General features: G+C 40.4%; 1 protein-coding gene across 1 annotated transcript; it reads right to left on the bottom strand.

Moving 5' to 3' along the window:
• Positions 1 to 24,879: 24,879 nt before the first annotated feature.
• LOC145953862 (uncharacterized) lies at positions 24,880 to 44,922 on the bottom strand. The gene is made up of 9 exons (XM_083067654.1): positions 44,851 to 44,922; positions 28,423 to 28,539; positions 28,025 to 28,350; positions 27,449 to 27,952; positions 27,184 to 27,346; positions 26,656 to 26,836; positions 26,493 to 26,557; positions 25,571 to 25,666; positions 24,880 to 24,906 (listed from the first exon to the last, which is right to left on the bottom strand). Exons 1-9 carry the CDS (start codon positions 44,920 to 44,922, stop codon positions 24,880 to 24,882), a joined length of 1,551 nt encoding a protein of 516 aa, XP_082923780.1.
• Between the last annotated feature and the right edge of the window lie 27,167 nt (positions 44,923 to 72,089).

Raw genomic sequence — 72,089 nt, 5'->3', positions numbered from 1 at the left:
TATTATTTCGGCAAGCCTCTCCAGGCTCAATTATTCTGCGGGAGTATTATTTAGGCAAGCCTCTCCAGGCTCAATTATTTTGCGGGAGTATTATTTCGGCAAGCCTCTCCAGGCTCAATTATTTTGAGAGTATTCTTTCGGCAAGCCTCTCCAGGCTCAGTTATTCTGAGAGTATTCTTTCGGCAAGCCTCTCCAGGCTCAGTTATTCTGTATGATGCTGTTGATTTTCTGAATCTTTGCATTTTGCTTGCTGCTGTCATACACAAGCAATTTTCTATTTTTCTATTTTATACGATTGCTTCATGATAAGGTCTTTGAATGTGCAACTAATGTGTGTGATGCACGAAATGCAAGCTTTATTATATATATTTTTTTTTTAGAAAGATGAATGGCTCTCCCTATCCTCTTCTTCTATTTAGAGGAACTTCTGTCATTGACGCGAGGGAATATTTTCGTGAGCCTTTGAATGCAGGAGTTTAAAGATTTTATAGGAACCCCTCCAGTTTTCTTTTATTGACCGATTATTAAGAGTTTCGTACAATTTTTAGAAACATCAATTTAAAGGCATAATCACAAGGTCAAGAGAGAAAAGAAACAAATGGATATTTTATTGATATTCAAATGTTTATACAGAAAGATTTACAAAGGGATTTTCTGAAGAATGGCTGGCCAGGGTAGGCTGTACATTTTTGGCTTAAACAATTACATCTGTGATTGCTGCCCTTCCCGTTCCCTAGTTGCTTCGGGTGAGATGCCTGAGCCAGGAGTGTAGATGCTGCAAGACGCTTGCTTCTAGAAGATTATCACTTGAAACGCCTTTTCGGTTTTCGATTCAAGTGATCGTTGCTTGCTTTACTTTTTGCATCTTATTCTTTTGCCCCTAATTTTTGCCTAGGACATGTCCTAGCGGGGATAATTTTGCCTTTGTTTTGCCTAGTACCCTTGTACTGGCGGGCTTTTCGTTTTGCCCTAACTTTTGCCTAGGATGCCCTTTTTGGGTTTTCATCCTAGCGGGCGGATGCAAGCAACGTCTTCAAGCATAATACTTCTTTACCACGTCAGCGTTGACTGGGTATCGAAGTTCTTCTCCGTCCATGTCTGTGAGAATCAGTGCTCCTCCGGAGAAGGCTCGCTTCACCACGTATGGTCCTTCGTAATTTGGGGCCCACTTTCCGATTTTGTCCTTTTGAGCTGGTAGCAATTTCTTCATCACCAGCTCTCCCTCATGGTAGATTCGAGGATGGACTTTCTTGTCAAAAGCCTTTTTGATCTTCCTTTGGTAGGCTTGACCATGGCATATGGCGTTCAGTCGTTTTTCTTCGATAAGGTTCAATTGGTCATATCGACTTTGAACCCATTCTGCCTCGGAAAGTTTTGCTTCCATGATTACTCTCAGAGAAGGTACCTCGACTTCAACCGGCAGAACTGCTTCCATTCCATAAACAAGGGAGAATGGAGTAGCTCCTGTGGATGTACGTACTGAAGTCCTATAACCATGGAGAGCGAAGGGTAGCATCTCATGCCAGTCTTTGAATGAGACAACCATCTTTTGTACTATCTTCTTGATATTCTTATTGGCTGCCTCGACTGCCCCATTCATCTTTGGTCGATATGGGGAAGAGTTGTGGTGCTGAATTTTGAACTCTTTGCACAGTTCTTCCACCATCTTATTGTTCAAATTGGATCCATTATCAGTGATGATTTTGTCGGGAATACCGTATCTGCATATGATATTCTTTCTGATGAAGGATGTTACCACCTTTCGGGTCACATGAGCATACGATGCCGCTTCTACCCATTTGGTGAAATAGTCAATGGCCACAAGGATGAACCTATGTCCATTGGACGCCTTTGGCTCGATGGGTCCAATAACATCCATGCCCCACATTGCGAATGGCCATGGTGAAGCCAACACATTGAGTGGCGTTGGTGGGACATGAATGTTGTCGGCGTATGCTTGACACTTGTGGCATTTCCGGACGTATTGGTAACAATCCCTTTCAATGGTCGACCAATAATATCCTGCTCTGAGGATTTTCTTAGCCATTGCAGGCCCGGGAATATGGGTACCGAAAACCCCCTCGTGTATTTCTTTGATTACATTTTGAGCTTCGACTTGGTCTATGCACCTCAACAAGACCGAGTCATAATTCTTTTTGTAGAGGGTTTCTCCAATCAACAGAAATCCCATGGCCCTTCTTCGAATATGCTTTTTATCATTATCGCTAGCCATATCAGGATATTCCCCTTTTGACAGATATTGTTTGATGTCATGGAACCATGGATGATCGTCAACAGCTTCATCTATCAGTAGGCAGAACGCTTGCTTATCGTGCCGCCGGATATTGATGATGGGCATTTCATGCTCCTTATCCAAGGCGAACATCGATGATAGTGTGGCAAGGGCGTCAGCGAACTGATTTTCCTCCCTTGGGATATATTCAAAGACGACATTTTGAAAGAATTGTATCAGGTCTTTGATATGCTCAACATATGGTATCAGCTTAGGATTTCGGACTTCCCATTCACCTCGCAGTTGGTGGATGACTAAAGCCGAATCTCCAAATACTTTGAGCTTTAGGATACCATTGTTGATTGCTGCTTGGATTCCTAACGCGCAAGCCTCGTATTCGGCCATGTTATTTGTACAGTCGAAGTTGAGTCTTGCCGTTAAGGGGATATGCTTTCCTTGTGGGGAGATTAATACTGTTCCAATCCCCTGTCCAAGCATGTTGGAGGCTCCATCAAAATACATGGTCCACGTATCATCCTTAGGATCTTCATGTTGTAAATGCATTATATCCTCATCGGGGAAATCATCCTGAAAGGATTGATAGTCATTGGTCGGCCCGTGTGCTAGGTAATCAGCTAGGGTACTACCCTTGATGGCCTTTTGTGTGACATGTATGATGTCAAATTCTGATAATTGCACTTGCCATCGGGCAATCTTCCCAGTGATTATAGGTTTGTCGAACACGTACTTAATTGGGTCCATTTTGGAAACCAACCAAGTAGTATGCCTAATCATATACTGCCTGAGCCGTTGTGTTGCCCATGCTAACGCGCAGCACGTTTTTTCTAGCGGCGTATAGCGGGTTTCGTAATCAAGAAATTTCTTGCTCAGGTAGTAGATGGCTTGTTCTTTCTTTCCTGTTTCATCTTGTTGTCCTAGCACAGCTCCCATGGACTCATCAAGCACCGTCAAGTAGAGGATTAATGGTCTTCCCTCGACAGGTGGCACCAATACCGGTGGATTGGCCAAGCACTGTTTGATCTTATCAAAAGCTTGTTGACAATTTTCATTCCAAACTTCGGAATGATTCTTGCGCAACAGCTTGAATATTGGTTTGCACGTGTCAGTCAACTGTGCGATGAACCTTGCGACGTAGTTCACCCTGCCGAGGAATCCTCTAATTTCCTTCTCAGTTTTAGGAGGAGGCATTTCCATTATTGCCTTTACTTTATCGGGGTCCACCTCTATGCCTTTTTCACTGACGATGAACCCGAGAAGCTTACCCGACCGAACTCCGAAAGTACACTTAGCCGGGTTTAGCTTAAGCTGATACTTACGAAGCCGATTGAATAATTTTCTCAAATATTGGATGTGGTCCATCTCGTCTTTTGACTTTGCGATCATGTCATCCACGTATACTTCAATTTCTTTGTGGATCATATCGTGGAATAGCGTCACCATCGCTCGTTGGTAGGTGGCACTCACATTTTTAAGTCCAAAAGGCATCACCCTGTAGCAGAAAGTGCCCCAGGGTGTAATGAAAGAAGTTTTCTCGCGGTCTTCTATATTCATCTTGATTTGATTATACCCCGAGTATCCATCCATAAAGGAATAGAGTGTGTTTGTGGCGGTGTGATCCACAAGTGTATCGATGTGGGGCAAGGGAAAATCGTCCTTTGGACTGGCACGATTCAAATCCCTATAATCAACACACACTCTAACCTTCCCATTCTTTTTGATGACTGGCACAATGTTAGCCAGCCATTCGGGATACTGGGATACAACCAAGAATCCCGCGTCCAATTGTTTTTCTACCTCCTCCTTAATCTTTAAGGACCATTCGGGCTTGATTCGTCGAAGCTTTTGCTTAATGGGTCGAAACCCCTCTTTTAAGGGCAACTTGTGTTCGACGATGTTGGAGTCCAAACCGGGCATATCATGGTACGACCATGCAAATACGTCCTTGTATTCCCTCAACAATTGAATCAATTGCGTTTTTATTCCATCACTGATATGGGTCCCAATGTTGACCTCTTTCAATTCTTAACCTTGCCCCAAATTCACGGTCTCCAATTCTTCTTGATACGGTTGGAGTAGACGAGCTTCTTGATCTAGCAGTCTTTGCAGATCCGGAGAGATGGTCTCCTCATCACTGTCCAACTCAACCCATTCACCTTCGGCTTTCGGATCCCGATCGGAGCGAACAATCACAGACATAATTATTTATTGGTTCTGTTTAGGTTTAGAATGATTAATATTAATGAGAGAGAGAGAATAGAACAAAATGAGATAATAATGTGTGAAAAATGCCTCTTTATTGATATATGTATGTAAAACTGTACAAAACCCTTTATTTACATGAAAAGGTCCTCATGATCTCGGGTACTGATCATGAGTCCCTAAAAGAAAAAATGTGGAGGGGCCCTATCATGGCTTGCCCTTCTCTCTACTCCTGCTGCGGTAGAGGATTCTTGCTCACGTCGGGCGCCGTCGAATCGAAAGTGACCCACCCAGCATCGATAAGGTCTTGGACCTTATACTTGAGAGCTCTGCAGTTCTCTGTTGAATGCCCCGGTGCCCCCGAATGGTATAGACATTTGTCTTGTGGATTGTACCAATCGGGGTAAGGTGGATTCACTTTCTTTGGTGGAATGTAAGCTATAAGACGCGCCTCCACTAGCTTCGGCAGTAGATCGCTATAAGTGGTCGGAAGTTTATCAAACTTCTTCACAGAGTTGTTTTGCGATTTGCCTGACTTCGAAGCGGAAGAAGATGGAGAAATGGTTACAGCGTTGACTCCTCCTTCTTTCTTCTTCCCGAAGGCCTTCTTAGCTTCATATGGTTGGGAAGGCTTAGCCAGCTTCCCACTTTTAAGTCCTTGTTCCACCCTTTCTCCAATGGTGATGATGTCCGAGAAGAGTGTCGTTGTGTTCCCTATCATTTTATCGTAATAGGGACCAGTCAACGAGTTGATGAATAAGGACACCGTCTCCTTATCCGACAGCGGGGGCTCTATCTGTGCCGCCAACTCCCTCCAACGTTGGGCGTACGCCTTGAAGGATTCATCGTTCTTTTTACTCAAGGCTTGAAGATCAGACCTATCGGGTGTTAGGTCGATGTTGTATTTATAGCGCTTGAGAAAGGCGTCGGCCAACTGCCTCCATGTATGTACTAGATTTCCATCTAGTTGCATATACCAGTTGAGTGCAGTTTCAGCCAAGCTCTCTTGAAAGCAGTGGATCAAGAGCTTTTCATTTGTGGCATATGCAGCCATCTTGCGACAGTACATGGTGAGATGACTTTTGGGGCAAGTCGATCCCACGTACTTTGGGAAATCCGGCACTTTAAATTTAGGAGGGAATTGAATGTCCCTCACTAAGCACATGTCAGCGGCATCTTTGATGTCAAAATCATGCCCCTCCATAGCCCTTAGCCGATCCTCGAGGGCGTGGAATTGTTCCTTTGATACTTCGGGCTCTTTAATCATAATTCCAGCCCCAAGGGGTACAGCGTGTGGAGGATCTTCTTCATGCTCTTCCTCCTCTCCCTCATGATGGGACCCATGATCACTGTGATGAGATCCATGGATGTTGTGATGACGCATGAGTTCCATCATTTGCGCCATTTGGTCTTTAAGTTGTGAAAGCTCGGTTGTGAGCTTTTTGTTTTGCTCCTCCAATGCTTCCATTTTCTTGATTTTCTGTGCGCGTGTGAGGACAGAGAGATGACCAGCCACTTTCTAAAAATGAATTTTTTAATCTAATTAGTTTATTCATGAATACGCTCTTGACATGAGCTTGATAACCCTCCATTTTTAAGGCGCTACCTTTTTAAAACAGAGTGTTACCACCCTCCTTGACTTATGATCTCTCCTCAACGGAGAATCTCGATAATTATGGGTCACTTTTACTCATGTCAAGAGGTATTGGTGAACCTAAAATGCATGGTCTATGAGGATGCATGATGTCTTATTGGTAATGATGTACATGCTCCTCACTTTTATTATATTTTCACACATGGTCTTTCCTCTCATGTCATGGTTTTTTCATGCATGGGGATTATTCTTTAGACCTTATCACGAGGTTATTTATTAATGCACAAACAATTGCACATAAGCATTTACACAAACAATTCACTCATCCACGAACAGTCACGAGCGAATCACGAGGTAGGGGTATCCTGCAGAAATGGTGCATATTCAAGGTGGTTCTAACTGTTCTCACCAGTCCAAGGCTCCCAAGGTGCCCCCATTATAGGGACCCAATTCCTCTCATCGTAGGTCGATGGAAAGCTCCAACGCACCGTCGGACTCAAGTTCATGGTTATCACCTTGAGTGATGTTTTCCGACAACGGTCTACGGGCACCTATAGACCCATTCGACAACCGGCCGTACTAACATCCACTCCCTATGGTTAATCACTCATGCCCCCGGGTATAGAGGGAACTGTTGTGTGCAAAGGTTTGTGTGCAGTTTGTATTTCAAACAATTGCGGAATTTAAACATACAACAGTTATTTAAAGCCATATAATAAATCATGTTATCATACAAGCAAGGGGTAACGAAGTAATTTTTAACTATTATTTGTTAAAAACAATCTGTCACTAAATGGGACTGACTCTCGAAGCTTCCCCAGTGGAGTCGCCATCTGTCGCCACCGGCCCAAACGGGCCTCGGCGGTCGCGAAGACGGTCGAGCTCGTTTTTATTTTAGTTTTGAAAATGTATTGGATTATTAGAACGAATTGTTCTCAAACTGAGACCTTATCGATCTTATCCAATTTATTTATTAAAATGTCTCACCAATCCATGTTAATCCCAAGCGGGACCCTCCATGGATTAGTGGTTTTCGTAGTAAAAGGGTTCGTGGAGTCGCCACCAATGTTTTACTCAAAACATTGGAAAAAGGGATAAGGCAATTGATTTTATAAATCAACTTCGGCCATTACAACCAGAGTTGGGTAAGGGAGTCGGTTACGCGTGGGGAAGGTGTTAGCACCCCACAACGCCCCTTTCGGGTTCCCTATGACAGATTATTTCTAAAAATAATAGTACAAAATTACTAAATTACCCCTATTTATTCTAAACGATTATGAACAAGATATCTACATGGCGAATAAATTAGATATGCTATGCAACAATCAGAAAGCAGTAAAAGGAAGGATTTTGAAGAAGAAACCTTTGAAGTGTGCTTTTATATATTTCGTAAAACTGGGAAGCTTTTTGGCGTTCCCTCGCTCTACAAGCCCGCTCGCTCCCTTCTATCAAATTTTGACTACGGAAATCCGGAGGATTTCCCTTCGACTAGGTTCGATCCTCAAGCAAAATGGCTCGGGGCTCAAGAACTTCGTCGGATCAACTCTCCGAGTGATTTCTAGGGCAGAACACTGCTCAAAAACCCCAGAATACTCAAGGAGAGGGTTGAAACTGTGTGTAAAAAGTGTGGAATGACGTCCAATTGACGTCATATTTATAGGGAATAGGCGCAATACGGGCTACAGAATCAATACGGCCGTATTGAAATTTTTGAACTTCAATACGGTCGTATTGAGTTCAATACGGTCGTATTGAAATTCAGAAATTTCAATGCGCCCGTATTGAGTTCACTGCGGCTGTATTGAAGCTTCAATACGGTCGTATTGATTTCAGTACGGCCGTATTGAAGTTTCAGAAACTTCAATACACCGTATTGAGTTCACTGCGGCCATGTTGAAGCTTCAATACGGCCGTATTAAGTTTAGTACGGCCGTATTGGGCTTCATTCCCTCCACTTCCTTATTTTAAACTACTCTAAGACCTCTAAACCTACAGATAGCCATCCTATGGTCTTCTAGGAGTCCTTCTGGCTGACTTTCCTTCGATCTTTGAGGGTCTTCGAGTTTTATTTCCGACCCGGACAATTTTAGGGGTCTACAATGACATAATTAACTTTTGAGGTTAATATAGAAGTTGTATATAATTGTCATCTTTCTAATAATTTTTTTCTCAAATTGATACCATAACTATAACTCTAGATATCATGTTTAAACTTTACAATGTCATAAAAGCTTAAGATAAGACATGTTTTAGTACATTCGATTGGACTTATTTCACATTTAAAAGTCTCTTAAATTAGGGAGTTGGTTGACATTTGTTTTAGTGGATTGTTTTGGTTTCAATTCTAAATTGTAGTTAATTTTAATAATTTTTGTCCACTTTGACATAGTGTCTTGTGTAGGCTATATTTGGAGTTCCCAAACATAGAATTTGAAATTCTTAGTGTCCCTAGAAAGCTAAGATAGAGCTCTACAACTTTTATGTTGGGAGTTTCATCCAGTTCAAACATTTAAGGGTCCAAAAATGCACGTAAGTTTTACACCTTTACACTTCATTTTAGATTTAGTTTTGGAACTTATTATATTAGCAGTCCAACCTTGTTAATTAGTTGATTAGTGGGCCGGGTCTTGTAAATATTCTAATTTGGTCCACTATATTGCTTTATTAGTAGGTGTTGTGAGACTTGTTATGTGCACTTTACATTCATTTTTCATATTTGAGAGTTGCTTCTCCTACAAGGTTCTCTAAATTCTCTCTCTCTCTCTCTCAAAATTTTCTCTTTATATTTTTCTACACAAAGAAACTATAATGTCTTGATGAAAATGTGTGGCTAATTCATTCCTTTGATTTGAGGATATGAATTACAATAAAATTTGAGCTTTTGATTTATTTTAACCATACAAATTCTCTTTGTCATCTTCTCTATTCTAGATCTATTTTTCATTCTTGATGGTTATGAATTTTGTTTTATAGATCCAAATCAGATTTGAAAATTAATTTTGGATCTTGATCTAGATTTAGATCTGTTATAAAATATGGCCTAACCAAGAATGAGGGTGAATTGGTTTTTCAAATTTTCTTGCACAACTATCTTTGTTTTGCAAAACCTTTCTAAATATTTCCAAAAAAGTGTGTTGACCTAGAGCTTTTAGATAGGATATTTAGTTCAAATTTAATACAAGTTTAAATTCACTCAATTCTTAATGTAACTGTAGACCCCTAAAATTGTCCGGGTCGGAAATAAAGCTCAAAGACTCTCAAAGACCGAAGGAAAGTCAGCCGGAAGGACTCCTAGAAGACCCTAGGATGATTTTTTGTAGGTCTAGAAGTCTTAGAGTAGCTTAGAATAAGGGTGTGCGAGGATTGGAGCTCAATACACCCTCCCAGAGGTTCAGTACGGCCGTACTGAGCCATTTGAACTGCAATACGGCCGTAGTGAACTCAATACGGCCGTACTGAAGTTTTTGAACTTCAGTACGGCCATACCAAATTCAATACGGCCGTACTGTAGTTCAAAAACCCAGTACGGGCCGTATTGACCTCCCAGGCCGTATTGCGCCTCAATCCTATAAATAGGACGTCATTGGCACGTCCTCCCACACTTTTTCCAGACGTTTGGACCCTCTTGCTGAGGATTCTTGGGTTTTTGAGCTATTCTCTGCCCTAGGAACCTCTCTGAGAGCCAACCCGACTAAGTTCTTGAGTCATGAGCCTTGAAGCTTGAGACTCGAACAAGTCGAAGGGAAATCTCTTTGATTTCCATAGTTAATATTTGTTCTAGGGAAAGGAGCGAGCGAGCGTGTAGTGGGAAGGAGCGCCAAAAAGCCTCCTAACTCTTTTTGAATATATAAAAGCACGCTTCAAAGGTTTCTTTCCAAGTCCTTTCTTTTACCGCTTTCATTTATCGCTTTTTGATTGTTGCATTGCACGCTTTCAACATGTAAATAGTTTACTTATAATCGTTTCTAATAAATAGGGGTAATTTAGTAACTTTACACTATTATTTATGAAATAATCCGTCATAGGGAACCCGAAAGGGGCGTTGTGGGGTGCTAACACCTTCCCCGCACGTAATCGACTCCCTTACCCAACTCTGGTTGTAATGGCCAAGTTGATTTGTGAAAATCAATTGCCTTATATCTTTTTCCAATGTTTTGAGTAAAACATTGGTGGCGACTCCAAGAACCCCTTTTTGCGAAAACCACTAATCCATGGAGGGTCCCGCTTGGGATTAACATGGATTGGTGAGAATCATTTAACAAAATTGTTAGCTCGATGAGGTCTCAGTTTGAGAATAAGTCGTTCTAACAATCCATCATTTTTCAAAACTTAAAAAGAGTCCGACCATCGTCGCGAATGCCAATGTCCGTTTCGGCGGGTGGCGACAGATGGCGACTTCACTGGGGAAGCCTCGAGAGTCAGTCCCATTTAGTGATGGATTATTTCTAAAATAATAGTTTAAAATTACTTCGTTACCCCTCGCTTGTATGATAATATGTTTTATCTAATCGGCTTTAATAACTGTTGAATGTTTAAATTTTCGCAATTGTTTGAAATACAAACTGCACACGAACCTTTGCACACAACAGTTCCCTCTATACCCGGGGGCATGAGTGGAAAGCCATAGGGAGTGGATGTTAGTACGGCCGGTTGTCGAATGGGTCTATAGGTGCCCGTAGACCGTTGTCGGAAAGCATCACTCAAGGTGAAAACCATGAACTCAAGTCCGACAGTGCGTTGGAGCTTTCCATCGACTTACGACGAGAGGAATTGGGTCCCTATAATGGGGGCACCTTGGGGGCCTTGGACCGGTGAGAACAGTTAGAACCTCCTTGAATATGCACTTTTCTGCAGGATACCCCTACCTCGTGATTCGCTCGTGACTGTTCGTGGATGAGTGAATTGTTTGTGCATTGTTTATGTGACATTGTTTGAGCATACATTGCATTCTTTAAACATACAACATTCCTTTTTAAAATAAGAATAAATAGGAATAAGAATCTTCCATTACATGGTGTTAACATCTACCTTCATCACATTCATATAGGTAGTTTCCCTTTTCACCCAAAAAAAATACAAAAAACAAAATACCCAAAAAAAAATTATTTATCCAAACCAAGCAATATCATGCATCATCTTAGGAGCATCCTGAAAACATGATAATGCTTCGTTGAATAAACACAATGCATGCATATTCAACGCCATCATCTCATATCATGCATTCTTATCGAAGATCATGGAGGGATCTAGAGGTTTGCATTTCATACATCCCTCCTAGTAATTCATTAATAAACATTAATAAAAAGAAAGAATTAATCGATGCGTATGTTCAGAATGGATCGCACGCCATTTGTTATTAAGTGTAAGCCAACAACCGCGCCAAGTGAACGCACATCAACTCCGTTGTTGGTAATCAAGACAAATAAAGGGGAAGGTCCGACACCGTTAAGGATCACTGCTCCAAGACCTTTCCCCTACGAATCGAATAAGGCTGTGCCATGGATATACGACATCCATTCTTCTACCGACAGCGATATCTCTAACATCGCTGGACTTGGGGGCATGACTAGGAGTGGCAGGATCTACACTCCCGAAGATCTTCATGATAAAGCTCCCAAGAATAAAGGAAAAGAAAAAGAAAAAGAGAAAACCGAGGAAAATAAAGAATCCGAGGAGGAGACAGACGAGCTGTTAAAATATATCCGACAGAGCGAGTACTCCATCGTGGATCAACTTCATAAGACGCCAGCAAAGATTACTCTGTTGTCGTTGATCCTATGCTCCGAACCGCATCGGCAAGCTCTGTTGAAAGTCTTGAACGAGGCATACGTGTCGCACACTATCTCCCAAGAGAAATTTGAGGGGATTGTTAGTCACATCATGGCTAATGATCACCTCACTTTCACCGATGAAGAAATTCCCGCTGAGGGACCGAACCACAACAAGCCCTTGCACATCTCTGTAAAATGCAAGGAATATCACATCGCTAAAGTCTTGGTGGATAATGGATCTTCCTTGAATGTGATGCCAAAAAGAACGTTTGATCAAGTGGCAAAAAAGGGAGTCCAAATGTGCCCGAGTAACATGATCGTCCGAGCTTTCGACGGTTCTAAAAGAGAAGTGGTGGGAGAAATTAATCTTCCAATCCAAATTGGACCCACCATCTTTAATGTCGAATTTCAAGTGATGGACATTACTCCTGCGTACAGCTGTCTCCTCGGCCGACCTTGGATTCATAATGCGAAAGTTGTTCCCTCTACGCTCCACCAGAAAGTCAAATTCATACTGGATGACAAGCTGGTGACCGTACAAGCTGAAGATGACATACTCATCAGCAAGCCATCTGCCATACCTTACGTGGATGCAGCAGAGGAAGCTCTAGAGACCGCCTTCCAAGCATTGGAGATCGCCAATGTCGAAACGTTTCCCCGAGAAATGAAGAAGGTAGCCTACATGCTCACCAAGAACAGATACTTGCCTGGACAAGGACTTGGCAAGGATTCCCAAGGAATTCCCGAGCTACCCATTATTAAGGATAATCTGGGGAAACAAGGGTTAGGATACAACCCTAATAAAGATCAAAGGACGAAGAGGAACCAAGATCCTTCTCGACGTTCTTTAAGCCAGATCTTTAGGAAGGCCGGTTCACAAGCGTCAAGGCCGGTCGTCATCATCAAGTGCTCTTCTCCTTCCGATAGGGATGTATAGACCTGATGACTGTTAGAGATCACTCCTCAGGGACAGCCCGACCCCCGAGCCTCGATAGGGCACATGTTTCCGCTATAATTATAATAAAATCGTTCTTTATTATTTATTATTGCTTCTTTTCTTGCTTGCAATAAATTTCTAGACCACATTATTTTTAACCCTATTTGAATAAGCATGAATGAGGTTAAAATTTTCTTAATAACAATAAACCCGCATCATTTTTATGTGGAAGTGTGTGTGACAACTTGGAGCACCATTCCTTGGCCTCGACAAGTGCCATCATGGATAAAAAAGAAATCCTTTAAAAACAAAAATCATAAAAACAAAAAAGCTCGGCAGGAAACCCAAAAAGGGGGGCTGCGCAAAAATAAGAGCAAAGAACCCGCTAGGAATCCCACGAAAGGGTGACCTAGGCAAAAATTAGGGTTGCAAAAATAAACAAAAACAAAGGTCCGCTGAGACGCCACAAAAGGGTGTTTTAGGCAAAAAATAAGGACAATCAAAAAGCAAAAGAAATCCATGATGGTACCATGAGCTGAATCCAAAAAGAAAGGTTCAAGGGAAACTATCTAAGTTGTCGAATCACAACGTCAATAACAAGACTTTATTAACTTCATAAGTGTTTAATCAAACAAGCCTAAACACATGAGCCTACCTTGGCCAGCCATTCTTACAAAAACCGTTTTCAAAACAATAAATAATCCCCTCTAAAACACAAACTTTTGAACAAAAATACCTTTCCCTTCTTTTCTCTTGTCCCAAACGATTTTAGAATAATCTAGTGGAAACATGGAGATATAGTGGTCAATAGGAAGGTTAATACATCTTCTAAAGGAAGGGAATGATCACTGGGTTGATGACACCAATCTCGATATAACACGCATCATTCCTCGGTTACAGAAATCGGCAGCGCACAGTCCGTCTAAGAGGAATGGCAAAATCCAAGCAAAGAAACGCATCGGTTAATTCTTTTGAAAAATAAATCAAATAGAATTAGGTGCATCATACCGCATACATGCATACAGATGATAGGTGTACTGGAAGATCACTTATTCTCTGTTTATTGAAAAAACAAACAAAAAACAAAAAAACAAAAAAAGCAAAAAACATATAAACTTCAGAAAAAACAAAGCGCCCGTACCATGTTCAGTACACCCGTGCTAAAATTAGGGTTATGAACAAATTTTCAACTCAAATACGGGCGTACTGAAATGAATCGGCAGCATTGGCCATAACGTCCACACCAATACGGGCGTATTGAATTCAATACGGCCCGTATTGGCCCATTCTTTTGTACATCAACAACATCTTCATTCCTCTGCATACTTTATCTGTGAGTGTGTTTGAGATCCCTCCGTACAGAAAAAGCCGAAAATCGACAAAAAAGGCAAAAATTTCAGAAAATCCAACAAATTGTACAGAATAACTCAGCCTGGAGAGGCTTGCCGAAATAATACTCCCCAGAGACATCTCAGCTTGCACTATTGGGCCGAATTCCCAGTGAAAGCTATCAGAGCAAGATCAGCAAGATTCCCCAATGGAAGCATGATCATCCAAACAAAATATCAGAGTCAAAGGACTTAGACTTCCTCAGTGGAAGATAGCTTTCCAACACGAGCGACGAGTGAAGCTAAGCCTGAAGAGGCTTTCTAAATAATACTCTGGGATACATAAGATCCTCAATCCCCATTCGCCTACTCAGAGGCACTCCTTCAAAAAGAGAAAATCCAACAATCATACAGAATAACTGAGCCTGGAGAGGCTTGCCGAAATAATACTCCCCAGAGACATCTCAGCTTGCACTCTTGGGCCGAATTCCCAGTGAAAGCTATCAGAGCAAGATCAGCAAGATTCCCCAATGGAAGCATGATCATCCAAACAAAATATCCGAGTCAAAGGGCTCAGACTTCCTCAGTGGAAGATAGCTTTCCAACTCAAGCAATGAGTGAAGCTAAGCCTGCAGAGGCTTTCTGAATAATACTCTGGGATACATAAGATCTTCAATTCCCATTCGCCTACTCAGAGGCACTCCTTCAAAAAGAGAAAATCCAAAAAGATCAATACCCATTCCCCAAGCAGAATTCGGTATTCAACCAAAGACCGAACGTCAAGATAATCCGCCTAATAGAAGAGGCCAATCAAGATCAATACGACAGAATCCCCCAGCGGATAACAGCCTACGCAGAGGCAATAAAACCAGAAAATCAAAAAGAGTCACCCGAATAAGGATAACCGAGATACTCCACCACCGTCGAAAGAACGTCAGCCAACCATAAGGCACCGCTCACATCAGAAAGAGCATCTTTGTGTCTGCATCCCCAAGGAATCAGAATTTCCCCAGTGGGCACCAACTACGCAATGGAAAGTTGGGACACAAGAACCTATGAGTAACTGCACATCCCCTAGACGGATCCCTGCGTTATCCAGCCCTCAGCGGCATCAAAATCAAAAACAACCGTCGAAGCAGCATCGTGGACTGTGGAGACAAAATCATCACAATAGAATCCCCCAGCGGATAACAGCCTACGCAGAGGCAACAAAATCTGAAAATCAAAAGAGTTACCCGAATAAGGATAACCGGGATACTCCACCAACGTCGAAAGGACGTTAGCCAATCATAAGGCATCGCTCACCTCAGGAAGAGCATCTTTGTGTCTGCATCCCCACGGAATCAGAATTTCCCAGTGGGCACCAACTACGCAATGGAAAGTTGGGACACAAGAACCTATGAGTAACTGCACATCCCCTAGACGGATCCCTGCGTTATCCAGCCCTCAGTGGCACCAAAATCAAAAACAACCGTCGAAGCAGCATCGTGGACTGTGGAGACATAATCATCACAAATCCCTGGAGAGGGCAAACTCACGCTACCAAAGTGACCAGAAGCACGGAGGTATGCAACCCTGGGGAGGGCAAACCGCAGACCCTGGAGAGGGCAAACTCACGCTACCGAGGTTGTCAGAAACACCAAGGTATGCACGAGCCTGGAGAGGCGACGACTAATACTCAGCTACCCCGTCGTCAGAAACACGGAGGTATGCAGCTACCGAGGTTGTCAGAAACACCGAGGTATGCACGAGCCTGGAGAGGCGGTACTCAGCTACCCCGTCGTCAGAAACACGGAGGTATGCAGCTACCGAGGTTGTCAGAAACACCGAGGTATGCACGAGCCTGGAGAGGCGGTACTCAACTACCCCGTCGTCAGAAACACGGAGGTATGCAGCTACCGAGGTTGTCAGAAACACCGAGGTATGCACAAGCCTGGAGAGGCGGGTACTCAGCTACCCCATCGTCAGAAACACGGAGGTATGCAGCTACCAAGGTTGTCAGAAACACCAAGGTATGCACGAGCCTGGAGAGGCGACGACTAATACTCAGCTACCCCGTCGTCAGAAACACGGAGGTATGCAGCTATCGAGGTTGTCAGAAACACCGAGGTATGCACGAGCCTGGAGAGGCGGTACTCAGCTACCCCGTCGTCAGAAACACGGAGGTATGCAGCTACCGAGGTTGTCAGAAACACCGAGGTATGCAGACCCTGGAGAGGGCAAACTCACGCTACCGAGGTTGTCAGAAACACCGAGGTATGCACGAGCCTGGAGAGGCGACGACTAATACTCAACCTGGAGAGGCCACTCAACAATTTTCCCACCGGAAGACACTACAAGTCGGAAGGATGGCTTACTCCCCGGACAATTGGGTCAACTTCTTTACTTGTCAACCGGTACACCAAAAAGCCGTTCGACTAAGTAAAGAGGGGGCAGCTGTAGACCCCTAAAATTGTCCGGGTCGGAAATAAAGCTCAAAGACTCTCAAAGACCGAAGGAAAGTCAGCCGGAAGGACTCCTGGAAGACCCTAGGATGATTCTTTGTAGGTCTAGAAGTCTTAGAGTAGCTTAGAATAAGGGTGTGCGAGGATTGGAGCTCAATACACCCTCCCAGAGGTTCAGTACGGCCGTACTGAGCCATTTGAACTGCAATACGGCCGTAGTGAACTCAATACGGCCGTACTGAAGTTTTTGAACTTCAGTACGGCCGTACCAAATTCAATACGGCCGTACTGTAGTTCAAAATGGCTCAGTACGGGCCGTACCAAATTCAATACGGCCGTACTGTAGTTCAAAAACCCAGTACGGGCCGTATTGACCTCCCAGGCCGTATTGCGCCTCAATCCTATAAATAGGACGTCATTGGCACGTCCTCCCACACTTTTTCCAGACGTTTGGACCCTCTTGCTGAGGATTCTTGGGTTTTTGAGCTATTCTCTGCCCTAGGAACCTCTCTGAGAGCCAACCCGACTAAGTTCTTGAGTCATGAGCCTTGAAGCTTGAGACTCGAACAAGTCGAAGGGAAATCTCTTTGATTTCCATAGTTAATATTTGTTCTAGGGAAAGGAGCGAGCGAGCGTGTAGTGGGAAGGAGCGCCAAAAAGCCTCCTAACTCTTTTTGAATATATAAAAGCACGCTTCAAAGGTTTCTTTCCAAGTCCTTTCTTTTACCGCTTTCATTTATCGCTTTTTGATTGTTGCATTGCACGCTTTCAACATGTAAATAGTTTACTTATAATCGTTTCTAATAAATAGGGGTAATTTAGTAACTTTACACTATTATTTATGAAATAATCCGTCATAGGGAACCCGAAAGGGGCGTTGTGGGGTGCTAACACCTTCCCCGCACGTAATCGACTCCCTTACCCAACTCTGGTTGTAATGGCCAAGTTGATTTGTGAAAATCAATTGCCTTATATCTTTTTCCAATGTTTTGAGTAAAACATTGGTGGCGACTCCAAGAACCCCTTTTTGCGAAAACCACTAATCCATGGAGGGTCCCGCTTGGGATTAACATGGATTGGTGAGAATCATTTAACAAAATTGTTAGCTCGATGAGGTCTCAGTTTGAGAATAAGTCGTTCTAACAATCCATCATTTTTCAAAACTTAAAAAGAGTCCAACCATCGTCGCGAATGCCAATGTCCGTTTCGGCGGGTGGTGACAGTAACGAACATGCCTAACAACACATATCAATAAGCGTGAAAATATAAATGTAAGAATTTAAATTCAAGTCTTAAGAGAAAGAAAAAAGCCAATTTATATTGGTTCAGCCACATCCACTTGTGACCTACATCTAGTCTCCAATCAACCTAATTGATATTTTCAACTAATCTTTAATGTCAAAAGTTTTACAATCACAATACCATATACAATACACCTTTACACTATTAAAGAAACCATTTCTTAAACCCCAATAAGTATCTACTTGTAGCACCCCACTACAAGATTCTCTCTTCTTAAGAAACCTACTTAAGGTAATAACTAATACAAAGTATTATGCAATGAATTCCCCTGATGTATAGAACATATAAGATAAGGTGAATCAATGTCGAAACCCAAAAAGTTTTGATCTTTCCCACAGATGATTTGGACTTCAATTAGAAAATTTCATCAGTTAGGGAATGCTCGAAAACTAGATTGATTCCTAATCAATGATTTTTGAAAAGGTTCGAAGGAGTCACCACTGATGTTTTACTCAAAACATCAGAAAAAGAAAAGATTTTAAAAAATAACAAAATGGCCTTCATAGCCAGAATTGGATTCGGGAGTTAGTTACGTGTAGGGAAGGTATTAGGCACCCTACAACGTCCTATATCGGTACCCTATGATGAAATTAACCCAATAAAGAATAAAATATTAAAAATTTAATCCTCTTTATCAATAATTTTTTACATATTAATTTTAAACGTTTGAGACTAATATATCTACATGATTGGTTTTTATTATGGCAATATAATACGATTAAAAACGTAAAGAAAAAGATAATAATTTGATGAAAATACCTCCAAAGCAAGCTTTATGAAAATCCTTCAATGGTGGTTTGTAGGCATGTTTTGGCAGCCTTTCTCACTAACAAATATCCTCACAAACTCAAGAAATACAAAAGGGAGAGAGAGAGAATTTTTTAGCTATATAGTCTAAAATAGGCAAAAAAATTTGTCCTACTTCGGTCCCCTTGCACTGTGCATGAGATTGCTCACAAAGGTAGATGAACCTAAAGTATGAATCTTCAGAATTCCTAAAGTTCTAAGCTCTAAGTGATCCTAAGTTGAGAGAAAATTTGCAAGAATGTAGAATGCTCTTTCACTACTGCAAGACACATTTTCTACATCTGTTCTGTGAAGCCATCTACATCGGTTCTGAAACTGATGTAGAATAGAGTGACGTAAAAAATATATAGATTTCTACATCGGTTTCGAGAACCGATGTAGATTAGAACATAAATCTACATCAATTTTAGGTGAACTGATGTAAAATTATATCCTCATCTACATCTGTTCATAGTTGAACCGATGTACATTTATATTTTTTTGTTAAAAAAATTATTTATTTTTAAGTTTTTTTCTTGTATACATCGTGCTTTTCTAGATCTCTCTTTTGAACGAGCAGCAGATTGCCAATTCGCAAGTATTCTATTCAATATTCACACCTCCACCACCATTAGAAGAATAGAATACAAAAATCAAATCCACAACAATTATTGAATGAAACAAGCATAAAAAATAAGTCAACAAGGCTTTCGTAAACTAAGGGGTGTGATCGGGTAAATTTCTTCTCAAACAATAGTAGGAAAATAAATTAAATAAACTAAAATTAATTTGTATAAATTTTCCACAATTAACGTCTCAAATCTTATTTTTAATTTATGTTTAAGTTAATTTTAGCCAATAAAAGAAACCTATTTTAACTTTCTTTCCAATTTTATGAGAAGAGAAATTTATCCAAAAATGGAGAACTAAACTAAAAACTCGAAAAGCAACTAAAATGAAAGCTGAAATAGAGAAAACCCTATTGTTTATGAATTCACACGTCACATCAAAGCCTAATTAACCACTCAAAACAAAAATGAAAGTAGAAGATGCATTTTCGTGATTGAAATTGAGAACCTCTTGGCACGCTTGGGATCAATTGTCCACCAATGGCAACTTGTCCAATTTTTTTGCTGAACCCAAATCTCTGAACCATCTGCCTCGCCAGTCGTGAAACTTGCATGAAGTCATTTGATGCTCCAATGGTGACATTTTCCTGGCCAAAAATAACCTCTTCTGCGACTCTCTTTTGCCATACAAATATGTAATTTTTCAGATAATTTTCAAAGCTCAAAACTCTGCATCTCACATCCCATAAAAATATACAACAAGATACACTAATAATGATCGATTAGTTCAGATATCACAATCAACAAAAAAACGTTGCATACAAACACGGATCAACCAAAAACTCCCAAATCCATCAATCTAATTACAACTACACAAAACTTACATTCTGAGGAGCTCTTGATGGTCTTTTCAATCAGAATTGAAATTTCAACTTATAAATTTATGTAAGTAAAATACTAGCTTATCAGGAGGCATAGCTTTCTTTGCTTCCACAATCTCCTCGAACGACGAAGAACCATCAACTGAACTACTGTGTCGGTGTCGCAACCTCGTCGAACTCTTCTCAAGTTTGCCAATCATATCTGTGTCATTTTCGCTACTTCCAGATCTGTTGGCATCGCCGAACTTGCCCACGTTAATGTACGTCGAGAACAGGTCATCCTCCGATCTGATCTCCTTCATGCTCGCCATGACCTGACCCAAATCGAGTGCAGGGGCGCACACTTCCACGTCCACGGCCTAGGGCTGGACTCCTCCCTCTCCCCACGCGCCGTCTCGGAGGGCATGGTGGGCCAGGTCGTCGTGCGCAAGGACACCGGCGTCATTCTCCAGATGATAAGAGAGGGGAAGATTGTTGGGCGCACTGTCTGTAGTTTGAGTGCGGCGGTGGCTCGCTGGAGTCGGAGTTCTCGGTTAGTGTTTCTAGTCCTCCAGATTTCTTTGTTGAACAAGATGAACAAAATGTTCTTCATGGAGAAAGGGCTCCAACGCGAGCCAACATATGCATCTCAATACTACATCGGTTACTAGGTGAATCGATGTAGATGTATTTGTAATTATTCAAAAAATTGCCACTGCGCATTCAAAACGACATCGGTCCCACCAAAAACGATGTAAAATGCTCAATATTTACATCGGTCTCAGCCATAACCGATGTAAATATGCTTTACATTATACTCTTATTTACAAAAATGCCACCGCATTGGCTTTTTATATCGTTTTTACCTAAATCGATGATGGAACCAACTTCTCCATGAGGGATAGTGGTTGATTCCTTCTCTTCTCCAAGGATGATTTGACGTGAAAGATGATCTCTTCAAGGGTATGGAAGTGATGGAGATGGTGTTTAGGGAGGTGTAGGGTGACACTCAAATGGAGGAGAGGAAAGGAGGTGTGTTTGGTGATGAAGCTCCTTTAGGCTAGCTCACTTCACTTAGGGGAATGAAGGCCAACCAAGGTAAACCCAAGCTCACTCAAGGGAGAGAGGAGAGGATAGGGGACCATGGAGTTCCTAGGGGACTAAGGAAGGAATGAAGAGGCACAAAGGCTCACTCAAATTCATTAATTTCCAAAGTGGTACAAGGTAGATGACCTAGGGTACTTATAGGGGGAGGAAAGGTATCTAGGGTTTCTTGGGAGCATTTGGCCAAAATTTTGAGGTCCAAATACACCCTAAATGAACACTAAATGCATCCTAAATGAAATGGCACCCATCTCTCTAAAAGACTAAAGTACCCTTAGGTCTAGAAAAAAAAAAGAAATGGACTTTTTGACCTTATAAAATAAGGTTTAACTCCTAAAATAAATCCTAAGACTAATTTTTCCCCATAATACAAAGGCTAAATAGAAATATAAAATAAAATCCTAATATCTAATGTACCAAAAAATACAAGGGCAAAATAGGAAAAGAAAATAACAACCTAAGGAGAGGGCTCAAAATCCACACACATGATGATCATGGCTTTCAGTGTGGTGTGTTCTTCATCTTTCTCTACCCTCCTAGCCATGGACCTTGTGATAGGCCCTATATGATGCTTTAAGGATGGTCCTCCATCAACCGATGTAGAATTGGTGATGTTGAACAGTCACTTTCTAGTAGTGTTTATATACAACTCAAAAAAAATGAAGACAAATGAGTCGAGAGAGCTTGATTTATAGGCCAAGGGAAAGATGAATCTGGAGCCACAAAGTGACTAGGTGCATTAGCGCCAAAATTTGAATTCAAATTTTGTCTTGCCAATGACATCACCACGTGCAGCCACGAAATTAGGTTCTTGGATGTCATTTGGTGTGGATCAAGTGCAGTCCACCTTAGGCTAACACATGTACACTAAATGCATCACAAATTAAATCTAAATGTGACCTAATTTAAACTAACTTGCTTATTTAATCTTTTCTCCATAAAACCTATTCTAATAGACTAAATACATTGACCTACATATCCGAAACATCAAGAAATAATAAAAATAAGTAAAACAAGCCCAATATTGGATACCAAAAGACCTAAGGCCCATTAAGCCCAAAATAGACCCAATAAGACTTATGATCCAAAAATCATATTCTACTAGGCCCAAAATACAAGACCAAAAATATGACACCTAATATAAGATAAAAGACTATAAACAAGCATATGTATGGGAGGTATTGGGCTTTTAGTTAGTGACAGTCAAAGACAAGTCAAGGCCCACTAACCTAAAAATAGGCCCAATCCTCCTAGGGTCTTCATGACTAGCTCATTCCTCTTGAGTCCTTCAATGTGTCACCTCTTGTCCTTCTTAGCATGATTCCATCATCTTTTTTGTGTACACCTTCTGTTAATGGTTTTGTTCTTTAACTTCAAAATACTTATTTTCTCCCATACTTTTATTTATTTAGTTTTCATAATTTTTTTCTCTATTTCTTTGTAAATTTATTTTTCAATTTTCTCACACTTTCCAAATAACTATTCAAAACCTCTCATACTCTCTATTCTCTAATTGTTAATCATTCACACATATTTAACTTCAATTATTTTTGTCATTTATTTATTTATTTTTAAATGGAATATACCGAGATACAAAATGTCTTTTTATGCTAGTAAATTAGAATGACTATCTAAACCAATTGATTTTTTAGTGTCTAATGAAAGTATTAGTGTATGTTTATGATGATAATATTTTTATGTATTTTTCTATGTTGTAAATTCAACTTTAAATTACAATCCTCTCTATATATAGGGGAGAGGTCAATTTACACCATAAGAATAATTTTTATTAACTATTACATTGTTCAATAACTTTTAATTGAATAATATTTCATCAAAACCTATATCTAAATTAAAAGTTTCTTTCAACTAGATTACATATACAAAATTTGATTTAGATTTAAAATTATTTGATACCCCATTCATATATATCAAAATTGACGTAATATATACTTTTCAAAATATATTAAGATATGAATAATTTGATTACCTTTGTATTGTGGTATAATTTTAATAAAAACTGACGTAAACATTTACAGTAATATAAAGTTGTAATTCAATGATTGGATTGATAAAATTTGCATTTAATATAAAATTATTGATGATGTAATAATTGGTTACAATTACATTGATTTTTTTAAACTTCTTATCTAATTCAATTTTTTTAAGTTCTTATCTAATTCAATTTTTATTTATTATAATTATTTATATACAAAATTTTAATATTTTAAAATAAACTATCAATAAATGAAAAAAATTTGTGCTACAATATAAATTATTTATCATATGTCTAATGTAACGACCCTGCTGGTCACTATACCCTGCTCAACCCCACAGCACCACACAAAAGAACAAGCATATATATATAAACAACTAAAATATACACACAAGGTCCAGTCTGGGGCTAAAATAAAGTAAACAGATACAGCCCAAAGTAGCCAAACTAGTGGCCAAAACATCCCAAAACATCAAAAGAAAAGCTCCATCTGTCAGCTGCAGACCTGTCTCTTGACACCAACCTAACCTTGCTCTGCTCCCATACAACGTATGATCATCGCAGTCTAAACACATGGAAAACCACAAAAGGGTAATCTAGTGAAAGAATCAACATACATATATGAAAATATACGAATAGTAAATAGCTACAGCTATCAGCACATCATCAGCATACAATTCAGCAACTAATCAGCATAAACAGCGGTAAACACACAATACGTCGTCACACATATCAGCTCAGAGATCTCCTACAACAGCTCAGCCTTACGGCCTACAACAGCTCAGCCTTACGACCTACAATAACTCAGCCTTACAGCCTACAACAGCTCAGCCTTATGGCCTACAACAGCTTAACCTTACGACCTACAACAGCTCAGCCTTACGGCTTATAACAGCTCAGCCTTATGGCCTACAAAAGCTCAGCCTTACAGCCTACAACAGCTCAGCCTTACGGCCTACAACAACTTATATCAGCATACAGCACAGCACAACTTAACAGCAATATCAGCTTACAACATAGCTAACCAATACACAGCACAACATAAGCTCATAGCACAACAATATTATAACCCAACATTTATCATCTAACAGCACAACAATAGTCATCAATAACAGCTCAACTCATCATAAACCAACATCTATCAGCAATTTCAGCAAATAATCAACACACCTCAACATAAGACAACATATAAGGCAACATCATAAACGCGCCCGGCGTGGCACAATCAGAGAGCACCAGGGAACCAGCGTGCCCGACACAAGACTGCTCGTGCCCGGCGTGACCCAGCCATAGAGCCCAAGGCTCACACGTGCCTGGCGCAATACCAATTGCGCCCAGTGCAAACCCAGGTAGAGACTCTAAAGAGTCTGACGCGCCGGCGTGCCCAAACCCGCGCTTGGCACAGGGAAGGCAGAGACCTCCCTAAGGTCTCGCGCCCAGCGCAATTCAAATTGTGCCCAGCGTCCCCTTGGCAGAGACTCCCAAGGAGTCTCCATGCCCAGCGCGACATGGTCGCGCTCGGCGCAGCACCAGAAAACCCCAAACATGTTACCTACTGATATCGCGCCCGGGGCAGCCCAAGTCACGCCCAACGTGGGCCATCCAGAGGCTCACATTCTCAAGCTCGCCCGGCGCACACACCTTTGCACCCGGCAGGCTTGCCTAAATGGAGCTCCCTGGTGGTCACGCGCTCGGCGCAAAGAACGGCGCCCAGCGTGATGCTCAGCAGCAACCCTCAAACTTTCGAAAACTTCATCAAATCCTGCAAAATCAACCAGAAAACCAACATGCAATCCATCCAACAGTCCACATTTTCATCAAACCTCACGAAAAACACCTCATTTCTAGCATGCAACCTCAAATCAATGAAAACCCAAATATCTTCAAAAACCGCAAAAACCCCAAAATTCCTTTTCATCAATCTCAGCCAGCAATCATCAAATCATCAAACAACAATGAGCCTCTAGAACTCATTTTCAGCCAAAAATTTGCAAAAACCTAGCTTCCTTTACCTCGGTGAAGAATTCCGAGCCTCGGGACAGCGAGAAGAGAAGAATGGAGAAGAGGAACGACGAACGGAGAAGAAGAACAAGCTTCACGCCCACAGCTAGCTCCCGCCACTACTCAGCACCTAAGCTCAAGGAGATCACCACAAGGAGTCAGCAATTGAGCAGAGGATTTTGGGAAGAAAGTGTATGAGAGTGAGTGAGAGTAAAAGAGGAAAGAAAAGGAAAAAAGGGGGTCTCACAGCCTCCCCAACAACAAGATTTTTTATCCCCGAAAATAGACTTACTTGGGAATAAAAATGGATATCGCTCCCTGAACTGCTGCTCCGCCTCCCAAGTAGCCTCACCAGTAGCTGCATCCCACAACACCTTCACCAGGGCAATGGACTTGCCCCTCAACTCCTTCAGCTTGTGATCAACCACAGCTACCGACAACTTCTCAAATGTCAAATTCTCCTTCACCCGCACATCATCCAGCTCCACCACTTGACCAGGGTCATGAACATACTTCCTCAGCTGGGATACATGAAATACATCGTGTAGGTTTGAAAGAGACGGTGGCAAAGCAAACCGATAAGCAACCGGACCCACAGGCTACATGATTTGATAAAGACCAACAAACCTAGGTGTTCCTTGCCTTCAGCGCTCTACCCACACCAAAGGTTGGGGTAACCTTCAGAAACACATGCTCCCCTTCAGCAAACTCCAAAGGCTTCCGCCTTTTGTCAGCATAAGATTTCTGCCTACTCTGAGCAGTCTTCATCCTCTCCTGCCATACAAGCAGAACTCAGCTTTCTCAGTAGTCTGTAGGATTAGCTCCAGTCCCACAACCACTGACTCACCATCTTGATACCAGCACAGAGGAGTCCTACATCTCCTGCCATACAAGGCTTCAAACGGTGCCATCCCAATACTAGTATGAAAGCTATTATTCTAAGTAAACTCCACTAGTGGTAGGACCTCCTCCCAGCTCCCCAAGTGGTCTAACACACAAGCCCTCAACAGATCCTCCAGGGACTGGATTGTCCTCTCTGAATGACCATCCATCTACGGATGATAAGCAGAACTCAGCTTCAGCTTCGTGCCTAAGGCTTGATGTAGAGTCTGCCAAAATCTAGAAGTGAACCTCGGATCTCTATCTGAAATAATACTGGAAGGCACCCCGTGCAACCGTACTATTTCCCTCACATACAACTGCGTCAGCTTCTCTAAGGACCACTTGATGTTGACAGGCAAGAAATGCGCACACTTGGTCAACCGATCAACAATTACCCAGATAGTATCACTATTCCTAGCCGACCTAGGCAACCCCACAATGAAATCCATAGTGATACTATCCCACTTCCATTCCGGAATCTCCATCTGTTGCATCAACCCACTCGGCTTCTGATGCTCCACCTTCGTCTTCTAACAGGTCAGACAGGCTGCCACATATTCAGTTATCTCCCTCTTCATACGAGACCACCAGAGAGTATTCTTGAGGTCTTGGTACATCTTAGTCATACCAGGATGTATGCTAAGTCTACTCTTGTTGCCTTCCTCCAACACAGCTTTCTTCAGCTTAGCATCATGAGGTAGGCCAATTCTGCCCTTGAACCTCAAGATTCCATCTCCGCCCAGCTTAAAACCAACAGCCTTCTCGGTACCCAGCAAACCAAGAAGTTTCACTAGCTCAACATCTTGTAACTATTTCTGTCCAACCTGCCTCAAGAACTCACTAGTTATGGTGATCATTCCACAACTAATGGATATTTTTTCTTAATGGTCAACTTGTTTAACTGCCGGTAATCAACACACAGTCAACTACCTCCATCCTTCTTTTTCACTAATAACACGGGAGCACCCCACAACGATACATTCGGCCGTACCAGCTGTTTCTCCAACAGGTCCTCCAACTGACCTTTCAGCTCAACCAGCTCAGCAAGATCCATCCTATAGGGAGCCACCAACACTGGCCCCGCACCTGGAACCAAGTCAATGCTAAACTTCATCTCCCTAACAGGAGGCGACCCAGGCACCTCATCAAGGAACACCTCAGCAAAATCCCTCACCACATCAATCTCAGCAATGACCCTCTCGATCTCCACACTCATAGCAGCAAGCAAAAGAAAACACTCTACTCCATCCCTCAACAATGATTCAGCTTGGCCAGCTGAAATCAATAGCTCATCCTCCACCTGAGGAAAGATCAGCCTCCTATTGGCACAATCTATAAGGATGTGATTGGCAGACAACCAATCCATCCCTAAGATTATGTCAATATCCACCAAAGGTAGACAAATCAAGTTCACCTTTTACCTCTTCCCATTCACAACAATCGGACAACTAACACACAGCTCAGAAGCAACTACTGAAGTAGAAGCGGGCGTCGACACTAGTAGTCTCAATCCCAAATCACACACCGGCACACCCAGCATAGCAGCACAAGCATAGGAAATAAAGGAGTGGGAAGCTCCAGAATCAAACAAAAACATCACATCCTTACCAGTAGTTTTACCCTTCCCCTTCACAAGGTCAGAAGAAGTCAAAGCCTCAGCCCCAGTCAAGGCGAATACTTTGCCAGCAGTAGTGGGTCTGTCACCCCTCTGATCATCGCCTCTCTGCACATCACTCCTCTGAGCACCCCTCTCTAGTTTATTTCTGGTGGGACAGTTGGTCGACTCATGACCCATCTGATGGCACTTGAAACACCGGCTCTCCGTGTGTGGACAATCCTTGACAAAATGGGCTCCAGCACACCTGTAACATCTGAAAGTGGCACCTCCACCCTGTTTCCCTCCTCTAGCAACATCAGAAGGTTGCCTAATGACAGGACCCCCTTGTTGTGGTTGGGGTCTATCATATGGCTTCCTCTAATTTCCTCCTCTCTTGGACCCAGTTGGTCTCTCAGCAATTTTCATCACACGGTTGCCACCTTCCAACCGCTCAACAACCTTCGCCTTCTCAACTAAGGCCGGAAACTCGGTGATGGCCATAGGCACCACCACCCTCTTCAACTCCTGTTTCAGCCCCTTAGCAAATTTCTTGCATTTCCATGCCTCAGATCTAGCTTGCGAATAGAAACGAGCCAGGTGCTCGAATCTCATCGCATACTCAGAAACTGTCATCCCTCCCTGGTGCAACCGCATGAATTCAGCCTCCTTGGCGTGCCTCACGCTCTTCGGGAAGTACTTCTCCAAGAACACTCTCTTGAAGCACTCCTAGTCAACAGCCACTCCTCTAGCAGTAAGCATATGGTGAGTACCCCTCCACCAATGCTCACCCTCCCCAACTAGCATGTACACAGCATATGCCAGCTTCCTCTCCTGAGAACATCCCAACACAGTAAAGATCTTCTCCAGCTCACAGATCCAGTGGTCAGCTACCTCTGGGTCTACATCTCCCTTGAACTGTGGAGGATGGCATTTCCAAAACTCAGCTAGATCCTGGCTCTCCTATGACCCCACGGGCCTTGCTACACTAGCTACAGCTATATCAGCGTCCATCCTAGCAAAATAAGCATTTTGCTGCTGCATAGCCATAGCCATCATCTCCATGGTGCCGCCACCCGCCGAAACGGACGTTGGCATTCGCGACGATGGTTGGACTCTTTTTTAAAGTTTTGAAAAAAGATGGATTGTTAGAACGACTTATTCTCAAACTGAGACCTCATCGAACTAACAATTTTGTTTAAATGACTCTCACCAATCCATGTTAATCCCAAGCGGGACCCTCCATGGATTAGTGGTTTTCGTAAAAAGAAGGGTTCTTGGAGTCGCCACCAATATTTTACTTAAAACATTGGAAAAAGATATAAGGCAATTGATTTTCGTAAATCAACTTTGGCCATTACAACCAGAGTCGGGTAAGGGAGTCGGTTACGTGCGAGGAAGGTGTTAGCACCCCACAACGCCCCTTTCGGGTTCCCTATGACGGATTATTTCATAAATAACAGTGTAAAGTTACTAAATTACCCCTATTTATTAGAAACGATTATAGATAAAATATTTACATGACGAAAGCTCTAAACATGCAATGCAATAATCAAAAAGAAATAAATAAGAGCAGTAAAAGAAAGGATTTAGAAAGAAACCTTCGAAACGGGGTTTTATATATTCAAAACGAAGTTTAGCAGGCTTTTTGGCGCTCCTTCCCACTACACGTCCGCTCGCTCCTTTCCCCTAAAGATAATTTTTACTATGGAAATCAAAGAGATTTCCCTTCGACTTGTTCGAATCTCAAGCTAATGGCTCATGACTCAAGAACTTCGTCGGATCGGTTCCCGGAGAGATATCTAGGGCAGAGAATAGCTCAAAAACCCAAGAATACTCAGCAGGAGGGTTGAGGAATGTGGAAAAAGTGTGGGAGGACGTGCAAATGACGTCCTATTTATAGGATTGAGGCGCAATACGGCCTGGGAGGTCAATACGGCCCGTACTGGGTTTTTGAACTACAGTACGGCCGTATTGAATTTGGTACGGCCCGTACTGAAGTTTTTTGAACTACAGTACGGCCGTACTGAAGTTCAAAAACTTCAGTACGGCCGTATTGAGTTCACTACGGCCGTATTGCAGTTCAAATGGCTCAGAACGGCCATACTGAACCTCTGGGAGGGTGTATTGAGCTCCAATCCTCGCACACCCTTATTCTAAGCTACTCTAAGACCTCTAGACCTACAAAGAATCACCCTAGGGTCTTCTAGGAGTCCTTCTGGCTGACTTTCCTTCGGTCTTTAAGAGTCTTTGAGCTTTATTTCCGACCCGGACAATTTTAGGGGTCTACAACTGCCCCCCCTTTACTTAGTCAAACGGCTTTTTGGTGTACCGGTTGACAAGTAAAGGAGTTGACCCAATTGTCCAGGGAACAGGCCACCCTTCCGACTTGTAGTGTTTTCAGGTGGGAAAACTGATGAGTAGCCTCTCCAGGTTGAGTATTAGTCGTCACCTCTCCAGGCTCGTTGCATACCTCGGTGTTTCTGACAACCTCGGTAGCGTGAGTTTGCCCTCTCCAGGGTCTGCATGCCTCCATGTTTCTGACGATGTTGGCAGCTGCATACCTCCGTGTTTCTGACGACGCGGTAGCTGAGTATTAGTCGTCGCCTCTCCAGGCTCGTGCATACCTCGGTGTTTCTGACAACCTCGGTAGCGTGAGTTTGCCCTCTCCAGGGTGTGCATGCCTCCATGTTTCTGACGATGTTGGCAGCTGCATACCTCCGTGTTTTTGACGACGGGGTAGCTGAGTATTAGTCGTCGCCTCTCCAGGCTCGTGCATACCTTGGTGTTTCTGACAACCTCGGCAGCTGCATACCTCCGTGTTTCTGACGACGGGGTAGCTGAGTATTAGTCGTCGCCTCTCCAGGCTCGTGCATACCTCGGTGTTTCTGACAACCTCGGTAGCTGCATACCTCCGTGTTTCTGACGATGGGGTAGCTGAGTATTAGTCGTCGCCTCTCCAGGCTCGTGCATACCTCGGTGTTTCTGACGACCTCGGTAGCGTGAGTTTGCCCTCTCCAGGGTGTGCGGTTTGCCCTCCCCAGGGTTGCATACCTCCGTGCTTCTGGTCACTTTGGTAGCGTGAGTTTGCCCTCTCCAGGGATTTGTGATGATTTTGTCTCCACAGTCCACGATGCTGCTTCGACGGTTGTTTTTGATTTTGGTGCCGCTGAGGGCTGGATAACGCAGGGATCCGTCTAGGGGATGTGCAGTTACTCATAGGTTCTTGTTTCCCAACTTTCCATTGCGTAGTTGGTGCCCATTGGGGAAATTCTGATTCCTTGGGGATGTAGACACAAAGATGCTCTTTCTGATGTGAGCGGTGCCTTATGGTTGGCTGACGTCCTTTCGACGGTGGTGGAGTATCCCGGTTATCCTTATTTGGGTGACTCTTTTGATTTTCTGGTTTTGTTGCCTCTGCGTAGGCCGTTATCCTGGGGGATTCTGTTGTGATGATTTTGTCTCCACAGTCCACGATGCTGCTTCGACGGTTGTTTTTGATTTTGGTGCCGCTGAGGGCTGGATAACGCAGGGATCCGTCTAGGGGATGTGCAGTTACTCATAGGTTCTTGTGTCCCAACTTTCCATTGCATAGTTGGTGCCCACTGGGGAAATTCTGATTCCTTGGGGATGCAGACACAAAGATGCTCTTCCTGAGGTGAGCGATGCCTTATGATTGGCTGACGTCCTTTCGACGTTGGTGGAGTATCCCTGTTATCCTTATTCGGGTGACTTTTTGATTTTTGGTTTTGTTGCCTCTGCGTAGGCTGTTATCCGCTGGGGGATTCTGTCGTATGATTTTGATTGGCCTCTTCTGTTAGGCGGATTATCTTGACGTTCGGTGTTTGGTTGAATACCGAATTCTGCTTGGGGAATGGGTATTGATCTTTTTGGATTTTCCTTTTTTTGGAGGGGTGCCTCTGAGTAGGCGAATGGGGATTGAGGATCTTGTGTATCCCAGAGTATTATTTAGAAAGCCTCTTCAGGCTTAGCTTCACTCGTAGCTTGAGTTGGAAAGCTATCTTCCACTGAGGAAGTCTAAGTCCTTTGACTCGGATATTTTGTTTGGATGATCACGCTTCCATTGGGGAATCTTGCTGATCTTGCTCTGATAGCTTTCACTGGGAATTCGGCCCAAGAGTGCAAGCTGAGATGTCTCTGGGGAGTATTATTTCGGCAAGCCTCTCCAGGCTCAGTTATTCTGTACGATTTGTTGAATTTTCTAAATTTTTGCCTTTTTTGTCGATTTTCAGCTTTTTTTGTACAGAGGGATCTCAAACACACTCACAGATAAAGTATGCAGAGGAATGAAGATGTTGTGATGAATGAGAGGAGGAGGGACGTATTTATAGAAAAAAGTACGGTCCATACTGAATTCAGTACGGCCGTACTGATCTTATTTTTGATGTACAAAAGAATGGGCCAATACGGGCCGTATTGAATTCAATACGCCCGTATTGGTGTGGACGTTATGGCCAATACGGCCGTATTCATTTCAGTACTCCCGTATTGAGTTGAAAATTTGTTCATAACCCTAATTTTAGTACGTGCGTACTGAACATGGTACGGGCGCATTGTTTTTCTGAAGTTTATATTTTTTGTTTTTTTGTTTTTTGTTTTTTGTTTGTTTTTTCAATAAACAGAGAATATGTGATCTTCCAGTACACCTATCATCTGTATGCATGTATGCGGTATGATGCACCTAATTCTATTTGATTTATTTTTCAAAAGAATTAACCGATGCGTTTCTTTGCTTGGATTTTTGCCATTCTTCTAGACGGGCTGTGCGCTGCCGATTTCTGTAACCGAGGAATGATGCGTGTTATATCGAGATTGGTGTCATCAACCCAGTGATCCTTCCCTTCCTTTAGAAGACGTATCAACCCTCCTATTGACCACTATATCTCCATGTTTCCACTAGATTATTCTAAAATCGTTTGGGACAAGAGAAAAGAGGGGAAAGATATTTTTTGTTCAAAAGTTTGTGTTTTAGAGGGGTTTATTATTGTTTTGAAAATGGTTTTTGTAAGAATGGCTGGCCAAGGTAGGTTTATGTGTTTAGGCTTGTTTGATTAAACACTTATGAAGTTAAGAAAGTCTTGTTATTGACGTTGTGATTTGACAACTTAGATAGTTTCCCTTGAACCTTTCTTTTTGAATTCAGCTCATGGTACCATCATGGATTTCTTTTGTTTTTTGATTGTCCTTATTTTTTGCCTAAAACACCCCTTTGTGGCGTCTCAGCGGACCTTTGTTTTTGTTTATTTTTGCAACCCTAACTTTTGCCTAGGTCACCCTTTCGTGGGATTCCTAGCGGGTTCTTTGCTCTTATTTTTGCGCAGCCCCCTTTTTGGGTTTCCTGCCAAGCTTTTTTGTTTTTATGATTTTTGTTTTTAAAGGATTTCTTTTTTATCCATGATGCCACTTGTCGAGGCCAAGGAAAGGTGCTCCACGTTGTCACACACACTTTCACATAAAAATGATGCGGGTTTATTGTTTATTAAGACGATTTTAACCTCATTCATGCTCATTCAAACAGGGTTAAAAATAATGTGGTCTAGAAATTTATTGCAAGCAAGAAAAGAAGCAATAAGAAATAATAAAGAATGATTTTATTATAATTCTAGCTGAAACATGTGCCCTATCGAGGCTCGGGGGTCGGGCTGTCCCCGAGGAGTAATCTCTAACAGTCATCAGGTCTATACATCCCTATCGGAAGGAGAAGAACACTTGATGACGACGACCGGCCTTGACGCTTGTGAACCGGCCTTCCTAAAGATCTGGCTTAAAGAACGTCGAGAAGGATCTTGGTTCCTCTTCGTCCTTTGATCTTTATTAGGGTTGTATCCTAACCCTTGTTTCCCCGGATTATCCTTAATAATGGGTAGCTCGGGAATTCCTTGGGAATCCTTGCCAAGTCCTTGTCCAGGCAAGTATCCGTTCTTGGTGAGCATGTAGGCTACCTTCTTCATTTCTCGGGGAAACGTTTCGACATTGGCGATCTCCAATGCTTGGAAGGCGGTCTCTAGAGCTTCCTCTGCTGCATCCACGTAAGGTATGGCAGATGGCTTGCTGATGAGTTATGTCATCTTCAGCTTGTACGGTCACCAGCTTGTCACCCACTATGAATTTGACTTTCTGGTGGAGCGTAGAGGGAACAGCTTTCGCATCATGAATCCAAGGTCGGCCGAGGAGACAGCTGTACGCGGGAGTAATGTCCATCACTTGAAATTCGACATTAAAGATGGTGGGTCCAATTTGGATTGGAAGATTAATTTCTCCCACCACCTCTCTTTTAGAACCGTCGAAAGCTCAGACGATCATGTTGCTCGGGCGCATTTGGATTCCCTTGATTGCCACTTGATCAAATGTTCTTTTTGGCATCACATTCAAGGAAGATCCATTATCCACCAAGACTTTAGCGATGTGATATTCCTTGCACTTTACAGAGATGTGCAAGGGCTTGTTGTGGTTCGGTCCCTCAGCGGGGATTTCTTCATCGGTGAAAGTGAGGTGATCATTAGTCGTGATGTGACTAACAATCCCTTCAAATTTGTCTTGGGAGATAGTGTGCGACACGTATGCCTCGTTCAAGACTTTCAACAGAGCTTGTCGATGCGGTTCGGAGCATAGGATCAACGACAACAGAGTAATCTTTGCTGGCGTCTTATGAAGTTGATCCATGATGGAGTACTCGCTCTGTCGGATGTATTTTAACAGCTCGTCAGTCTCCTCCTCGGATTCTTTATTTTCCTCGGTTTTCTCCTTTTCTTTTTCCTTTCCTTTATTCTTGGGAGCTTTATCATGAAGATCTTCGGGAGTGTAGATCCTGCCACTCCTAGTCATGCCCCCAAGTCCAGCGATGTTAGAGATATCGCTGTCGGCAGAAGAATGGATGTCGTATATCCATGGCACAGCCTTATTCAATTCGTAGGGAAAAGGTCTTGGAGCAGTGATCCTTAACGGTGTCGGACCTTCCCCTTTATTCGTCTTGATTACCAACAACGAAGTTGATGTGCGTTCGCTTGGCGCGGTTGTTGGCTTACACTTAATAACAAACGGCGTGCGATCCATTCTGAACATACGCATCGATTAATCCTTTCTTTTTATTAATGTTTATTAATGAATTACTAGGAGAGATGTATGCAATGTACTCCCCTAGATCTCTCCATGTTCTTCGATAAGAATGCATGATATGAGATGATGGCGTTGAATATGCATGCATTGTGTTTATTCAACTAAGCATTATCATGTTTTCAGGATGCTCCTAAGATGATGCATGATATTGCTTGGTTTGGATAATTAATTTTTTTTTTGTTTTTTTGGGTATTTTGTTTTTTGTATTTTTTCGGGTGAAAAGGGAAACTACCTATATGAATGTGATGAAGGTAGATGTTAACACCATGTAATGGAAGATTCTTATTCCTATTTATTCTTATTTTAAAAGGGAATGTTGTATGTTTAAAGAATGCAATGTATGCTCAAACAATGTCACATAAACAATGCACAAACAATTTACTCATCCACGAACAGTCACGAGCGAATCACGAGGTAGGGGTATCCTGCAGACAAGTGCATATTCAAGGAGGTTCTAACTGTTCTCACCGGTCTAAGGCCCCCAAGGTGCCCCCATTATAGGGACCCAATTCCTCTCGTCGTAAGTCGATGGAAAGCTCCAACGCACTGTCGGACTCGAGTTCATGGTTTTCACCTTGAGTGATGTTTTCCGACAACGGTCTACGGGCACCTATAGACCCATTCGACAACCGGCCGTACTAACATCCACTCCCTATGGCTTTCCACTCATGCCCCCGGGTATAGAGGGAACTGTTGTGTGCAAAGGTTCGTGTGCAGTTTATATTTCAAACGATTGCGGAAATTTAAACATCCAACAGTTATTAAAGCCAACTAGGTAAAACATGTTATCATACAAGCGAGGGGTAACGAAGTAATTTTAAACTATTATTTTAGAAACAATCCATCACTAAATGGGACTGACTCTCGAGGCTTCCCCAGTAGAGTCGCCATCTGTCGCCACCCGCCGAAACGGACGTTGGCATTCGCGACGATGGTTGGACTCTTTTTTAAAGTTTTGAAAAAAGATGGATTGTTAGAACGACTTATTCTCAAACTGAGACCTCATCGAACTAACAATTTTGTTTAAATGACTCTCACCAATCCATGTTAATCCCAAGCGGGACCCTCCATGGATTAGTGGTTTTCGTAAAAAGAAGGGTTCTTGGAGTCGCCACCAATTTTTTACTTAAAACATTGGAAAAAGATATAAGGCAATTGATTTTCGTAAATCAACTTTGGCCATTACAACCAGAGTCGGGTAAGGGAGTCGGTTACGTGCGAGGAAGGTGTTAGCACCCCACAACGCCCCTTTCGGGTTCCCTATGACGGATTATTTCATAAATAACAGTGTAAAGTTACTAAATTACCCCTATTTATTAGAAACGATTATAGATAAAATATTTACATGACGAAAGCTCTAAACATGCAATGCAATAATAAAAAAGAAATAAATAAGAGCAGTAAAAGAAAGGATTTAGAAAGAAACCTTCGAAACGGGGTTTTATATATTCAAAACGAAGTTTAGCAGGCTTTTTGGCGCTCCTTCCCACTACACGTCCGCTCGCTCCTTTCCCCTAAAGATAATTTTTACTATGGAAATCAAAGAGATTTCCCTTCGACTTGTTCGAATCTCAAGCTAATGGCTCATGACTCAAGAACTTCGTCGGATCGGTTCCCGGAGAGATATCTAGGGCAGAGAATAGCTCAAAAACCCAAGAATACTCAGCAGGAGGGTTGAGGAATGTGGAAAAAGTGTGGGAGGACGTGCAAATGACGTCCTATTTATAGGATTGAGGCGCAATACGGCCTGGGAGGTCAATACGGCCCGTACTGGGTTTTTGAACTACAGTACGGCCGTATTGAATTTGGTACGGCCCGTACTGAAGTTTTTTGAACTACAGTACGGCCGTACTGAAGTTCAAAAACTTCAGTACGGCCGTATTGAGTTCACTACGGCCGTATTGCAGTTCAAATGGCTCAGAACGGCCATACTGAACCTTTGGGAGGGTGTATTGAGCTCCAATCCTCGCACACCCTTATTCTAAGCTACTCTAAGACCTCTAGACCTACAAAGAATCACCCTAGGGTCTTCTAGGAGTCCTTCTGGCTGACTTTCCTTCGGTCTTTAAGAGTCTTTGAGCTTTATTTCCGACCCGGACAATTTTAGGGGTCTACAGCTGCCCCCCCTTTACTTAGTCAAACGGCTTTTTGGTGTACCGGTTGACAAGTAAAGGAGTTGACCCAATTGTCCGGGGAACAGGCCACCCTTCCGACTTGTAGTGTTTTCAGGTGGGAAAACTGATGAGTAGCCTCTCCAGGTTGAGTATTAGTCGTCACCTCTCCAGGCTCGTTGCATACCTCGGTGTTTCTGACAACCTCGGTAGCGTGAGTTTGCCCTCTCCAGGGTCTGCATGCCTCCATGTTTCTGACGATGTTGGCAGCTGCATACCTCCGTGTTTCTGACGACGCGGTAGCTGAGTATTAGTCGTCGCCTCTCCAGGCTCGTGCATACCTCGGTGTTTCTGACAACCTCGGTAGCGTGAGTTTGCCCTCTCCAGGGTGTGCATGCCTCCATGTTTCTGACGATGTTGGCAGCTGCGTACCTCCGTGTTTCTGACGACGGGGTAGCTGAGTATTAGTCGTCGCCTCTCCAGGCTCGTGCATACCTTGGTGTTTCTGACAACCTCGGCAGCTGCATACCTCCGTGTTTCTGACGACAGGGTAGCTGAGTATTAGTCGTCGCCTCTCCAGGCTCGTGCATACCTCGGTGTTTCTGACAACCTCGGTAGCGTGAGTTTGCCCTCTCCAGGGTGTGCATGCCTCCATGTTTTTGACGATGTTGGCAGCTGCGTACCTCCGTGTTTCTGACGATGGGGTAGCTGAGTATTAGTCGTCGCCTCTCCAGGCTCGTGCATACCTTGGTGTTTCTGACAACCTCGGCAACTGCATACCTCCGTGTTTTTGACGACGGGGTAGCTGAGTATTAGTCGTCGCCTCTCCAGGCTCGTGCATACCTCGGTGTTTCTGACAACCTCGGTAGCTACATACCTCCGTGTTTCAGACGATGGGGTAGCTGAGTATTAGTCGTCGCCTCTCCAGGCTCATGCATACCTCGGTGTTTCTGACGACCTCGGTAGCGTGAGTTTGCCCTCTCCAGGGTGTGCGGTTTGCCCTCCCCAGGGTTGCATACCTCCGTGCTTCTGGTCACTTTGGTAGCGTGAGTTTGCCCTCTCCAGGGATTTGTGATGATTTTGTCTCCACAGTCCACGATGCTGCTTCGACGGTTGTTTTTGATTTTGGTGCCGCTGAGGGCTGGATAACGCAGGGATCCGTCTAGGGGATGTGCAGTTACTCATAGGTTCTTGTGTCCCAACTTTCCATTGCGTAGTTGGTGCCCATTGGGGAAATTCTGATTCCTTGGGGATGTAGACACAAAGATGCTCTTTCTGATGTGAGCGGTGCCTTATGGTTGGCTGACGTCCTTTCGACGGTGGTGGAGTATCCCGGTTATCCTTATTCGGGTGACTCTTTTGATTTTCTGGTTTTGTTACCTCTGCGTAGGCCGTTATCCTGGGGGATTCTGTTGTGATGATTTTGTCTCCACAGTCCACGATGCTGCTTCGACGGTTGTTTTTGATTTTGGTGCCGCTGAGGGCTGGATAACGCAGGGATCCGTCTAGGGGATGTGCAGTTACTCATAGGTTCTTGTGTCCCAACTTTCCATTGCATAGTTGGTGCCCACTGGGGAAATTCTGATTCCTTGGGGATGCAGACACAAAGATGCTCTTCCTGAGGTGAGCAATGCCTTATGATTGGCTGACGTCCTTTCGACGTTGGTGGAGTATCCCGGTTATCCTTATTCGGGTGACTTTTTGATTTTTGGTTTTGTTGCCTCTGCGTAGGCTGTTATCCGCTGGGGGATTCTGTCGTATGATTTTGATTGGCCTCTTCTGTTAGGCGGATTATCTTGACGTTCGGTGTTTGGTTGAATACCGAATTCCGCTTGGGGAATGGGTATTGATCTTTTTGGATTTTCCTTTTTTTGGAGGAGTGCCTCTGAGTAGGCGAATGGGGATTGAGGATCTTGTGTATCCCAGAGTATTATTTAGAAAGCCTCTTCAGGCTTAGCTTCACTCGTCGCTTGAGTTGGAAAGCTATCTTCCACTGAGGAAGTCTAAGTCCTTTGACTCGGATATTTTGTTTGGATGATCATGCTTCCATTGGGGAATCTTGCTGATCTTGTTCTGATAGCTTTCACTGGGAATTCGGCCCAAGAGTGCAAGCTGAGATGTCTCTGGGGAGTATTATTTCGGCAAGCCTCTCCAGGCTCAGTTATTCTGTACGATTTGTTGGATTTTCTGAATTTTTGCCTTTTTTGTCGATTTTCGGCTTTTTCTGTATAAAGGGATCTCAAACACACTCACAGATAAAGTATGCAGAGGAATGAAGATGTTGTGATGAATGAGAGGAGGAGGGACGTATTTATAGAAAAAAGTACGGTCCATACTGAATTCAGTACGGCCGTACTGATCTTATTGTTGATGTACAAAAGAATGGGCCAATACGGGCCGTATTGAATTCAATACGCCCGTATTGGTGTGGACGTTATGGCCAATACGGCCGTATTCATTTCAGTACTCCCGTATTGAGTTGAAAATTTGTTCATAACCCTAATTTTAGTACGTGCGTACTGAACATGGTACGGGCGCATTGTTTTTCTGAAGTTTATATTTTTTGTTTTTTTGTTTTTTGTTTTTTGTTTGTTTTTTCAATAAACAGAGAATATGTGATCTTCCAGTACACCTATCATCTGTATGCATGTATGCGGTATGATGCACCTAATTCTATTTGATTTATTTTTCAAAAGAATTAACCGATGCGTTTCTTTGCTTGGATTTTTGCCATTCTTCTAGACGGGCTGTGCGCTGCCGATTTCTGTAACCGAGGAATGATGCGTGTTATATCGAGATTGGTGTCATCAACCCAGTGATCCTTCCCTTCCTTTAGAAGACGTATCAACCCTCCTATTGACCACTATATCTCCATGTTTCCACTAGATTATTCTAAAATCGTTTGGGACAAGAGAAAAGAGGGGAAAGATATTTTTTGTTCAAAAGTTTGTGTTTTAGAGGGGTTTATTATTGTTTTGAAAATGGTTTTTGTAAGAATGGCTGGCCAAGGTAGGTTTATGTGTTTAGGCTTGTTTGATTAAACACTTATGAAGTTAAGAAAGTCTTGTTATTGACGTTGTGATTTGACAACTTAGATAGTTTCCCTTGAACCTTTCTTTTTGAATTCAGCTCATGGTACCATCATGGATTTCTTTTGTTTTTTGATTGTCCTTATTTTTTGCCTAAAACACCCCTTTGTGGCGTCTCAGCGGACCTTTGTTTTTGTTTATTTTTGCAACCCTAACTTTTGCCTAGGTCACCCTTTCGTGGGATTCCTAGCGGGTTCTTTGCTCTTATTTTTGCGCAGCCCCCTTTTTGGGTTTCCTGCCAAGCTTTTTTGTTTTTATGATTTTTGTTTTTAAAGGATTTCTTTTTTATCCATGATGCCACTTGTCGAGGCCAAGGAAAGGTGCTCCACGTTGTCACACACACTTTCACATAAAAATGATGCGGGTTTATTGTTTATTAAGACGATTTTAACCTCATTCATGCTCATTCAAACAGGGTTAAAAATAATGTGGTCTAGAAATTTATTGCAAGCAAGAAAAGAAGCAATAAGAAATAATAAAGAATGATTTTATTATAATTCTAGCTGAAACATGTGCCCTATCGAGGCTCGGGGGTCGGGCTGTCCCCGAGGAGTAATCTCTAACAGTCATCAGGTCTATACATCCCTATCGGAAGGAGAAGAACACTTGATGACGACGACCGGCCTTGACGCTTGTGAACCGGCCTTCCTAAAGATCTGGCTTAAAGAACGTCGAGAAGGATCTTGGTTCCTCTTCGTCCTTTGATCTTTATTAGGGTTGTATCCTAACCCTTGTTTCCCCGGATTATCCTTAATAATGGGTAGCTCGGGAATTCCTTGGGAATCCTTGCCAAGTCCTTGTCCAGGCAAGTATCCGTTCTTGGTGAGCATGTAGGCTACCTTCTTCATTTCTCGGGGAAACGTTTCGACATTGGCGATCTCCAATGCTTGGAAGGCGGTCTCTAGAGCTTCCTCTGCTGCATCCACGTAAGGTATGGCAGATGGCTTGCTGATGAGTTATGTCATCTTCAGCTTGTACGGTCACCAGCTTGTCACCCACTATGAATTTGACTTTCTGGTGGAGCGTAGAGGGAACAGCTTTCGCATCATGAATCCAAGGTCGGCCGAGGAGACAGCTGTACGCGGGAGTAATGTCCATCTCTTGACACCAACCTAACCCTGCTCTGCTCCCATACAACGTATGATCATCGTAGTCCAAACACATGGAAAGCCATAAAAGGGTAAGCTAGTGAAAGAATCAACATACATATATGAAAATATATGAATAGTAAATAGCTACAGCTATCAGCACATCATCAACATATAATTCAGCAACTAATCAGCATAAACAGCGGTAAACACACAATGCGTCGTCACGCATATCAGCTCGGAGATCTCCTACAACAGCTCAGCCTTACAGCCTACAACGGCTTAGCCTTACGGCCTACAACAGCTCAGCCTTACGGCTTACAACAGCTCAGCCTTACGACCTACAATAGCTCAGCCTTACGACCTACAATAGCTCAGCCTTACAGCTTACAACAGCTCAGCCTTACGGCCTACAACAGCTCAGTCTTACGACCTACAATAACTTATATCAGCATACAACACAGCTTAATAGCAATATCAGCTTATAGCATAGCTAACCAATACACAGCACAACATAGACAGCTCACAGCACAGCAATATTATAACCCAACATTTATCATCTAACAACACAGTAATAGTCATCAATAACAGCTCATCTCATCATAAACCAACATCTATCAGCAATTTCAGCAAATAATCAACACACCTCAACATAAGACAACATATAAGGCAACATCATAAACGCGCCCGATGTACTCATGGTCGCGCCCGGCGTGGCACAACCAGAGAGCACCAGGGAACCAGCGCGCCCGGTGCAAGAGTGCTCGCGCCCGGCGTGACCCAGCCATAGAGCCCAAGGCTCACACGCGCCTAGCGTAATACCAATTGCGCCTAGCGCAAACCCAGGTAGAGACTCTAAGGAGTCCCACGCGCCCGGCGTAATTCAAATTGCGCCCAGTGTCCCCTTGGCAGAGACTCTCAAGGAGTCTCCACGCCTAGTGCGACATGGTCGCGCCCGGCGCAGCACCAGAAAACCCCAAACATGTTACCTACTGATATCGCGCCCGGCGCGGCCCAAATCACGCCCGGCGTGGGCCATCTAGAGGCTCACATTCTCAAGCTCGCCCGGCGCACACACCTTTGCGCCCAGCGAGCTTGCCTAAATGGAGCCCACTAGTGGTCACGCGCTCGGCCCGAAGAACGGCGCCCAGCGTGATGCTCAGCAACAACCCTCAAACTTTCAAAAACTTCATCAAATCCTGCAAAATTAACCAGAAAACCAAAATGCAATCCAACCAACAGTCCACATTTTCATCAAACCTCACGAAAAACACCTTATTTCTAGCATGCAACCTCAAATCAATGAAAACCCAAATTTCTTCAAAAACCCCAAAACTTCTTTTCATCAATCTCGGCCAGCAATCATCAAATCATCAAACAACAATGAGCCTCTAGAACTCATTTTCAGCCAAAAATGTGCAAAAACCTAGCTTCCCTTACCTCGGTAAAGAATTCCGAGCCTTGGGACAGCGAGAAGAGAAGAATGGAGAAGAGGAACGACGAACGGAGAAGTAGAACAAGCTTCACGCCCACAACTAGCTCCAAACGCCACTACTCAGCACCTAAGCTCAAGGAGATCACCGCAAGGAGTCAGCAATTCAGCAGAGGATTTTGGGAAGGAAAGAGTATGAGAGTGAGTGAGAGTGAAAGAAGAAAGAAAAGGAAAAAAAGGGGTTTCACATCTAAAATATTATTTATATATTTCAAAATATTTATTTTTATAAATTTAGTAATATAATAAATATTTAACATGTACAAATACTAGTATAATTTATATTTTTTAAAAAAATTATTATAAATTTTAATTAAAAATTATAATATAATTTATGTATTTAAATTTAATTATAAAATAAAAATTAAATTTGCATATCAAACATAATAAAAAGATATATAGTAGTTACATAATTAATTTAATAAACTTAAGAGGGTTAGTGTAACTTGAGAGACTACGAAGTTGATGGAAAAAAAATATTTATTCATTATTTTTAATATTTTTAAAAATGTAGAGAAGTTAGAAAAACAAAAAAGGATTGAAAAAGAAGGTCACATTTATGACAACTCCCTTCCACGTTTATGCAATTGTTGTGCATAGTGTCTTCTTCTATTCTCTTTTTGTTTTTTCTTCTTCTCTTCTCTAAAGCAGTGCATTATTGTATGCTAATTTGAGTAGTGTCATGCTATAATTTTGAGTTTTGCCAATTGATGGTCAATCTAATAATTTATGGTCTTGTTTTTGCAGCTACTTCGTAAATACTTTGGTTCACCACAACAATAAAACTCTTGTAGTTCTTTGTCTCGTTAAGAATGGAAACTTTGAAATAAAATTGTGATTTTAAATTGTACATTAAATTTATTTTTCTTTTATACATTGAACGTTTATTCTCATGAAAAGGAGAATATTTTGTTTGTCAATAGTATCTAATATTTTTCTTATGATTTTATAGTTGTAATTTTTTGGAACACTACGAAATTGTATCCAAGTTTTCCTTGATACAAGATTGAGCCAGCAGACGATGGGTATGTCAACGAAATTTTCATAAAAGTGTATAATTTGATTAAAAGATATAAAAAGGAGAAAAAATAACATTTTATCACATATCTTATTGGCATTTGTTTCGAAAGTGATCATTTGCTAACATTATATTTCTCCTCTCAAATATTTATTTGAAATGCGAGATTCCCTTATTTTGAAGGAAAGTCGTTTAACAAGAGTATAAATATATAAAATAATATGTTAATTTTGCAACCGTCATATGTTTGATTTTCAAAAAAAAAACTATTTATTCATGTGAAATTGTTATTTATGTCATTTGCATATATATATATATATATATATATATATATATATATATATATATATATATATATATATATAAATCATGTTCACCTATCTAGCACCTCAAATGGTTTGGTAAATTATAAAAATTTATTTCTTATTTGAAGCCTTTTATATTAATATTTGTGTGTTAATTTTTTAAGTAATTACTTTTTTTAAAATACCAATTACTTTATTTTTGTTAGTACTTACTATTCTTTATGAGTATTTTTTGTAGGTTTGAAATTCATGAATTTGAATTTTATCGCTCTTTTAGGAAATATTTTTTGTTTAATTTAAAAATTATAAAATTTGTGATTTTATAATAAATTAATGTATACTATTATGGATTTTTATTCTAATGTTATATTTGAATTATCAGGATATATATTTATTTTATTTCATACCAATTTAACATTTAAAAAATATTGTATTGGATTAATTATAATATTTTAATTTTAATAATTTTGTGTATAAAAAAAATAATAAATAAATAAATAAACTCAAGCTGGAAAGTTATCGGTGGTTGTCAAATCCTCAAAAAGATATTAGTTCTCATATATATGATTGATAAGAGATACTTCATGGTAATGAATAAAAAATAATTTAGTGGTAATTACAACAAATATTATTTAAAAAATATACTGATAAAATGATAATAATTAATTGTGAATTTTTTTTATACTAATAATTGTGAGGATTAATTCATCATCATTATTTATTATAATTGTAGCAACTTGATTTTGTCACTATTATATGAATACTAGTGACGATAATTTCACAACAATAAATTATTTTTTATGACAATCAAAAATTTGTCACTAATTTATTAATGACTCCATATTAGTGACAACTGATGACAAATCAAAATATCGTCATTAAATACATTCATTGACAATTTCTTTTTATGTTTTTAATGACAAATATTTTCATCGCAAAAAACACTTTCTTATACGAAGTTTAAATAAGTCAAAGAATGGTTGACGCACTCGCAAATCATCTTCAGCTTCTACAACATGTCGCCTCAACGCCTTGGCATGTGTATGGACAACTTGACTCATCTCGTCGCAAGCTAAATGTGCTTCCTTCGCCTTTTGCTAGTGAAATTGGGTCATGACGCGTAGTTCCTGAACGTATCGAATGCTTGATCCCTCTGAGCTCTAAGTTCTCATAACTACTCATACCCCTTTTTCTCTCTTTGCTTTAGATCAAAGAGGGCAGTGGTTCGTTGCTGGCAAACTTCCCACCATCTTTAAGCCTCAGATCGGGTCTTTGATAGGTCCTCTTGCATTAGCTTCACCAATTGTGTCTAGGCTTTGATCTCGACTTCGAGTTGTGCTATCTTTGCTATAGCTTCTTGAAGTTGACCATCTGGCTCAGATCTTTGTATCTTCTTTGTGTCGGTGATCTCTTTATTTTTATCAGGACACTCATCTCTGAGCCGCTCAATTTTCATGTCTTTTTTCTTGCATTGCCTCTCTAGACCATTTATAACAAGGCAAGATTGTTGATCATTTTCTTCCAAGGCTTTCACTTGAGACCCTAGAATCTCCAACTTCTTAGTCAAGGCATTGACATGTGCTTACTGGCTGCTTTCTACTGTAGGGGTTAGTCCAACTATACTAGACACCCCTCGCTCGCTTCTCCACTGGTCATAGTCACTAGAAGATGCAATCCTCAGCTTTCCAAGCCCGTCATCTCCAAGATAGATTGGTTTATCCCAAACCATCCTGATGACGCTCATCATGCTATGCTATTTAAAGGAGTAAAGGAAACATAGTCCTCCAAGCTCTTCGGATGTTGGCAAATCCTGAGTCCTAATAAGCTACCTTAGTGCTAGCTTTGGGGAGTAAGCAATGCATCCCCTCAAACCCATCAAAGGAACACTCAGGAAATCTCCACACCAGATTAAAACACTTCCGAAGTGGAACCATTGACACATCCAATCAATGGCTAGGCGACTCTCCATTTCGCCTTTCCACTCCATTTCATGTTTCCTTGGGCATGGAATCTTGGATAAGCTTCTCAAAGGATTGGATAGCGCTCCCATATGGTTGTCAATGTAAAAGTGAGTATATGCCCATATGAGCAACAAAGGGCAGGTACATCTCATAGTCTTCCTTTCCTTTTGATTATAGATGTTAACCAAAAGCAGGGTGTCAAGAAGAATAGCACGCATGGGACTCTTTGCATGTATGTCCTAGGCAAAGAAGGCGTGCATAGCAGCATGATCAATTACCCTTGCATGGAAGAGGAATAAGACTGTACCAAACATGATCAATGCTAGAATCTTGTTAAAGCTTGACCAATCTTCACTATTAGCTAAACTAACGAGGTGATCCTCCAACATGGTACACTTCCGACCTCTAATTGCCTCATTGCCTTCCAAAGCAGATAAGTGGGGAGACAATCTAATAAAGTTGGCCACTCTCGCAATAGAAATACGATCCTTCTTGACCCTATAGACCCCGGCTGATTAGGGCCATCGAAGCATCTGATCATACTCCTCTAAAGTGGGTACCAAATCGAAATATGGAAACTCGAAGCAATGTAAATTAGGCTTCCAGAAATGCACCAAGACTCTAATGAAGGTCGGATCCACATATATCCTCAAAAGGTCGAGGACCTGCCCATAACATCTCTCAAACTCAATGCGAGACTCTCTTGGCATCAATGCACAGATACTATCTATCCTTGGTAAAGGCTGATTGAGTATATTCACTTTTTTCAATTGTTCGTGCATGTTCTCTACCTAGTCCTCCCATATCTGAAAATAAAAATGAATGATGGATCAATGGTTTAGCCTAAAATATGCATGCCATTGTGTTTATTGCTTATGTTTATCATGTTTTTATTTCTACGAAAAAAAATGCACGATAACGTGTTTATTCGGCATATTTTTTGTACATGGTTTTACTGTAAATAGGAATACTACCTACATGATGATGTATGCTTTATAATGATGAACTAAGAATTCACAAAAGGAAATTATTTAACTTAAACCCTAATTAACTGTTGTTTGTAAAAACTCCAATCTACTTCTTCGAAAAACAAACAATGCACACAAACAATGCAAACATATGCTCAAACAACGTATACCCACGAATAATCATGTACTTTTTATGGGTTGAGGTTCCTGTAGAAACATGCATGGTTTTTAAGTGGTTCTAACTGTTCTCAATAGTCTCAAGCCCCCAAGGTGCCCCCATGTTAAGTCTCAATTTTACCTCTTTTTTGATGAGACTTATTTGAACAAATTCCACTCATCCTTTGAACCATTGCAATATAATTGTTCTCTTTTTGGTTCATTTTGCGTGCAGATATAACTAACCCAAATTCAGCTAACAATACCTTAATACACCTCATTTTTTGTGCAGGTATTGAGCTAGTGAATTAAGGATGGAAGACCTTAGGATTGGAAATCTAAGGAGCTAAGGAGCAGAGCAGAGTGGCTGCGCCGGGCACAATATGAACCGCGCCGGGCTTGAGAAGAGCATAGCATTCAATTCCTGCAAGTTACACATGCGCCGGGCACGAAACTACCCGCGCCAGGCGTGATCGAGACAAAGAGGCTTGAAACTCTCTGGAAGACATTACGTCGGGCGTAAAATGGAATTGCGTCGGGCTTACAATGAGGCAGAAAGTGTTCAAAAGATTACGCGCCGGGCGCGAAGACTTACACGCCGGGCGCGAAACCCTAATCTGATCTCCCAGGCTCGTATTTGAAGCCATTTTCGAGGGAGAAACCCTCATTCACACATTGGGCGCCTCCAGGAGCTGCGAAAGGGATTCCCAGGGCTTGGGATCGTTCGTGTGCGGATCTTTCCTTCGGTTCTTCACTTCTCCTTTCATCTCTATTTTGTATTTACCCTCATTGTTGAGTGGTTTCACCCATTTTTGTGGGGTTAGATGTAACCAACGTACTCTATTGTAATCCTTACGTTTTTAATGATATATATATGTATTGTTTCATTCTTTGTTGTGTACGTTTCTACGCTTAATGCTTGCTTTGGATTGATCACCCTTTGCATGATTTAAGGTTCCATTGAGTATTGGGAAATACCCTTGAAACTAGTTCTGGAAGATATGCCTAATGGAGATTGTATCTAGGGATAGAGCTTGACCCATTAGTAGTTTTAAACCCTAGCCCGTAATGCGGGTGTAGATATTGGGTACTCAAGGGATTGATATTCAATGTCCGCACCTATACTCTTTCTCTAAGGGATTAGGTTTGAGTAAACTTATGGGTTGACTAAGCAATGTATGTAACAAGAGATTAAGGATACATTAGTGTTACGTTTGGTGAAATCTGACCCCCACAACATCACAATACCACAATATCATTTCTAACCTTTTCCACTCTCAAACAAATATTTTTATAGCTTTCATTCCAGTAGTCATGATCTTTAATTCACATTCACATGACAAACTACAAATTGGAATTATTCTTTAGTCACGAATAGTCAATAAATGCTTATTTTACCTTCTAATCCCTGTGGATACGATATTTTTACTACTTGAACGGCCGGTATATTTGCCGTGTTTGAGACCGATGATAGAATTAAACGAATTTACAAATATTAACAAAAGTGTTTCAATGGAAATCTCAACACCCCATTATAAGGACCCAATATCTTTGTCGTCGTTAACTAGCAGACAGGTTTGTCTAGTGCATCGGGCTAGAGTAACTAGTTATCATCTTGAGGGATGATTTTCCATAATGACTTGTGGGTAGATAGACCCGTCTACGGCCGACCGTACGTCACCCACTTCCTATGGATATTCCACTTTTGCCCTTAGGTATAGAAGGATTGTTATGTGCAAGGGTTATGTATAGTTTATTTTCCAAACAAGTGAGAAATTTAAACATACAACAATTATTTTTTTAGAGGAAAACATACAACAATTATTAAATCCATACTAAACCAAAATTATTTACAAACAATGTAGGGGTAAAAATTATAATCAAATGTTTCTTTTATTAATAAATACATCACTAAATGGGTCTGACCCGCATGGCCTTCCCTAGTGGATTCGCCATCTATTGGAACCCGGCCTGAAAATATTTTAGGTTCTTTTAGATGGCTTGTTTGACTTCCATTTTTAAATCTCATCGACATTGGAATGCCCGATAATCAGACTAAACCTCCGTCAATGGTTTCAAAAAAGTTCTTGGAGTCACCACCGATATTTTTCTTAAAACATCAGAAAAAGGAATGATTTTCGAAATTAGAGTTGAGTAACGGGGTTGATTACGTGTGGGAAAGGTGTTAGGCACCCTACAATGCCTAAAATTAGTACCTTATGACATATTTATTAACAAAGAAAAATAGAGATTAATATTTTTACCCCATTATTATGCATATATAATAACGAACTAGCTACATTATGCTATAATCTCAAGAAAGTGATAAATTAAAGTAATAAATAAAGAGATATTTTGGAACCTCCCAAGAAACCTTTTATAGAAGAAGATTGAAGGTGCTTTGCGGTAATCTCCTCACTCTACAAAAACCTCTCAATCATTTAAGAAAGGCTCCTAGACTACAGAAACTCCAAAATCTCTGCCAAAGGGACCATAGATCTCTTAATTAGGCTCTCAATGAGTTTATTTTACTTAGAGTGCGTTGAAAGGAATAAAGGGAAGAGAGAGAATGCCTAAAAATCAAGAAAATGGGAGCCCCCATAAAATAAGGCTGATTAAATGCTAAAATAGAGGCTAAGGGCGCAGAATAGTCATTCTCCCCTTGGAACAACCATTGTCAACCTCATTTTGCATGGGAACATTCAAATTGGAACGACCATACTCACCATGAAAATAGTCGTTTTGGTTAATCATGGGAACGATCATTTTCATGACTAAAATGGTCGTTCTCATGCCTCCAAGCTTGGTTCTTGGTTTTTTGACCCTTGGAATGTCTTTTGGAGGCCTCCTGCTCCATTTCGACACATTCTAGAGTCTTCAAGGTCCCTTTAAGGTCATTTCTCTCACTTTAGAAGTTTCCCATCTTCAGATTCTCATCTCAGACAAAAACTGGTGTCTACAAGTCCAACTTGACATCTATTAAGAGACACTCCCAAATGACTAAAAAAGCAAGGATTTTTCAAAATTCTAGAGTTCCTCAACACATAACAACAATTAACAATAGCAACATATAATAAATAAAAAAATCAAGAAAATATGGTAAGACTCAAAGTGTTACAATAGTCCCCAATAATAGGAATTTTCTTCCCTAAAACTCAACTTACTTTGGAATAAGAAAGGATATTGATATCTAATTAACTCCTTAACCTCCTAGGTTTCCTTATCAGTAGTTGCATCCATAAGATCTTCACTTAGCTAAAGGACTTGCCTCTCAGTTCCTTTAACTTGTGATCAACCACAGTTATTGGCCTCTTTTGATAGGTCAGGTTCTCCTAACCTGAACTTTATCGATCTCCACTACATAACTCAGGTCATGTATATACTTCCTGAACTAGAAGACATGGAACACATCATGTGCTGGTCCCGATAGAATACGACTCTAGAAGAGGGGTTGAATAGATTTTACACTTAGATGGATTCCTATGGTATTTTAAAAACTTTTTCTTATTCTTCTTTCTTATCACAATTATGATTAATCAAATTCATATTACAAATTAGTAATACGATACAAAATATCATATATAACATACAGTGGATCAAATACTCGTAATCTAAATTGATTTTAGAGATTACCTTCTTTCTTTTATTATTACCAAATTGCATATATGATGAACTGAATATGAACAACAATTGTTAACAGATAAAAAAGCATTTTATTGAAATTATTTTTAACAAATATCACAATATGATAACATAATTATATCAAGAGATAAAGGTTAAGAGAGAATTACACAATGATTTATACTAGTTCAGCCATACAAAGGCCTATATCCACTATAATATTCTTTACACAGATTGATGGAGTAGTTCCTTCCATGGATGATGATAGTGGTTGAAAGGAGACTCCTTGCCCTTGATCTAGGTTCACCAAGGGGTAGACAAAGGAAGGCTTTTGTGGGACAAAAGGGAGATGGGCGTGAAAAGGAGGTGTTAGGCGGAAGTGTTTATGGAAGGCGGAAGCATATGGTGTTTGGTGCTCACAAGGTTGGCTCACTCCAAGTGTAGATGGAGGCCAATCTAGGGTTTCACTCTCCAAGGGTGGAGAATGAAGGTGGCTAGCCGAAACTAACCTAGTGACTAAGGAAGAGGATTTGAGGCACAAAAGGCTCACTCAAATTCATATAATCCAAAGTATTTACAAGTGGTGGGGTGTTGGGTATTTATAGGAGGGGAGGCATCTAGGGTTGCATTTGGGACATGCATGGCCGAAATTCATAAGGCAAATGCACTCCAAATGACATGCCAAATGAACCCTAGATGCTACTTGGTGGCCAAGTTTGGAATCTATGGGTCTAGATTGGCTACATCAAGGTGCATGATAAGACCATGCAACCTTTGCCCTCCACTTGGGCCTAAGCCTTTCTATCACCAAAAATACATCCAAAACTCACCAAAAAATGCGTCACCCTCTAATGAAATACCCTAGCCCAAATTAAAAACCCTAGTCATCTAAAACACCCCATAATACAAGGGTAAAATAGGAAATACAAAAGAAAATAAATTCTATGACTAAAATACCCCAAAATACAAGGGTAAAATAAAAATAAAATAAATGCTAAAAACTTAGGAGCTAAGGTCCAAAAATGGCCTCACTATCCCATTCCTCTTGCCTCCTTTAGTATATCACCTCTTGGTCTTCTTGGCCTTAGTGTTATTCCATCATCCCCTCCCTCTTGAAAAGGATTTGACCTCAAATCAAGAGGTTCTTCATGGTGGACGTCATGACCAACAAAAACATAAAAGTAAGCATGAGAGGTAATAGTATATGATATAGATGGAAAGTGCATCCTAAGAGGAGTGCCACTAAAAATGCTAAAAAGATTTTCTAAACTAAAAAGACTAGACTCCCTAATGCTAAGGATAGGATCCTCCCCATGATGAAGTCTAGGTGTATAACTAAAACCTAAAAAGTTAAAAAGACTAAAACTATAGCACACTAAAGCACTAGTCCTAAAAACTAAAATATCTTGTTGGAAGTGCCCAATATAATGACCTAGGTATATACTAGAAAATAAAGAAAACTTAACTAAACAATTACCTAAACAACTTTGTATTGCATTATTTGTTAGATACATATGAGAAAAAGGTGTCAAGAGGAGTTTAGAAAACTCATATAATCTAAGTTTGTCTTGTAGGGAAGTAACAAAGTTAAGTTGAAATAAGTTTGAACTTCCTTCAAGATCAAAATTAGAAGATAGGACACCATGAGATGTATCCAACAAATTATACAAATCAAAGGTTGGGTGCTTTATGAGGACAACTAAAGTAGAAAGAGGCTTAAAGAGAAAAGGCTTATCTTCCTTGGGCACCACCAAGGAAGTAGCACAAGAAGTGGCACTAAGTGAAGCCCACTTCTTCTTCACTAAATCTTGAAGTTGAGATTCTTTTTCTTTAAAAAGGATTTGTTTTTGAATCTCCACTTCATGACTAGTGGCAACGTGAGAGAAAGAATTAAGGTCTTGATGAATAAAGAAAGTTTCTTTTAAATCATTTTCAATGGGAAAGTGACTCTCTTTAAGCATAAGCCCTTTGGAGGAAACATTATCCTCCTTACTCTTCTCCAAGAGTGTTGGTTGTGTCTCATTTTCTAACCACTCTTGAACTTTCTCTATACTTTTATTTATTTTTTCTTTCTTTTCTCTTTTCTTTTCTTTTTCTTTTCTTTCAAGTTCTTCCTCTCTTTTTGTATTTTCTTCCTCATGCATATTCCTAGGAACTCTAACTTCTTTCTCCTTTTGAGATCTAGATGGAACAATCCTAGGGTGGGATCCACGAGTTTCTACCAACTTTGCAAGTAAATTTCTTATTTCCTTGTTATTCTTTTCAAACTCTTTTTCTTTTCTTCTCAACTCTTCCTCTCTTTTTATATTTTCCTTTTCTTTTTTTCTTAGGTACTCTTTCAATTCCCTAAGTTCATCCCTAACACTAGACCTAGTACTACGAGAATTATGACCATGGACACTAGAATGATCACTCATCTTTGATCAAGAAAAGGTTTTCACAAATTGTTTTCAAAGGGGTTAGAAAAGTTTTCACAAAGAGTGAGTGATAAAATGGTTTTCACAAAAGGTTTTCAAAGTGCAAGATAGGTAGGAAAAGGCCTAAGTGTACAAAGTGAACTTTCAAGGGGAGGTAGACTACAAAGAATCACTTAAAAACCAAGCCCTATAAAGTAAAAATCACTAAGCCTTTTCTACTTTTCTTACAAAACAATTTGGCACAACAATAAAGTGTGTGTGTGCACGTTACCCCTAGTAGGAAAATAGCAAGCCTTCTAAACGGATTTGAAAACAAAGATAAAAGCCTAAACAATTATACTACCAAAAGCTATAAAGCATGCAAAAGAAAAGCACTTAAAACATAGTCTAGTCGAGGTCCTAGGTGAAGGTTTTCAAATCACCTTCAAACTACACGAAGCTAAACCAAAATGAAGAGGTTTAAGAATGGCCAATTACAAACTAAAAGAATGAAAACAAGGCCAAAGAACACAAAAGGCCGAAAAGAACAATTCAAGCAAAAATTATGAAAAACAAAAGTCTTGGTCTTCAAACTCCTCCACTTGGGGTTCCTTCACAAAGAGAAAACTTGTTAGTCCTCTCCAAGTGTTTAACACTCATTTTGTATGGTGGAAATCCCTCCAAAGGCTAGGTTTGGATTCGGTTCACTCCTCCATTCAAATCCACCAAAGGTGTGCTAGTTTGCTAGATAGGTTCTTCACCTACAAACAAAATGAAACCAACCCAAAGAGCAAGAGTCCAAGAAATAAAACTGAAAGGCACAATTAGGGAAGGCTAAACTCAGAGAGAATTAGTTGAGACAAAACAAAAGAGGCCAAAGAAAAGACAAACTAAAATTAAGACTCAATCAAAAATAGGAAGCACACAAAAGAGTAATCCTAGAATGACACTAGAATGGATTAGTGTTTAGTCCACTTGCTTAAGTCTTTTAATTGATTCGTTCCAGCCACCTTTAAGGTCTCAAAATAGGTCAATAATGGTCTTAAGTCCAACTCCAAAAAGCATAAGTATTGGTCCAAGTCCACAAGTCTAGCAACAAGTCCTTTTTGGTCAAATTTTTTTTTTTTTGTTCTTTCTTTTCCTTTCTTTTCACGTCACTTTCTTTTATACTTTGGGTCCAATTTTTTTTTTTTAATGTTCAGCCCAATTGTTTCTTAGGTTTTGCACTTGTGGGTGGACAGAAATTAGGTCAAATTTTAGGAGAAGGAGAGGAGGACAAGTGGCGGTTTCTTAGTGGTGCTTAGGGAATCTTTTGAGTGGAAATTGATTTGTACTATCTAGTACAAGTTGTTTTGCACAAAATTTTCAGCACACCTCTTAGATTCTTTTAGGGTTATTAAGCATCAAATAAAGACCATAACAAGTGGAATGCAAGGGAAAAGTGGGCAGCAATTTTTATGCATGTGCAAGGAAGTATTTCACACATGGAAAACTAAAAAATACAAAGAACATGCTAGGACTAAGTAGCATGCATGAATGACTCCTAGATGGTAGCTATATGTCACGCCCACTATATATATCATGCACTATGGTATTTTTTTTTGTTCATGTATTCATGCAAAGGTGTTTGGCACATACATGGAATTTTGTAGACAAAATATAGGAAACAAGACTTGACAAAACTTCAAAAGATTCAAAAATCAAAAAGCATGTTCATCATGTTAATATGAGACTCAACCTAAAAAATAGGAAAGCATGGATAACACCTAACAATGGAAACCTAAAATGTTCAAGAAAGGTTCACAAGGACAAGAATATGAACTCAAAGCATTCGGCCATTCAAAGAAAGGCAAAAGGGGAGACAAAGACCGAATGAAAAGAAGACACAAAGACAAGGAAGACAACGTTTACCCTTGATGATCCTTGGCTCTAGATACCACTTGATGGAGTAGTTCCTTCCATGGATGATGATAGTGGTTGAAAGGAGACTCCTTGCCCTTGATCTAGGTTCACCAAGGGGTAGACAAAGGAAGGCTTTTGTGGGACAAAAGGGAGATGGGCGTGAAAAGGAGGTGTTGGGCGGAAGTGTTTATGGAAGGCGGAAGCATATGGTGTTTGGTGCTCACAAGGTTGGCTCACTCCAAGTGTAGATGGAGGCCAATATAGGGTTTCACTCTCCAAGGGTGGAGAATGAAGGTGGCTAGCCGAAACTAACCTAGTGACTAAGGAAGAGGATTTGAGGCACAAAAGGCTCACTCAAATTCATATAATCCAAAGTATTTACAAGTGGTGGGGTGTTGGGTATTTATAGGAGGGGAGGCATCTAGGGTTGCATTTGGGACATGCATGGCCGAAATTCATAAGGCAAATGCACTCCAAATGACATGCCAAATGAACCCTAGATGCTACTTGGTGGCCAAGTTTGGAATCTATGGGTCTAGATTGGCTACATCAAGGTGCATGATAAGACCATGCAACCTTTGCCCTCCACTTGGGCCTAAGCCTTTCTATCACCAAAAATACATCCAAAACTCACCAAAAAATGCGTCACCCTCTAATGAAATACCCTAGCCCAAATTAAAAACCCTAATCATCTAAAGCACCCCGTAATACAAGGGTAAAATAGGAAATACAAAAGAAAATAAATCCTATGACTAAAATACCCCAAAATACAAGGGTAAAATAAAAATAAAATAAATGCTAAAAACTTAGGAGCTAAGGTCCAAAAATGGCCTCACTATCCCATTCCTCTTGCCTCCTTTAGTATATCACCTCTTGGTCTTCTTGGCCTTAGTGTTATTCCATCATCGATCATGTACAAGCAATATTACAATCAAAATGAAAATCATACACAATCATGAATTCACAAGATTTCACAAAGATTCTTGCACCCCATAAGAACCTACTTGAAAAAAAATCAGTCTCAAGATTTCTCTTAACTCTTCTAGAGACACCCTATCTCAAAGAGTAACATAGCCCAAAAGCACAAAAAAAGATTTAAGATCAGATAGAATACACCTAATATGTGTAGAATGATCTAGTATAGAGATTAACTAAAAAATCCTTGAAATATTTCAAGAACTCCTCTTCTTCAATCAATCTTTAGCACTTGTATTCTTTATGAAAATTTTATGATATGATCTTGTTCTAAAATGTTTTTTCAACTACAATAATAATGTTTTTCTTGAAAAAAAGTTATACTTATAGTGCAAAGAGGATTTTAGTGTTTAAAAAATTTGTAATAACTATAATCTATTACTTGTGAAGGTAATCTATTACCAGATTTTTAAAACTAAAACCATATTGCTTTTAGAACAGACGTAATTTATTACCAAACATGGTAATCAATTAATCTCTGTTTCTTAGTAAGCATAAAACTCAATTTGTACAGAGGTAATCGATTACTAGAATGGTAATCAATTAACCCGATACTGAAAACACTTGTTTCACTCAAAAGTCACCATGGTAATCTATTACCACAAATGGTAATCAATAAAAATAGTGAAAACTATGCATTCCAATTCAAATACTAAGTTTCAGTAATTATTACCTAAAATAGAAATCTATTACCTCACATAACATTGAATTCTTTTAAATGATTCAAGTTTCATTTAATGTTAAAATACTTTGTAATCTATTGCCAAAACTTGATAATCTATGAAATTATGTTTTCACATAAAATGAGAAACATTGAGATACATTTACTAAAACAATAAGATAAGTTTTGAAAACAAACAACATAACAAGTAAACACATACAAGCCTAAGTCTTATGAAACAACTAATACAATATCCTTTTAACATAGGCCAAAAATATAAAAGGAAACAAACATAAACAAAGCTACACCAAAACTAAAACTACATCTTCAAAAAGACTTCAGACTCAAAGTCGTGCATGCCAACTAATACACCATCGAACCCACATCGCGAAGAATCTGATAAGCATCAATGAATATTGGCATCAACTTTTTGGACCTTATTGCCTTACCTACTCCAATAATTGGTGTCGCTCTCAAAAATACATGTTTTCCCTCAACAAACTCCAACAACTTTCTCCTTTTGTCAGCACAAAATTTCTACCTATTCTAGGCAATCATCTTTCTTTCTTGTCTCTATTTCACCTTCTCTATAGTTTGTAGAACCAACTCTAGTCCTACAATTATGGACTCTTCCTCTTGATACCAACACAGTGGAGTCCTACACCTCCTTTTATCATAGAAAGCCTTGAAAGGCATCATTCCAATGTTGTTATGAAAACTTTTATTATATGTGAACTCAACCAATGGTTGAACCTCCTCCCAACTTCCCAAATGGTCTAACACATAAGCCCTCAAGGAATCCTCCAACAACTAGATAATCCTTTCTGACTGACCATTTGTCTGAGAGTGATATGTAGAACTCAACCTCAACCTGTCTCTAGAGCTTGGTGTAAACTCTACTAGAATTTGAAAGTGAACCTTGGATCTCAATCAAAAATAATATTAGTGGGAACCCTATGCAACTGTACTATTTCTCGAATATACATATAAGTCAACTTTTCTAAGGACCACTTGATGTTAACAGACAAGAAATGAGCATACTTAGTCAACTTGTCAACAATTATCCAAATAGTATCACTATTCCTAGTTGACTTAGGCAATCCCACAATGAAATCCATAGTGATGTTGTCCCACTTCATTTTTGGGACCTCCATCAACTAAAGTAAGCCACCCGACTTTTGATGCTCTACTTTCAGCTTTTGACAAGTCAACAGGCTGCCACATACTTTTCTACCTCCTTCTTTATACCAGACCACTAAAAAGTCTTCTTGAGATATTGGTACATCTTAGTCATACCAAAGTGTATGCTAAGTTTACTCTTGTGACCTTCCTCCAAAATTGTTTGCCTCAACTCAGAATCTTGTGGTAGGTAAATTATGCCCTTAAACCTCAAAATCTCATCATTGTACAACTCAAGTTAACTACTTTCTCCATGCCAAACAAATCCAAGATCCTAAACAACTTTGGATCTTGCAATTGTTTCCCCTCAACTTGCTTCAAAAACTCATTAGATATGGTAGTCATCCCATAACTAATTTGATTTTGATCCCACTCGACACAAAGATTCATATCTTTAAATTTCTCCACCAATTCTAGCTCCATCACCATCAATGCAAACAAGTGGATGGATTTTTGACTTAGGAAATATGCCACTACATTAACCTTCTTGGGGTGATACATAAGTTGAAAATCATAATCCTTCAAAGATTTCATTCACCTTTTCTACCTCATGTTCACCTCCTTTTCATCAAACAAGTATTTCAGACCCTTAAGATCATTGAAGACATTGAGCTTAGTACCATACAAATAGTGTCTCCATATCTTCAAGGAAAAAACCATTGTTGCCAACTCCAAGTAATGAGTAGGGTAGTTCTTCTTATGAGTCTTTAATTATCGTGAAGCATATGCAACTACCCTCTTGTTCTACATCAACACACAACCCAGTCCCTGGTGAGAAGCATCACAATACACCTCAAATGGCTCACCAAGATCAGGAAACACCAACATAGGAGAAGTAGTCAACATCCTCTTTAACTATTCAAAACTCTACTCATATTCATTCATCCAGATGAAAGGCTAATCCTTTCTATTTAACTAGCTAAATGACATTACTATTTTGGAGAATCTCTCAATGAAGCTCTTATCATAACCTGTTGTACCCACAAAACTCTTAATATTAGTGATGGTTCTTGGGCGTTCCCACTACAACATCGACTCCCCCTTAGTCGGATCCATTACAATTCCCTCTACTAAAATAACATGACCCAAGAACTTCACTACATCAAGCCAAAAGTCAAACTCATACAAGTTGGCAAACTATTTTTCTTCAACATCTCCAACACCAACTTCAAGTGTTCTTCATGCTCCTCTAGAGATCTTAAATAAATAAAGATGTTATCTATAAACAATACCATAAATCTATTCAAGAACAGTCTAAAGATTTTATTCACATAATGCATGAACATTCTTGGGGCATTGGTCACTCCAAATGGCATTACAACATACTCAAAATGCCCATACCTAATCCTAAAATCAGTCTTTGTGATGGAAAACCCTTTGGAGAGACTAGATTGATCAATTCCTCCTCCAAGTCTTCTTGAACAGATCTTTACTCCTTGGTCTCCTCCTAGCTTTTTCAATGGCCTCCAATGGTGTCAAAAGCCATCATCCAACACATATGAAGAGGTAGAATCCCTCTTGGCTCATGCCACACACTAGGAGTCATAAGTCACTCCAAGTATCACAACACTCAAGAGAGACTAAGAGAAATGGAACAAGTTTCAAGGGAGAAACAAGGTTTGAGAGAGAGAATTAGAGAAAACTCAATCTAATTCACATAAACTCCAAACTAAATTTTGGTTATTACATGTATTCCTACATATAGAAGTTTGGTTGGCTTATGGTGCAAGCTAGACTAACTATGGTCATGTGGAACCATGGTTAGCTATCTTGTACTTAAGCTAACCAACTCTAATTACCTTCCTAGAAGCTTACGGAGAAAGCTAAGTTAATCCTAGCTTTGAAATAACCTAGGTTAGCTTAAGTTAACTCCATTTACCTAACCTAATGATTACTTTTAACTAGTTTGTCGATATGTCACTTTCAAGGCCATGTGACTTATTTTAACAAACTTGGATGGCTTCCTCACCAAGCTTAGGCAAGTGGACGTCCAACCTTGGTGGATTTGAAATTTGTTTGGGCCATCCAAGCCCAAATAAGTCCATGGTCTAGTCTAGTTACACCTCCCTGAAACTACTAATTACACCTTTCAAAGAAAAAAATACAAGGAAAAAATCCTATTCTACTAGATGCAAAATATATGGTCAAAAAAATATCCAATACAATATCTATAAGGAGACTAAGCATCTAAAAGAACACATACTTTAGGCTTAATATCTTCTTTAGTAGCTTCCTCTAGTCTCCTTACCATAGACCTTGTTAAAGGCCCTATGGTCTTCACGGATGGTCCTCCATCATCCCTTCCTTCTTAAGAAAGACCTAGCCTCAGATATAACTCTTCTTCATTAGTCTCAACTCAACCTATAAAAGGCAAAATACCATAAACATTAAATGTAGTGGTGATACCATATTTGGAAGGTAGATCTAACCTATATGCATTATCATTTATATTTTGGAGGACTTGGAATGGACCATCTCCTCTAGGACTTAATTTAGACTTCCTTTGAGAAGGAAATCTTTCCTTTCTCAAATGAAGCCAAACCAAATCCCCTTCCTCAAAAGTAATTTTCTTTCTCCTTTTGTTGTTGTAGTGATATTTTTTTTTAACAAAACTAGTCATAGATACTCCTTCTTTATGTAATAAAGAATTAGTATTAAGAAGTTGTAGTATATCAAGAGGAGTGAGAAGGTTAAAACCATAAACAACCTCAAAAGGAGAAAGATTAGTAGTCTTGTGGACTACTCTGTTATAAGCAAACTCTATATGAGGAAGATGTTCATCCCAAGACTTCTTGTTGTTTCTAATGATTACCCTTACTAGAGTAGAAAAGGATATATTCACTACTTTTATTTTCCCATCATTTTATAGGTGATAGTTAGTAGAGAAAAGAAGTTTAGTTCCAAGCTTTTCCAAAAGAGATCTCCAAAAATGGCTTAAGAACTTAACATCCCTATCCGACACTATTGTTTTAGGTGTGCCATGTAATATAACAACTAATTTAAAGAATAGTCATGAGATATGGCTAGCATCATCTATCTTGTGGCATGGTATAAAATGAGTCATCTTGCTAAAACGGTCCACAACTACAAAGATAGAATTATAACCCCTTTGGGTTCTTGGGAGACCAAGCACGAAATCCATACTAATGTCAACCCAAGGAGTGCTAGCTATAGGAAGTAGGGTATAGAGTCCACAAGGCATTATTTTAGATTTAGCTTGTAAACAAGCTATACATCTCGAACAATACTTTTGGACATTTATTCTCATGTGCTGCTAATGAAATCTATCTTTTAAAAATGTTAGAGTCTTATCAACTCCAAAATGGCCCATGAGACCTTCCTCGTGACTTTCTTCCACAAGAAGCTTTCTAATGGATCCTTGGGGTGTACAAAGTTTTCCCATTTTAAAAAGATACCCTTCGAAAACATAGAACCAATCAAAAGGTTTCTTAAGGCTTTTAGCATAGGTGGATTGAAAGTCTTTATCATTTTCATACAATTCCTTTATGTTATCAAATCCAAGAATTTGTGATCCAAGAGTGGTAAGTAATGTATATCTTCTAGAAAGAGCATTAGCCACTACATTATTTTTTCCTTTCTTGTATTTGATAACATATGGAAATTGTTCTAAATACTCAACCCACTTAGCATGACTTTTATTTAAATTACGTTGCCCTCTCAAATACTTAAGTGACCTATGATCGATATGAATGATGAACTTTTTAGTCACTAAGTAATGTTCCCATGTTTGGAGGGCTCTAAATAGAGTATATAGCTCATTATCATAGGTGGGATACTTCAAGGTGAGACCATTGAGTTTTTCACTAAAATATGCAATTGGGTGGCCACCTTGAAGTAACACAGCACCTATGCTTATACCAAATGCATCACATTTTAGCTCAAAGGTTTGTGAGAAGTTTGGGAGAGCTAGAATCGGTGCATTAGTGAGTTAGTCTTTGAGATTTTGAAATGAATTTTCTTATTTTTCACCCCAAATGAAAGGCACATCTTTCTTAACCAACTCATTAAGAGGCGATGCAAGAGTAAAGAAATCTTTCACAAACCTCCTATAGAAACTTGCCAACCCATGAAAGCTCCTAATGTCTCTTAAACTTTTAAGGGTGGGCCAATCTTGAATGACCTTAATTTTCTCAGGATCAACCTTCACCCCTTATTTGCCAACTATGAATCCCAAAAAATTAACATTTTCTTGACAAAAAATACATTTCTCTAGGTTGACATAGAAGTGATTATCCCTTAGAATAATTAATACTTTTCTAAGATGACCTAGGTGCCCTCCTAGGTTCTTACTATATATTAAGATGTCATCAAAATTAACAACTACAAACCTGCCTATACAATCACTATTAAAAATGTAAAACAACAATAGGAGTCTTTAAGGTAGGATAGACCTTCAAATGTAGGGTACCCTACAAAATAAGGGTTAATGCCCTACAATTCTTCGAACGATCTTTATCATCCTTCACCGTGGTTACTTCTTTTTCTTCCAAAGGAATCCTTATGAAGTATATTTTCATCATCCCCTCCCTCTTCAAAAGGATTTGTTCTTAAATCAAGTGGTTCTTCCACACAAACAACATCACCTATAAGAAAAATATAAGGCAAATCATTAGAGATGATATATTCATATAATATGTGTGAAAAGTGCACCCTATGAGAAATTCATTCTATAGTCCTAACAATGGTCCCTAAAGTAGGAAAGATAAACTCTCTAAGAATAAGGATAAAATCCTCATTGTTGTGTAGTCTATATGTAAAACCAAATCCTAAAAATGTGAAAGTACTAAAACTATAACAAACTAAGGAAGTACTCTTATACACTAAATTATTTTTCCTAAGGTACCCTATGTAGTAACCTAGGCGCCTACAACTAAGCAAGCTAAAAACTATTGGAAAACTTCCTAAGCAACTCTTAAACATGTGATTTATTAGATGTATGTAAGAATTTGGTGAAATGATAAGTCTCAAAGACTTGATCAAACTATCATATAACCCAATATTAGTCTTAAGTGTAGTACTCAATGTGGTTTCAATATGTTTTGAACTACTCTTAGGATTAATATTAGAAGATGATGTTGCACCACAAAAAGGGTCCAAAAAATCACATACTTTAAGAGTTGGGTGCTCAAGCTTAATAAATATAGAGGAAAGTTTTCTACATATATCCATGCTTTCTCCCTTGGGCACCACCAAGTTAAAAGATGCATATGGATTAAAACACTTTAGAGTCAAATCCTTCTTCATCAAACTTTGATCTTGAGATTCTTTTTCTTTTACCACTTGGGGTTTCAAAATATTTTGTTCCCAAATTGTTAGGATCTCAACATCAAAATTTGTGATAGTGTGGGAAATAGTGTTAAGATTTTGGTGAGGATAGATAGTCTTTTTGATATCGTCTTTAATAGTAAAACTACTATCTTTCTTCACAAACCTTGGAAGAGACACTTTCTTCCTTACTCTTCTCCAAAATTTATGTCTCTTTTTATTTCTTTTCTTTTTCTATGGATGGTTCTCTTTTAGTGTGATTCTTGGAAGAGTACTCTTCTTCCTTTAGGTTCTTAGGTGTAAAAAGGTAGAGGACTCCTTCTGGTGAGAAGCTTTCCTCTTGATTTGTTTCTCTAACCTAATGCAAAGTTAGACTAGTTCATTTAAATCTTTATTGGGTAAAAGTTCAACCCAATCTCTAATCTCAAGATTAAGTCCGCTTTGGAACCTATCAATAGTGGTGTTTTCATCCTCCCTAATTCTTGCCCTCATTATATTGAGCTCCATGGTTTATCTATATTCTTCTACACTAAGGCTTCTTTGTTAGAGTCTTTGGAGCTTATCCACTCCCTATCATAGTATGAATGTATATGCCTTCTCCTTAAGGCGCTCCTAAGCTCAATCCAACATTGAATTGGAAGATCATCTATAAATCTTTTCTCTCTTTCTAAGGAGGTTCACCAATACATGGTTTTCCCTTGAAAGCTCAAGATAGCCATGTGAACCTTTTTCTCTTCACTCATTTTGTAGCAAGTGAAGAGTTGTTCCACCTTCATCTCTCAATCCAAATATTCTTCCACATTATCCTTACCATGAAAGGGAAAAAGGTCTAACTTAGGTTCCCCAGGGTTATGTTCTTGCCTAGGCCTATGTTGCCTAAGGGTCTTTGATGATAGCCATCATCATGATGACTACTATAAAACCTTTCACTCATAGTGATGTGTGTGGGTGCAGATATTCCTTCTATATGCTTGCCTCTAGAAGGTCTTTCACCATCATGGTGTCTAGGTTTTGAAGGCCCACTTTCACTTAAGCCCATGGGCTTACTAATTTCACCATTCCTATTAGAATGGTTAACCATAAATTTAGCCAACATTTTTTTTATTTCCTCATTTCTCCCTTTATTTTCCTCTTCCCTTTTCTAATATATTCTTTTAATTTCCTAAGTTATTTTCTAGTAGTATTCCTATCACTTTGGGAATTATAACCATGCACACTACTATGCTTTGAATGAGCACTCAATTTTGCGGAAAAAGATTTTCACAAGTTTTCTAATTAAAGGAAAAAATAGTGATAAAAATTTTCACAAAAAGTTTTCCTTTTTGGTGCAAGACTTGGTACTTGAAGGTCTAAGTATACAAAGTGAACTATAAAGGGAGGTGAGCTACTAATAGCCACTTAATAACTAAGTCTTTTCAAGTAAAAATTACTAAACCCCCTTATACTTGTCTCACAAAACAATTTTGCACAAAAAAATTAAATGTGTGTGTGCACGCACACCTAGTAGGCAAAGGAAGTCTTCTAAAGCGAACTTAGAGTATTACTAAATGAAATTAAAAAATGAATCAACAAGAAAGTAATAAAGAAAGCAAGTAAATTATATACTAGTCGAATTTCCTAGGGTGGAAGTCCAAGTGACACTTAAGAGTCCCTTAGACCACTTCCACAAGTACTAAAAGGATTTCTAAACTTTATTAAAACTATTTAGGAGATGTAGGATAACTCAAAGGTTTACCAAAAACAACCACTCCTAAAAGTGAGTGCAAAGTTAGAAAAAGAAACAAGAAATTAACCCAAGAATAGGGCTAAAGAATTACAAGTAAAATGATAGGTAATACAAAGAAATTGCAAAAATTTGCAAAAATGAAAGCAGAATTTTGTGACAGAATTGGTGACAGATTTAGAGAAATCCATCGCTAAAATTCATCTCTAATGGTGCAAATATGCCTTGCTGGAATAGTGGTCGCGAAATTCGTCGCAAAATCAGTCGCTAAACTCGTCACACACAGGTTCAAAAATCTATTGCAAACTCTAAGCTCGTCTCTAAATCTTCCTCCTTAAAAAAGAAATTCTTGGCTGAAAAATGAACACCCAAATTTGCCTCACTAAAGGTGTTTCTCTCAAGTTTATATGTACCTCAATTCCTCCAAGTTGTTGTCCACTTTGAAGTTGATTCACTATGTCTCAAATTATCCAATCTTTTCAAGTGGTTAATCTTTGAAGTGTACCTACATCACAAGAGTGTACAACACCAAGAGAGACAAGAAGAAAACAAATAAAAACTAGAAAGGCACAATTAGGAAAGCCTAAACTCAAGTAGGAAGAGATGTGACAAACTCAAAGAGTATTAACAAGACACAAAGCAAGAAATAAATGTGTAATTTCAACACTAGCTTTCAAATGAATAGTCCTAGGAATGGCACTAGAGTTGACTACAAAACAAAAAAAAATTGTTCAATTAAATTGAACAATTAAGAGGTATATCCATCCACCAAAAACAGAATAAATCCAAGAAACAAGTTCCAAAAATATGAGGCTAAGTACTCTAAAATTTGTTTTAATTTTCCTTTCAATTTTCACAAACTTTTGTATACTATTGTTCTTTTTTTTTTTTAATTTCCTTCTTGGCTCTTTCTTCTTCTTCTTTTTAAAAAAAAAAATTGAATGTGAGCACTAAAAACAGAGTATGGAATTAGGAACAAATGGCTTATTAATGGTGGAGGAAAAATTATAGAAAGTGTGAATGAACTAGAGAAATTTTAATGAAATTTAAGACTAGTTTTGTTTCTAGTTTTCTCTAGCTTTTGAAAATCCTTTTAATTATTTTTCCAACACTTTCTATTCAGATTTTGTTGTTCAATTAAATAAAAAATGACTCAAAGGACTTTCTGGCCCTAAATTGCTAAGTAAGAATTAGCAAATGAAGTTCACAAAAATATGACCCTAGAACATGCTAGATTTAATACCATGCATAGAATCCATATGATGATCACTTCTAAGATTTATAATATGTGCAGCCAGCAATGTTTAATACACAAAATAGAGAATATTTTTTAAAGATTCAAAAGAAAAAAGGCACACAATGGAAGTGATGACATATAAGGACTAAACAAGACAACTAGACAAAACTACATGGATTAAGAAATTAAAAAAAAAAAACACATTGTCATACATTTTCTTTTAGGATTTTTTTTAATGAAATTTTAAAGGGTTCCAAACAAGATAAAAGCAAGCCTAAAACATTAAAATGCAAGAAGATGAACCTAAAGGCACACAACAAGATTGGTCCATATAGATTGATGCATGAATCAAAAACTACAAGACATAGGTGAATTGTTCTATAGATTTATATCTGTGACACAAAAACAATTCTAAGCACAAAAACACAAGACAATCAAGAACAATACAATTTGACTGAATCAAAGACACAAAAAGCTATGGAAATAGATTACCAAGACCTTGCTCTGATACCAAATGATGGAAAACCCTTTAGAGAGATTAGATTGATGAAGTCCTCCTTCAAGTATTCTTGAACAAATCTTTCCTCCTTGGTCTCCTCCTAGCTTTTTCAATGGCCTCAAATGGTGTTAGAAGCCATCATCCAACACATATGAAGAGGTAGAATGATGGCATCCTTGCTAGCATTGGTGGAGAGATGATGACTAATGTGAAGAAAGCCTTAACTCCTGGGATCAAGCTCTTCAAGGTGGGCGTGTTTTAGGATGGAAACCAAAAATGGAAGGGTGAGGTGAAGGCGTTTGATGAAATGTTTGAGAGAGGAACTTTAGGTTTTGGCTCACTCCATGGGTGATGAAGACCACTTCTAGGATTTTCTCTCAAGGTGGAGATAGGTAGGGTTCTTGGTCGAATTTAGACCAAGAGATACTAAGGAAAATATTAAGACACAAAAGGCTCACTCAATATTATAATTTCCAAAGTATTTACAAGGATGCTAGCCTAGGGTATTTATATAAGGGAGGTTGAAATTAGGGTTGCATTTGAGAGTGCATGATCGAAAAATGCAAGCCAAAAAACCGACGTAAATGAAACCTAAACACTAGTTGAAAATGAGGCTTTTACGTCACCTCTTTCTCATCGGACTTAACAAAAACCGACGTAAAAAAAATATGGTGGCATTTTAGTAGTTTTTGTGAACTTTTTTACATCGGACCTGGTAGGGTCCGACGTAAAATGTACAATCTATGTCAGACACAACATACAACCGACGTAGATTTTACATTTTACGTCAGACCCTACCAGGTCCGACATAAAAAAGTAGCGATTGCGAATAAAAAAAGTGCATGGGAGGCACACGCACGCATGCACTCACTCGGATCTCGTCACTTTTCTAGATTCTTCTCTGTATAAACCCTCTCCTTCTCCTTTGTTGCTAAATCTTTTTTTCTATCTTCTACAGAGTGGGGTGAATTCTTCGTTACTCGTTTGAACATTGTTGCAGCTCAGGTATGAATCGCTAACTCTTTTTTGCTTCGCATTGCTATTGTGGCTATTTGTTATATTCGGTCTTTATGTTGTTCTATTTGTTTGGGTTGTTGGCCTTTTCTGCTGGGTTGTTCTATCAAGCTGAACAGTCTGTTCTCCAAGCAGAATGGCCCGTTCTGTTTGCACTTGTTATGTTTTTTTTTGTTTACAACTTTTTTACGTCAGATCTTGGCAATGTCCCACGTAAATTTACGTCGAATTTCACATCCGACGTAAATTTACGTCTCCTGCTTTAACGTCAGACTTTTTTTGACGTAAAAAGCTTAAAATAACCGACATAAATTACCTCTTTTGTACTAGTGAAATTAACCCTATATGCTACTTGGTGGTCAAGGATGGAATCTTTGGATTTGGTTAAGCTACATCTAGGTGCATGATAAAACCATGCAACCTAGGTGCCCTCCAATTGGGCCTAAACCTTACCAAGTCCAAAAATATAATCCTATAATCTAAGGCACCCCATAATACAAAGGTAAACTGGGAAATACAAGTGAAAATAAATTCTATGACTAAGATACCCCAAAATACAAGGGTAAAAATGGGAAATACAACTAAAATAAGTTCTATGTCTAAGATACCCAAAATACAAGGGTAAAAATGGGAAAATTAAAGACAAGGGAAAAATAGGAATAAAAATAAATTCTATGCTAACAAGGCTTAGGAGAATGATCAATATTCTTTAGTGTCGCCACCCGCCGAAACGGACATTGGCATTCGCGACGATGGTTGGACTCTTTTTAGTTTTGAAAAATGATGGATTGTTAGAACGACTTATTCTCAAACTGAGACCTCATCGAACTAACAATTTTGTTAAATAATTCTCACCAATCCGTATTAATCCCAAACGGGACCCTCCATGGATTAGTGGTTTTCGCAAAAAGGGGTTCTTGGAGTCGCCACCAATGTTTTACTCAAAACATTGGAAAAAGACATAAGGCAATTGATTTTCGCAAATCAACTTTGGCCATTACAACCAGAGTTTGGGTAAGGGAGTCGATTACGTGTGGGGAAGGTGTTAGCACCCCACAACGCCCCTTTCGGGTTCCCTATGACAGATTATTTCATAAATAATAGCGTAAAATTACTAAACTACCCCTATTTATTAGAACGATTATAAGTAAACTATCTACATGATGAAAGTTTTAAACATGCAATGCAACAATCAAAAAGCGATAAATGAAAGTGGTAAAAGAAAGGATTTGGAAAGAAACCTTCGAAGCGGGCTTTTATATATTCAAAAAGGAGTTATGAGGCTTTTTGGCGCTCCTTCCCACTACACGTTCACTCGCTCCTTTCCCTAAAAATAAATATTAACTATGGAAATCAAAGAGATTTCCCTTCGACTTGTTCGAGTCTCAAGCTAAAGGCTCGTGAACTCAAGAACTTAGTCGGATCAGCTCTCGGAGAGATTTCTAGGGCAGAGAATAGCTCAAAAACCCAAGAATACTCAGCAAGAGGGTGGAGAAATGCTCCAAATGTGTGGAAGGACGAGCCAATGACGTCCTATTTATAGGATTGAGGCGCAGTACGACCTAAGGAGTCAATACGGCCCGTACTGAGTTTTTGAACTACAGTACGGCCGTACTGAATTCAGTACGGCCGTACTGAAGTTCAAAAACTTCAGTACGGCCGTATGGATTTCATTATGGCCGTATTGTAGTTCAAATGGCTCAGTACGGCCGTACTGAACCTCTAGGAGGGCGTATTGAGCTCCAATCCTCACACACCCTTATTCTAAGCTACTCTAAGACTTCTAGACCTACAAAGAATCATCCTAGGGTCTTCCAGGAGTCCTTCCGGCTGACTTTCCTTCGGTCGTCGAGAGTCTTTGAGTCTTATTTCCGACCCGGACAATTTTAGGGGTCTACAGCTGCCCCCCCTTTACTTAGTCGAACGGCTTTTTTGGTGTACCGGTTGACAAGTAAAGGAGTTGACCCAATTGTCCGGGGAGTAAGCCATCCTTCCGACTTGTAGTGTCTTCAGGTGGGAAAATTGTTGAGTAGCCTCTCTAGGTTGAGTTTGCCCTCTCCAGGGTGAGTATTAGTCGTCGCCTCTCCAGGCTCGTGCATACCTCGGTGTTTCTGACGACCTCGGTAGCGTGAGTTTGCCCTCTCCAGGGTCTGCATGCCTCCGTGTTTCTGACGACGTTGGTAGCTACATACCTCCATGTTTCTGACGACGTCGGTAGCTGAGTATTAGTCGTCGCCTCTCCAGGGTCATGCATACCTCGGTGTTTCTAACGACCTCGGTAGCGTGAGTTTTCCCTCTCCAAGGTCTGCATGCCTCCGTGTTTCTGACGACGTTGGCAGCTGCATACCTCCGTGTTTCTGACGATGTCGGTAGCTGAGTATTAGTCGTCGCCTCTCCAGGCTCGTGCATACCTTGGTGTTTCTGACGACCTCGGTAGCGTGAGTTTGCCCTCTCCAGGGTCTGCATGCCTCCGTGTTTCTGACGACATTGGCAGCTGCATACCTCTGTGTTTTTGACGACGTCGGTAGCTGAGTATTAGTCGTCGCCTCTCCAGGCTCGTGCATACCTCGGTGTTTCTGACGACCTCGGTAGCGTGAGTTTGCCCTCTCCAGGGTCTGCGGTTTGCCCTCCCCAGGGTTGCATACCTCCGTGCTTCTGGTCACTTTGGTAGCGTGAGTTTGCCCTGTCCAGGGATTTGTGATGATTTTGTCTCCACAGTCCACGATGCTGCTTCGACGGTTGTTTTTGATTTTGGTGCCGCTGAGGGCTGGATAACGCAGGGATCCGTTTAGGGGATGTGCAGTTACTCATAGGTTCTTGTGTCCCAACTTTCCATTGCGTAGTTGGTGCCCACTGGGGAAATTCTGATTCCTTGGGGATGCAGACACAAAGATGCTCTTTCTGAGGTGAGCGATGCCTTATGATTGGCTGACGTCATTTCGACGTTGGTGGAGTATCCCGGTTATCCTTATTCGGGTGACTTTTTTGATTTTCTGGTTTTGTTGCCTCTGCGTAGGCTGTTATCCGCTGGGGGATTCTGTCGTATTGATCTTGATTGGCCTCTTCTGTTAGGCGGATTATCTTGACGTTCGGTGTTTGGCTGAATACCGAATTCCGCTTGGGGAATGGTTATTGATCTTTTCGGATTTTCTCTTTTTGAAGGAGTGCCTCTGAGTAGGCGAAGGGGGATTGAGGATCTTATGTATCCCAGAGTATTATTTAGAAAGCCTCTTCAGGCTTAGCTTCACTCGTCGCTCGAGTTGGAAAGCTATCTTCCACTGAGGAAGTCTAAGTCCTTTGACTCGGATATTTTGTTTGGATGATCATGCTTCCATTGGGGAATCTTGCTGATCTTACTCTGATAGCTTTCACTGGGAATTCGGCCCAAGAGTGCAAGCTGAGATGTCTCTGGGGAGTATTATTTCGGCAAGCCTCTCCAGGCTCAGTTATTCTGTAGGATTGTTGGATTTTCTGAATTTTTGCCTTTTTTGTCGATTTCAGCTTTTTTCGGCTTTTTCTGTACAGAAATTAAAGTGCTAAAGAACTTTGAACTCGAAAGTGGAAAATTTCATTAATCAAATGGAATGAAATTTGTACAATGATGATAAAAAGAGTGGGGCACAGCCCGGTCAATCAAAATAAACAAAAAGCAGGAAAACACAGCAAATGGCCGGTCTTCATTCCTCTGCCGGCGGATCCTGTGGAGGGTCTGGGAAGCGACGATGCAGCCAGACTGACAGGTTGTCAAAATCCTGTCTCAGGGCGTCAATGTTGTGCTGTGCAGTGTCGAATCGGGCGTCGATGCTCTGCTGCAACGCGTCGAAACGAGCATCAAAGTAGGCCCTGTCTTGCTGCGAGGTGTCGGCCTCTGTTTGCGGGTCCCCTTCACCCGGGAGCTCGATGTTTTCGAAAAGCTCACTGAAGGTGTCGCGGGTGGTCGCACGTACATATTGCCTCCCTGCCTTAGCAATGATCTTCATATTGAGCAGGGTGGCAGCATTGATAGGCTTGGGCGCCAACTCCCCCGCATCTACGCCATTAGGGCACCCCCAAGTCTCGGCGAGTCGTGAAAGAAGCGTAGAGACCAAAATGTATCCTCGCCGAGCGTCGCTGCCCTCTCTTGCCCCCAGATTCTTTATATGCTCGAGAAAAAAGAATCCGGGGTTGGCCTTCTGCCCGGTGGCCATGCAGTAAAGAGCTAGCAGATCCTGCCGCGTTACTGACTCTGGACTCTTTAGTCTGGCATGGATGGAGCCGGTGATCAGCTTGTGGCAAATCCGGAGCGCAGTCGGGAGCCGGGTACCCTTTACTCCAGCGTGATAATCCATCTGACCCGTGACCTCTCTCCACATCTCGGTCGGGGTCAGATTATCAGGGCACTCACAGACGGCGTCCCGATATTCCAACTGATCGGCTCGCCGAAAGAAACTAGCCTGGACGTTGAATTCATCCAGTGTCAGGGAGCGGTATCCTCCCTTCATCCAGAAGTCTACAGAGTAGACCGTTGCGCCGTAGCTGTTCGTCGACTCTGTGACACCGACGGTAGCCAGAAATTCCTTTGTCGCGGTTGGATAGATCTTAGGGTAGGGATCAAGGAGGAACCCCCATCCTATGGCATCGATATAGCCTCTGACCTCATCTTCCCATTCC

The sequence above is a fragment of the Cajanus cajan genome, chromosome 1, assembly GCF_000230855.2.
Source record: "Cajanus cajan strain Asha chromosome 1, NIPB_CcT2T_4, whole genome shotgun sequence".
In the NCBI taxonomy this organism is placed as follows: Eukaryota; Viridiplantae; Streptophyta; class Magnoliopsida; order Fabales; family Fabaceae; genus Cajanus; species Cajanus cajan.
The sequence above is the reverse complement of the archived record's forward strand: the minus strand, read 5'-3'. Positions and strand labels throughout refer to the sequence as shown.

Excerpts from the sequence above, each read along its gene's own strand:
- LOC145953862 (XM_083067654.1), bottom strand. The coding sequence starts at position 44,922 with ATGAGTCAAGTTGTCCATACACATGCCAAGGCGTTGAGGCGACATGTT. Across the intron at positions 28,540-44,850 it reads AAGCTGAAGATGATTTGCGA|TTCAAGGGAGATGTAGACCC; the intron begins GTGCGTCAACCA and ends CATCCTCCACAG. Across the intron at positions 26,558-26,655 it reads TAGACTTAGCATACATCCTG|AAGACGAAGGTGGAGCATCA; the intron begins GTATGACTAAGA and ends CTGACCTGTTAG.